The sequence below is a fragment of the Candoia aspera genome, chromosome 3 (genome assembly GCF_035149785.1).
Source record: "Candoia aspera isolate rCanAsp1 chromosome 3, rCanAsp1.hap2, whole genome shotgun sequence".
Lineage (NCBI taxonomy): Eukaryota > Metazoa > Chordata > Lepidosauria > Squamata > Boidae > Candoia > Candoia aspera.
Genome location: NC_086155.1, coordinates 23,873,773 through 23,945,861, shown reverse-complemented (window position 1 = coordinate 23,945,861; position 72,089 = coordinate 23,873,773). Strand labels below are relative to the sequence as shown.

Sequence of the window (72,089 nt, the reverse complement as noted above, 5' to 3'; positions counted from 1 at the left end):
ACATAGGTTGCTGTGATGCAATAAAGGCATTTAGTCTCACTTTCTTATGAGCGTGTGGAGCTCTAGAAATGATTATTGCAGGCATCTGAAGACACCCTTGGCATACCAAAGGGCAATCCCATGCATTTAGATCGTATCTTTTACAGCAAGCTAATTCTGCCTTTCTTGATATTAAAGCTCCCTATAGGTGTTTCAGCATCATGCAGGCATTGCTGGGAAATGAGTGACTGGGCTCTCCTTGCACAGAGAAGTGGTTCCCCAAAAATGGGTTGGTGTAAGATCATATTGGTAACCACTGAGATTTCTTCATTTATACTAACTACCTTTTGCCACAGTTGTGAACTTGGCCATTGGGAAGTATAATGTGTGGATAAATACAGGCAAGGTTTGAAATTGGTATTATGGCTGCTGGTGATAAGCCTGCCAAATGGGACTCAATCAGTGGCAGCCCATCAGGTGCACCTCCAGGAAACATTAGTTTGTCCCACTGAGTCCCATCTTGTACCCAAATAGGAGGAAACAGGAAGACGTACAGCTTTTCCTTCCCTCCTAGCAAAATATTTGCTTCCAGTAGCAGAATGGAAAGAATGATACTAAACAATGGGTTGGGTGCATCTATGTATATGTGTGCATGCATGGGTTAATGTATGTGTGTGTGGTGGGAGGGACAAAATGCATACAGGAGCAGACTTGCATGCATGCATTTAGATGTCCCCTCTCCCCAGGTTTCTACCAGCACCTGGTCCTGCAATCAGGTGTAAATGGTTTCCCATCCCTGCTATAAATTGGACCTTTTTAATTGTACATATGATTTTTTTTGTTTTATCATATCAAAATTGTTTGAGTACTCAGTGACACAGGCAAATAATGTGGTAATAACTGGTCAATAATGGTCACATAATATTTCTGCACAGGTTTAATTGTGCTACATTTTCCATTTTGTTTTCTATGTTGCACGGCATCATTGGAAATTGAGGGTTCCTTTAGTTCCTTCCCTTCGGCTTGCAAGCAGTAAAAAGCAGCTGTAACAATGCACTGTTCCTGACAGAGCCAAGTTATGAGCAATTTGGAGAGCTTTACAGGTGTTGGTTTCTGATTTTTATCTGAAACACCATGAAGCCACCCTCTCTTTTTTATCACTCCATGAGATTTTCCTTATATTCAGCTTATATTCATCAAAGGATGTAGAGATTATCCTATATTATGAGGGATGTCCAGAAAAAAAGACGTGTGCTTGGATCCATCCAGGTTAAACAGGTACTCAGCAACTTGGAGTTGGGATTAAATTCACCAAAAATGAAAAAAAATAGATCCCAGGTAACTTTTTCTGATTAATGTTATAACGGAGGAAATTTTTACTTCCATTTGTCTTCTATAGTCCCCTTCAGAAACTAATGTTGGGGATTTAAATGAACTCCTACAGCCAGATTTCAGGCCTTTGCACTGCAACTCAAAATTTGCTCATATCATGTTGAGAAAGAAATACCAACTTGTGAGGATGGAAAAACTAAATGAATATTTAAAAAGCAAAGTGCCTTTGCTTTTTAAAAGAGGCCCCTCACCTCCTTGTGAATGTCAGGATTTAATCTCCATGTAGATCAGGAGAGGGGAGTGGTCCTTTGGCTAATTTCATGGAGAGTAAGTGGTTCCTTAAGGTACTGGTATTAACCTATGAAGTCCTTACAGCTTGGCTCCAGGTTACCTCAGTATAGTAATTTCAGTGCCCTTATGTAAAAATCCATTTCAGAGCTCTGGAAAGGGCTATGTGCTTCTTTGCTGCTTGGGAAAGAGAGGGCATAGCTGGGGGCTGGGGAGGAAACAAAAGCAACCCATGAGGATATGTTATATAGAAGCAGTTACTGGGACACATTAGTGCCATGGTTAGGAGGATATGAGGATGAGCCCAGCTAAAAGGCATCAGAAAGAAGAAAAAGAAGTAATCAGGGAAAGAGTGGGTGCTCAAATCTACTTCTGGTTCTACTTGCTTCAACCCTAATCATGTGGTCTTCAATAGGTATCCAGCATAAACAGATTTTAAAAATTGTCCCCTCTGATCTACCTGCATTGTGCTACGCCAGTTTTGCTTGACCTAACTATTCGCAAAAGACTCCACTTGAGAGTAGAAATAGACATTACGGGTGAGATCTGCAATAAAAAATTGCAGTGTGAAGTGTTCCTATTAATTATGGGTCCAAAGCCAAGCCAGCCTCCTTTAATGATCTCTCATCATTTTTATTCTCCCTCTGGTCTTCTACTCCCTCGTTTAGATGATAAACCTTTAGACAGATTTTTCTCTCCATCCTTGTATAGTAAGCAATTTTTCAGCTGCTGTAATGGTTTATTATTATTATTATATTACTGTTATCAAATCCTATTACCTAGAGTGCTCCCTAGATTATGCTTGCCTGCAGGCAGGCTGGATCTTGCCCTTCCTGGCTTCTTCAGGCTGCTGGAGTGGGGTAGTTTTCTGGATCTGGGAGGTTCTATGTGGGTGGGAGGGATGATGACATTAGGCTTGAAAGAAACTGTGGTGAGCCCCTTCTTCTAGAAGCTCTTCCTGGATCCAGAGGTCTTAGACAATTATCAGCTGGTCTCCAACCTTACAGTATCTTTTTTTGGCAAAGGTTGTTAAGATGGTGGTTCAGTGATGATGGTACAAAGTATTCTAGAAGAAGCAGGTTATTTGGTCCTGTATCAGTCAGAATTCAGGCCTAGGACAGAGACAGTGATGAATGCTCTTGTAGATTAGGTAAAGGTAAAGGTTTCCCTTGACGTAAAGTCCAGTCGTGTCCGACTCTAGGGGGCGGTGCTCATCTCCGTTTCTAAGCCTTAGAGCCGGCGTTGTCCGTAGACACTTCCGGGTCATGTGGCCAGCATGACGACACGGAACGCCGTTACCTTCCCGCCGAAGCGGTACCTATTGATCTACTCACATTTGCAAGTTTTCGAACTGCTAGGTGAGCAGGAGCTGGGACTAGCAACGGGAGCTCACCCCGCCGCGCGGTTTCGGACCGCCGACCTTCCGATCGGCAGCTCAGCAGTTTAACCTGCAGCGCCACCACGTCCCCTTGTAGATTATCTTTGCTGAAATCTGGTTAGGGGTAGTGAGCCTCTTCTGGACCAGCTGGACTTCTCAGTGGCCTTCAATACTATGGAATCCTTCTGGACTATCTGCAGGTGTTGGGGATTGGAGGTATTACTTTACAGTGGTTCCTTAAAGTGCTGGTGTTAACCTATAAAGTCCTCTACAGCTTGGCTCCAGGTTACCTGTAGTATCTCTCCACTGGAATTGGCCTGATTGCCGTGGCCATGTTTGGATTAACAGCTGATTGTTCCCTGTTTCTGGAAGGTCAAGGGGGCAATGCTCAGAGGTAGTGTTTTTCAGGGGCAGTGCATTTCTCTGGAATGGCCTCCAGTTAATACTGCTACCTTGGCTACCTTCCAGAAGAAGTGAAGATAGAAGTAACACCAGGTTGTTTGGGTTTATAGGTTAGTGGGTTTTTTGGTTATACTTTGTTGCTCTTGTTTTCAATGTATTGTTTTACGTTATCTGTTAGGTGCCAAGAGTCTGATTAGATTATGGTGGGGTAGAAATCAAATCAGTCAATCAGTCCTATGCCCATTTTTTCTTGAACGCAACAGATTAATGAATGAATACGTATACAGTTCTGAATGTGTTTCTCTGATGCTGTTCAAATAACATGCTTAACTGAATTATCTGACACACACAAATCAACCCCTTAACTAACTTATTACTGCATAATGCATTGTTGGCTGAGAATCTGAATGATCTGCAGCATATTTTAGACAGATTGTATGATGTAACAAGGAATATGGATCTGAAAATTAATATATCAAAGGCAAATACGTTTGTTACTGTAAATAGATTCATTTGTGTTACTTTGTAGCATGTTTACTAAAGACAGGAAAATGGATGGAGGAATTTTAAGATGTCCAAATGCTAATAGAAGGTAGGGAATGGTATGCAGCCTGTTATAAGGAAGGAATGTTTGTTCAAAGAAACTAAAATGCTTCGTATAAGAGTGTGCTTCAAGTGAAACAAACGTGTAAGTTGAATCTAGTGGGAGAAGGGTGGTAGTAAAGTAAAAAGAAAGAGGGACAAGATGGAATGTGGATTGAGTATGAAAATGGATGTTCAGTGTGAAAGAAGTACATTGAGGTGGCTTGGCCACATAGAGAATGAAGGTGGATCAAAATTCAGATACATCTATAAGATAAAATATACTTAACGCTTGCACATAAGTGTATCTTTAGCACATATAAGGTCCAAGATTTAGCATGTGCCTTTCCCAGGAAGAGCTAAAAAAGGTTTTTCTTTGAACTACTAGTGAGTCTTGGTCAGACAGAGCTCAGCTAGATGGATGAGTGGTCAAATTAAGAATCAGGCACATTCCCTTTAATAATTAAGGCTGCCTTGCTGACAGCTTTACTTTGCACTTTTCTACATTTGCATCAAATCTGATCCTCCTCCAGCTTGAAAAGATCCTGCAAAATGTTTGGAATTATGATAACTGCAAGTACATAATTTAGTGTTTTCCAATTTGGCTCCTTCCAAGTATGTTGCAGTGTAGCTCTAAGGCTTCTGGGCGTTGCGTTCAGCCCATGTGGAGGGTACCATCTTGGGGAAGAGTGGTATAATCATCTAAATGTTCTCCTACTGTGTGTCATTTTCATGAGATGAAGCCTTTCCTCTGCTGTTTTGCTAATTGGTCAAAGTTAGGAAAAGCAAAGCACCTTCAGTGGACTGTGTAACATCAGCTGACTAGCTCTGAGTATCATTGTGGCTGTCAAAAACTTTTAAGATGCTAAGCACACATGCTAGAAAACCCAAGAGATTCTGAATAGGAAAGCTAACAGTGGAACATTAAAAGATTTTAGCTAAATTAGAATCTGATGGCCTTTGAGCTCCTATACTCTAATACTCAAAGAGCTCAGATACAGTAAACAGCTTATTTGAAAGAGAAGCACAAATATAATAATTTATAACAGATTCCCCCTGGCTGATGCTAAATCCTTCTGACACTGCAACAAATCCACAGAAACAGTTCGAGCTAATTTATGGTTGTCCTCACTGCTGTAAACTTTGAAACACTGGAAACAAGGGGCAAAAATGCCTAACAATTGTTCCCTTGCTCCAGTTGCCACAGGTCTTAGAGTTTTTTTTAAAGAAAGACTTCACACTTTCTACAGAAGAGGTAAATAAAATACATTGCTAGCATAGCACACACACATTCTACATCTTTACTGCATGTTGTGTGCATTTGTGGAGATCTTGGTGTTCACTGAGCTTGGTTTTCCTGCAAACATTTCATTACCAACCTAGGTAACATTGTCAGTGCTTTGGCACAAGGGAGTGTGGTTTCCTGGCTTTTTATGTGTGGCAACTTGTCCTACTTGTCTTGATCAGGGTTGTTGTAGTTTATGTGCCTGCTTCTGATTGGTCTCCCTGGCTTGGTTGGCTGAATGGCTTTACCTTAGATTGTTCCTGCCTACTGTGTTGGTTCTCCCTTATATACTTATTGGTTGCTGGGTGTGTGATAAGGGAACATATCCCTCCAAACTGATTGCATCTTTCTTGGGTCTTTGTTCTTGGACTAGTTTGTAGACCAGGTTTATCTCTATGTGTCCGTTAATGGCTCATCTATCAGAATGCCAGGCTTCTAGGAAGTCTCTTGTGTTCTTAGATTTGGCTTCACCTAAAATAGTTTTCCAGCTGAATTTGTGGTTAAATCTGACCATATTTTTTTTTTAAAAAATCTTAATCTCTTCTGACTACCCAAGTAGTCACTTCTCTGAATTTACAATTATTGCTTTGTATATATAGATCTGCTGCCACCCTTTGCACTGAGAACATTTTTGGTACTTCCTTCTTAATTACTGTATCATTAAAGAATTGCCCAACTCAAGTATGGTTTGAGAATACACTTTGAAGATCAATAAATCGTGCCTCATTGCAGATGACCTCTTTGCCCAGGTGAGCAGACAATGCAAAATATGCCATACTGTGTTTGGCTGAAGAACAGAGGAAATAAGAATTGGCCAAGCATGATCCCAAGAAACCTCTGTTTTGGAAAAAGTTCAAAAGCTTTGCCCAGACTCGTGGTGATAACTTTCTTCCTGAAATACCAGCTGAACACAATTTATGTTGTAATGTCATCTTTGATATAATTTGCTCCAACAGTTAATGCATGCATGGAGAGATCAAAATCAGTCTTTCATTCTAGGGTCCTGCCTCCATTGCCTTTCAAATATTATGGATCTTTAGGAGAAGAGGACATAGGGACATCTTTAAAAAATTACTGATGACCAGTACATTCTGAAAGCACTGATTGCACAAAATGTGGAATTTCCATCTTATAAACGGAGTGTGCTCAGATGCTTTAGAGAAAAAATTATAGCATATTATAGTGGAAAAATCAGTGTGAGAATAAGTCAGCAATACTGAAATTCCTTTCATTAAGTTTATTAATGTTTTCTATCATATACAGCTAGCAGTATGCAAAACAATAGAGCGTTACTTGTCTAATTGAGTATCTCTCCTACTTTCCCTCTCTCTGCCTCAAACTATATAATTAGGTCCTACCTCTACACAAAGGAATAGATGGACACAAATCTGACATTAGAAATGCAAATATTCAAAAAATCTGTAAGAGAGCAAATCAACCTCTTGGGTAAGGATGTGTCATAAGCGCTTTGAAGACTATCCTCAATGTCTGATGGATGAAGTTGCTTGGATTTGCTCTGAGCTGGACTCCAGCTATGCAAGTTCCTTGGAAGAGACTGAGACATGGTCTTGCCAAGTTATCTGAGACAAGTTTGAGCTAGTTATGACAAATATGAATTATATGTTATTTCAAAATAATTATGTTAAGACATGGAATGAAGTTTAAAAAGACATGTTAAGATGGGAGAAATTACAATTGTCATTGTTGGGGAGAATTTCTGTGATAAAAATGATTGTTTTGCCTAGAATTTTTTTTTTCCAGACAATATCAGTTTTGACAACTGATGCACCATTTGAACAGTGGCAAAAGGATATATCTAAGTTTGCATGGCAAGGGAAAAAACCACGAGTTAAATATAACTCATGTTATAAGATGCAAAGGAAAGAGGAGGATTGGGTTTACCTGATTTGAAATTGTATTTTGCAGCTTGCAGTTTGGTTTGAATGAAAGAGGGGGTATTGCTGAGAAATTGAAGGCTTTTAGAGTTAGAAGGACATTACCTGAGATTTGGGTGGCATGGATATTTGTGGTACAATAAAGTCAAGTTTAATGTAGATTTTAAAAATCACTATGTTAGACATGCAAAATTGAGAATATGGAATAGATACAAATCCAGATTGTGCCCAAAAACACCTTTGTAGCTCTCAGCACGAGAAGCATTTTATAGATACTAGAACTCTGTCAAGGGGAGTTTATACAAAATAAAATCAAGAGAACAACTGAGGAACATAATTGCCAATAGTTTTTCTATTTACAGTTATCAGAAAGATTCAAAGCAGACAAAAATTTATGGTATTGAATATTCTAAGACTGACTTTGAAACGGAATTGTGTACAAATGATGAACATGTTATTGGTCAAATGTATAAACTTTTATTGAAATTTGAAACGGAAGAACAAGTGAAAGAATGTATGATAAAGTGGGCTAAGAACTTTGGTTATAATATACAGATGGAACAATGAGAAAATATGTGGCTGAAAGGATTGAAATTTACACTATGTTATAATAAAGAGAACTTTTATAAAATTATGTACCGTTGGTATATGTCACCAGAAAAAATATATAGAATGTATAAAGGTACTTCATAAATGTCTTCTCAGAAGTAAGTCCCACTGAGTTTTAGTGGGGCTTCCTCCCATGTACAGGGTTACAGTCCCAAAATAAGCATTTATGACAAACCAACAAAATAGTCCATTGCACTCTGAGCCAAAGTATTATCTACTTTGGAAAGGATTGATCCCCTCTAGAATCCCACCAGATGCAACTATGTTTACTTTCTCTTTGATCATTCCAACCAATTTTTCAAAGTAATTTATATTTCCAATCCATTTTCCCTTCCTCCTTAAATTCTTTCATTAAGCATGCAGAGAACAGCACTGCCAAAATGCCTCTGACTTAGTGCAGAGGGTAAAAGAGGAGGCTTTCGAAAGTAAGCTTGGCTGCTTTCTGTGGAGCTCCTTTTATCTCAGAATATTATCAAAGGATTCCAAGTGCATTTCACCACATGAAGCACCAATATTGGGGTGGGGGTGGGGGGGGTAGAAAGCAGTTCTCCCTTGTGTGACATTTTCATGGAATAGGAGAATAGGCCCCCAACCTTTCTCACTTTCATCTCTGACACATTTCATTAGTCAGTGATACAGATGTGCAGCAGATGTGCCCAGGCTATCAGGAAGCAGGTGACGATGTGCAATAAATTGGGTGATGCTTAATAGGAGAGAAAACCTTTTGTGGGGGGGAAGATGGGAAGAGCTTGCATGTGAATAATGGAACTGAACCTTTGCTGTTGCACATAATTTCTTTAAAACTTTACAAAATGACAGAGTTCACACAATATATTTTTGTCCACACAATTATATATTTTATTATGACTGTTTTTATATATTGTTGGGGTTTTTTGTTATTTCTTATTGTTGTATGTCGCCCAGAGTCACTTCTTGTGTGATGGCCAGCTATATAAATTTGATAGATAAATATATACATTTAACCATATTGATGACAGGGGTGCTGTGTTATCTGGACTTATTAACCCAATTAACAGTGGGGCAGGAGAGGGGCAGTTTTAACCCTATAATATACAGGACAATTGTGAGTCAAACCACTGGTAAGCCATGTTGTTCAAAACTGACAACCCTAACAATGTCCAAGCCCTTTCTACTTAGTCCTCCAAGAAAAAGAGAGAATTATGGAGCTGCTGAAAATGGAAAGGGCTCCATTACAAAACCCACCATCAAGGCTTAGCCACCACAGAACATGTGTCCCAAACACTGATTGGTTGCCATAACCACATCCACTGCTATCTGCCTACCCAATGGTGAAGGAGGCTGTCATGCACCCAGATCAAATGTTCTCAGAACAATTGGTTGGACTCTCATGCATGTTTCAGTCAACGTGTGTATTACTCTTGCGAGATGAAGGCACGGGAGGGGGAACATTGTTGGCATGTTGAAATCATTTTGTTTGGGCTATCTTGTAATGTCAAGGTCATTTGTGAGGAGCTATTGAAGACAGCTGCAGATTCTTACACTAACTGGCAAAGGGGGGGGCATACCTGAGATGGGGAGTGGGGGGGTTGAATTCACTGAAGATGTTTAATGGGAGAAAAGCGCAACAAAAGACTAAGCTGAAAGCTAGGTTTTTAGGGTTTGGGTTAGACATTTTGTGGTGCAACAGGCTATGGGAATCCAGCATTGTCTTAGTACATTGTACAAACTAGGCCATCACACTAATCCAGAATATGGTTTAGTTTTTTAGGCCCATCATGTTATATGAAGTCAGCAATTATTACTCCAGGTATAAGGGTTGTTGGCATGGTGTAGTATCTCAGCCACATAGTTAATGAATGAGATCCCTTCAATCATATGCACAGCCCAGAAATTTGTTTTGTATAAAATCAGAGTTTAAGTTTTCTGCATAAAAATTAACCTCTCCTCCTCTTCATCACTTCATTGTTTCAGGAGCTTAGTTAGGCATGTTATTTTTGTTGTTGTTGTTGTGTGATTATAAATCACAGTGTCTGACTTAGTGTGATACATGTTCTCAGTTGCTAAGTCAGATGGTTGACCCATCCAAGCCAGACTACAAGGATTCAGGCAAAGGTTTCCTACATTGTTGAGGTCTTTACCTGGAGATACTGAGTTTCTGCCCTTTCCCTAAATATAGATTTTCCTTATAAAGGCTGCATTTTTATCTCGCTGGAGAGGAATTTAGCTATGTTTTCTCTGGTTACTATTATGGCATGTTTTTCCCCCAATATGCTACCAGGCAGATCAACTTTTGTTGCCTGTAATTGGTCTAAGGGAGCTTCTGAACACGCATTTTCTTTGTCGACCTCCACATTTTTGATATTCATGTTGGAGCTTCCTGCAACAGATTAAAAAAGATTTTGAAGCACATTTCTGATACTGTAATTTCCAAAAACCACAATCCCAGAAATTTACTTTAGACTAAATGGGCATACCATTGAAGTTGGTAGTTAAAGTAGTTATAGTTAAAGTAATGCACTACTGAATAGTAGCATGATAATATATCATATTTCTATAGATGGTGTACCCTATGTTTAAAAATGGACCATGATTTGGTAAATTCAGCTGAATACTGAAGCAAGGACAGTCACTGATGACTTGGGTGGGTGGCAAGGACAATTTGTGGTCAATTTAATTAAAATAGGAAATTTATTCTCCCCTCCCCTATAAAGGGCACAAAACATACCAACACCGAGCCAAATGGAGACGGATATGCTGACAAGCAGACCCTACCATAGCGTGGGAAAAACACTAAGAAGAAGGAGGAATCCAGATATAAGACAAAATTCGAACATCTCAATGCTAATTGGATTAACTCCTTGTTTGGAAGGTTTTGATAATGAAAGAACTGATAATGCTATCCTACATGCCCACCTTTATTTTAAAGACCTGAAAGGATTTAGGAAAAACAAAAGGATATTTCCTAAGCAAAGCTTTCAGCAGACGCTAGCATAATTCTCCTGCTGCTGGAGAGGGGAATACTGGCTTTTCTCTGTGTGTATATTTGTATGTATACATTTCTACCAAACATTTAACACAAAAGAAATATTCCAGCTGGGATTCATCAGTGCAAGCTTTTTTAATGCAACAAGGAATGTTAGGTAGGGCCAGGAGCATCAAAATGGTTTCAGCTGGCACCAGAAAAGGTGCACTACCCTACTCAGCAGGTAGGCTGGGTCAACAACGGACTTCTTCAACCATCTTGGAACAAAAAGTTGTCTTTCATGATCACTTATATTTGTTTACTTAACAAGGAAATCCATTTTCTATATGCTTTCTCCCCTCACCCGCTTCCCAGCCAGCTGCTTTGGAGACTGAAAATGCACCAAGAAAAGTCAGCGCAGAGCAGTTACAGCAAATTCCTCAAGAGACAACATCCTGGAAAAAAGGGTGTGTTTGTGTCTGAGTGTGTTTGGAAGGCAGGGAGAAACAATCTTGAAAATCTATTTGCAAATTGTTGAGAATGAACTTCAACTATTCAGAAGGAGAGTTGCTTGTGGAAACCCATTAGCAGCCATTTCAGGAGATATTTGTTCTGTGTTATTCATAACCCTTTTCAAGCTTGGAAGGCTCTCAAGTGAGGAGGGGGAAGTGAACTGACATTCCACATAGAACATGCAATATTGATCCTAAAAAGGGCATTGCTAGAGATCTTTTAACCAAAGAAGGAAGTCCGTAGGACCCACCACAGAGACAGAGAAGAGAGAAGTCCAAGGAGGGGGAATCTTAATGCTTCAGCAGATGCAAAATGTCCCTCTCATGAAACTTGCAACTGTGTATCAAAGGCTGGACTGTGGGTTAGGATTAAGTATTCTACTGGTGGCATAACTATATATTATAGACAGAAAGATCCAGAGAAATGACACCTGGCTAGGTGAGGAAAAGGGTGGAAGGAAATGGAAGGACCTCCAGTAGACTACCCAAAGAGTTGAGTATCCTTGACTATGTTTTGCTAATTTAACTGCAACTATTTATAACATGTGCACATAACCTAAATGTGTCAGACCCCAGTTTCTTTTGGCCTTCCTCAGCATGTCTGCTGGGCATGTTAACTGCAATTACAGGAGTGGTAGTCCAGGACATCTGGAGAGTATCAGGTTGCAGAAGGCTGGTTTTTCTTTCCAGTTAGTGTTGGAAGTTCATACATAGGACAAGAAAAAGAAAATCATCCCCATGAGTAGCTAGCAATCAGAGTCATGATTCTGAATACAGAGGTTCCACTGAATTATTATGGTTAATAACTTCTGATGGCCCTATCCCATGGAGCTCTATTAAGGGCACATTGTTTTATCCCGACATAAGACTGCATCCTTGAGAGGGTGCTGTGCTTCAATAAAGGCTCAGGCAAGAAACTCTCAAAGATACTTAACAAAACAATGCACTCCTTCATTTCTCAGACTGAACAAAGTGACCTGGTAGTTTGCTTTACTTTTACTTTGCACTGCTCTGGGGCTTCCTCCAGCCATGGCAAGCAGCAGAGAAGATGTGAAGTTCTGTGAAATACCTTATCAAAGAAAATCAAAGCTGCCTCACAAAGACATATTTCAAAGTTGCTCAACCTGGTGGACCCTAAGATTTGTTAGAACTGCAGCTCCCATTTCTCCCATTCTAGGACAGGCTAAGAAATGTTTAACCTAACCTGCTAGCAAAAGTAAGGGAGATGGGAAAAGTATCAAGTCTGGATCCTGTACCACAAATTTCCTCCACCTCAACAATTTCCTCAGGTTTGGGGAGGAGGGAACCATGGGTGCCCAAATCCAAGGACACAAATTTGTTTCCAAACAAAGTTTATAGTAGCTGCAGTGGTTGTGGCTATATTCAAGAAGGGACAGGACAAAGAGAACAATATTCTCATTTTAGGAATGAAATGAAACTTCTTTTTGACTTTTTTACTGAATTAAGTACCAAAGTGGAAAAACCATGCTGTAGAAGCTATTAGTATTCAGAACAAATGATATCATGAAAGGTTTCTAGTTCTAATCTGTCTCAATGTTGCTCAGGATTGAACCAGTTTTTCCATCAGTCCTTGATTTACAAGTATTCTTGTAGATTATATATATGAGTTGGTGGCTGTGTAATAAAGGAACTGAAGTGAACCACTTCATACGTTCTCTGGATGAAACTCAAGCCTAGAAGATAGAGCAAAATCATAGCAAATAAGCCCAATTCTATCATATATAGGATATTTCTCATGTTTCTTCATTGATCAAGTATCTTTAATCCAAACTAATTTGCTGGTATGTTCTAAAATTGAGCCTGGATCTATATGAAGTCCCTAGTCCACCTATTAGTTGCCCCACTAATGGTGATCAAATAGCCAAATGCATAATTCCACAATCACACAGGCCAGGTAACTGATTTCATAGGCATCCCTGCAAACTCAACTCTACACAGGGCAAAGAAATTCTTACAGTAATTTTAAACAGTTATCTGGCAGTGTGCCATTGCAGCTTACTTCTGAGCAAACATGCTGAGAATTGCACTCTTAGAGAATCTGTACAAATGATTTTTTAATTAATTTTTATTGCAAATATTTTTTTACAGAATAAAAATACAAATTTAAAGAAAAAAAAGTAAAACTAAGTGAATAAGTAAGAAATAAAAGAAAAGGTTGAAGAAAAAGAGAAGAAAAAAATATAAAGAAGTGGCTTCTTTACAGCAGTTATAAATGCATTTATATTTTATCCTCTCTGAATCTGTGCAAATGATATTCACACAACTTAGTTCCAGGATATTTAATATTGGCTAGATAGGTGAGTCCCCCTCCCATGTTTGCTTTAAACAATAGCAAAAAGCAAACTCTCTTTTACTTCTCTCACCTTCACAAATACTACATTACCCACTTATTTGCTCATACCTGTACATGGAAAAAGCTTCATTATTTTTTTTAAGTACAAGATAATTTATCTTATATGGATAAGGACTATGACATCATCTGTAGCCATTGAGAAAGTTCCAGAGTTCTCATGCAAAAGTTATAACAGTTTAGTAATAGGATACAGATCAAGCTCATGCACTTATTAAAATGTAATAAATAAGATTTTAACAGTCATCTGGTACTTATTTTATGTGCTGTTCTCCTGCCTTTAAAAAGAAGTTAAAATCCTTGAGTCAAAATATCTAATGACATCAGTGATCTCTTTTTGGCTTTTTCTCTCTCATAACAACAACAACAAAACATGTAACATGACTGCTGCGCAAGCTGCATTGGGTACCAGTTTGCTTCTGGGTCCAATTCAAGGTGTTGGTTATTACCTTTAAAGCCCTACATGGCATGGGGCCAGGTTACCTGAGGGACTGCCTCTTCCCCATTACATCAACCCGTCCCACCCGATTGTGCAGAGAGGGCATGCTGCAGACCCTGTCTGTAAGAGAATTTCATCTGGCGGGGTCCAGGAAGTGGGCTTCTCTGCAGTAGCATCCGCCCTGTGGAACATGCTGCCCCAGGAGGTGAGATTGGCCCCATTGCTCCTGGCCTTTCGGCAGAGTCTGAAGACCTGGTTCTGCCGCCTCGCTTGGGGTGGAGAGGGGAATAGATCTACATGGGGATGGTTGCTATAGACCACTCCTCCCACACTTGGACTGTTTTAGATTCTTCACCACTTGGATTCTTTATTTTTACCTCTATTCATATTATTTATTACTGTATTTTATTTTTTGTATTTATGGTTATGGTTTTAATCAATTGTTGTAAACCGCCCAGAGTCCCCCGACGGGAGGAGATGGGCAGGGATAAATTAGATAAATAAAAAAATAAAATAAATATAGTAACAAATCTTCAATCATTAAAAAGCAGAAGATGTAGCTTGCTGGAGTGGCAGAGCAGCAGAGTTACGGGCAATTAAAGCAGCTTTTGGATAGAAGCATTATCAGGCTATAACAAAATCTGCAAGCAGATACAAAGGGACAAAATACCATCGAGGCTAATGCCCATAAAAGTCTTATGCATCTAGCTCTCTTCATATAACTGAAAGTCTAACAGGCCTGAGAGGTACCAGTTTAAGCGTGGGCTTAAACTGAAGGTATGACAAAGCTAACTGCTGCCCAGTTTTCAAGTCTGAATTTGACAAACAGGATGCTCCTCACTTACAGTATAATATGTACAATACTGTACAATACTTTTCAAAAGATACTTATGGGCTTATTTATATTCCTTCTGGAGCTTTGAATTCTTCCAGAGGAAACAAAAAAATAAATGATTCCACCATCCTCTGTGGGTTAGATTGAGAATTACATCCTCTCCTCACCCAGTCTTTTGTTTTTACAGGCTTTTGCTCATTTATTTAATCACTGTGTTGAGTGTTACTTTAATTACTATGTTGAAGGTTGGCATATAACTATGTTAATATCTCAGATTAAGTCTCAGTCAACAGCCAACACTAAAGACCTGACCTCAATCAAACCCTCATATCAATTTCAACTCAGAGCTCAATAAATCCCAATTAACCTTACACTTAACTTTATGAAAAGAGACATGTTAAGCCTTCAAAAATTAAACTGGTAAACAACTGCCATCTACTCTATGCCTAAAAATTCTACTAATGCTATACAGGTAGTCCTCACTTAATGACCATTTAGTGACAGGTCAGACTTAAAATGGTACTGAAAAAACCAACTTACAAACAGCACAGTGTCCCCGTGGTCACGTAATCATGATTTGGGCACTTGGCAACTGGTTTACATTTATGACCATCACAGCATCACATGATCACCATTTTTTACCTTCCTGGCCAGCTTCTGGCAAGCAAAATCAATAGGGAACCATGTGATTTGCTTAACAACCATGTGGTTCACTTAACACCCATGGTGGTTCGCTTAATGACCACTGCAAAAAAGGTTGAAAAATCAGGTCAGATTCACTTAATGACCACTTTGCTTAGCAACCAAAATTCCAGTCTCAGTTGTCGTTAAGCAGGGACTACCTGTAAAGTCATCCTAAAGCAAATTCTGGCACTGGATTCAATGACAGGACACAAAGAAACTTTACTTTACCCCAGCCTTCTGCCTTCTGCCAATAGATATTTTTAATCTTTAAAGTTACCCTGTTAAACCATCCCCATGTAACTTGAGCCTAAGTCTACCGCTAACCCTAGATGCTCACTCTAAACGTAATTCAGTCGCCAAATTCAACCAGAATTCAGTGAAGTGTAACCCTAACCCCACCTTCACCATGATGCCAATAGAAATGCTTAACTGCAAAAGTTGCCCTGACCAACAATTCCCATGTAACAGAAGTCTAATTCTATCATTAAACCTAAAAACCATCCTAAATCTAATCCTGACATGACACTTAAATACAGAGTTCAAGGAAGCCTAACTCTAACCTTACTTTGTCCTTTATGCCAATAGACATTTTTAACCTAAAATTTAGTCTGCCAAAAAATCTCCATGTAACAATTACCTAAGACTACCCTTAATCTTAAAAATCTGTCCTAATTCTAATCTTGACACCAAATTCAACCACGAAGCCCAAGGAGGCATGAATGTTTAACCCTAAGAGCAACCCTGGGGGAAAAAAAATCCCCATGTAACTTAAGCCTCAAGGAAGCCTAAGCATAAGCCTACCTCCTTACAAAAAGATAAATTTTTAACCCTAAAATTACCCGGCAAACAGTCCCTAGCTAACATAAGCGTAAGACTTCCACTAATCCAAACAATGCACCCTTAACCAAACCTTCACCCAAAATTCAACCACACAGTTCCATGCAGGTAATGCTAACCTTATATTCAGTATTATGTCAGTGAAATGATTCACCCAAAAAGTTATCCTGAAAACCAATACCCAGAGAACATAAATTTAAGACTACTGCTAACCTATTAAACTCATTCTAAACACCCTATATTTGTCCTGTCTTGGTTAAAAATGTTTAATAAGGTCATTTGGAATGTAGCATTAGGGTTTGACTTCCTTTTGCTCTATGATTGAATTTCGTGTCAAGGATATACTGCATTTAAGGTGAGGTTTTAGAGTTTATGTTACATAGGGGTTTTTTTTCCAGGGATTAAACATTTCAAGTGGCATAATTGGGGAGGTAGGATTAGGGTTGAGTTTTGGCTTCCTTCAGCTCTGTGGTTGAATTTCATATCAGGGTTATCTTTAGGGTGAGTGTAAACACTGGCACATTCAGGCATTCATTCAATGACAGTCAGGAGACCGGGCTCTTTCTACTGTTTTAATGAAGCGAAAAGTACAAGAAGAAAGCTGTGAATGCTCAAACCTACATTTAAAACTACATTTACTAAATTGCCCTCTGCCCCTCTTCCCACTAAAGCATGCTACCCCCCTTCCCAATCCAGGTGGCTCCTCTGATGTATCTCGCTTGCATGGCCTTGGGGTGCTCATGCCATAAATCCATAGCCATAACAATACAGTTCACACTCCAACCTGGCACCCCCTCTCATCTGGTGACACGAAGTATGTACACACCAATAAGAGACTGATGGAAGACACTCCGATAAGGGGTTCTGGGAACCTTTTGATCGGAGGGTCTGACAGTGAGTTTTTAGGTAGCTGGTAGTCTTAGAACTATGTTACATGGGAATTACTTGCCAGGGTGACCTTTGGAGTAAACATTTATAATAGTATTATGATGAAGGTAGTGTTTGACTTGGTGTGAGGGTTAGCTTTAATGCAATTTTTATAGCTAATTTCCAAGAATTTTGTAAGGTTGTTTAATGAAGGTTTAAAATTCTGCCACTTGTTTGGGCCAGATAAATCAGTTAGGACCCAGGTAAGAAACAAACTGAGTGTCTTGATGAAACAGACAAGGAAGCAGAACAATTCTCAATATTATCTGTAGAGAACTCCAATACATATTAGCTAAACCTCCATTTTAATCTGGAGAAACAAAACTGATTCCGCAAACGGTAATGAGAACAGACAGCCTGTAGAGCAGTGTTTCTCAGCCTTGGCAACTTTAAGATGTGTGGACTTCAACCCCACTTCAACTTCAAATATGCTGGCTGGGGAATTCTGGGAGTTGAAGTCCACACATCTTAAAGTTGCCAAGCTTGAGAAACACTGCTGTAGAGGTTTGGTGGCGCTGGGATATTGTTGGCTTGCAGAACAGAATGATTTAGGGTGGAGGTGGCATATGGCCTGCAGCAGCAAAATCTTGGCAGTTTGACATAGCCCCAAGGATTTTAGCTATGGGAGAGAAGCAGGAAATGAAGCATTGTTCTTGTGGTGGTAGAAAGGAAAAATCTGGAATAGCTGATTGGGAGTTGGGACTATTTATTTATTCCTTACTTGAATTTATATAAATATTTTCCTGTTACTTTGAATATATAGTGAAATATTTATTATTAAATTTTTATTCCTTCATTTATTTATTTAGATGGATTGATCAAGTCATGGCCACACCAAATACTCCTGCCTCCTATTATATGTAGTCCCTTTTAACTTAGGGGCCCTGTATTTTATATTATTTATTTATTTATTTATTTTCTATCCTGCCTTTATTATTTTTTATAAACAACTCAAGGGGGCACACACACCTAATACTCCTTCCTCCTCCTGTTTTCCCCACGACAACAACCCTGTGAGGTGAGTTGGGCTGAGAGGTCCAAGGTCACCCAGCCAGCTTTCATGCCTAAGGTGGGACTAGAACTCACAGTCTCCTGGTTTCTAGCCCGGTGCCTTAACCACTAGACCAAACTGGCTCTCCATAATCATGATGATAATATGTAATCATGATGATGATGATAATGATGTAATCATAGATAGTAACATGTTATTGTATTATCCTATGTACTTATTCTATTGTATATTCTATGTACTGCACTTATTTATATGAGAATAAATAAATGCTCTAAAACTGCTACTATCCCTAAATATATCTGGGCTGCAAAAATCCGAACGACCACTACATAGCAGCAAGGAGATACAGATCACTCTAATTCTTTATTGCCATTTAGTGATTTGCAGCTCAAATCTGGCAGCCTAGTACATTTTCGTTCCCACCATTCAAAACCGAAGACTTCCCTAGTTCCAATTTAGAATTCGACCCCTCCCCACAAACCATTCCACAGCACGCTTGTTTGAATGTGCCTCCTTCGATATGAATGATTCGGCTGCCAGCCATTCAGCGGACGCCACATCCTTTCTGAAGCGCCACCCTTTACCAAAGCAACCTAGCTGGAGCATACCATTCGTGCTGAGCAAGGGGGAGAAGACTACCGGCGCCGAAGTTCACATCCTTTAAATTGCGTTCCACTTCCAGAGGATGGATGGAGAAAATTGATCTGTCATGTCTAAATATTAGTCCTGCTCTTTAAGAGCAAGTGTTGCGTCGTCCTGAATGGTATATTCTACAGCTCCGGGCGGAAGTGAGCTCTTCCCTTGGTGTGCGGGCGAGGGGGAAAATGGCGGCCCCGGGTAAGGAGTGTGGTGAGGTGGTGACGGCGTGGAAACGGGTTGTTGCTTATGCAGCCGCGTTTAGGGAGGGCGGGTAGAAGGGTCCTCTCTGAAGTCTGGGGTGTGAGTTCCCCCTCGGGAGCTGGGTAAGGTCCTTGGCGTGATCAGAATGAATCTTACCTAGCATGCCAACGCTGATAGAAAAAGCTTCACCTGCTGAATAGCTACTTGTCAAGCAGTTGATGAACACAAAGGAGCCTTTTCGCTTTCGTTTGGAGCGAAAAGTGTTGTTATTTAAACCAAGTGAGAATTGTATGTGTTTCTTAAACTTACTCTAAATAGAGCTAAGCCTGTTCGCTACTGTAGCATTAACAGAACAGGCTTGATATCGTAAAGGCTTTATGTACATACACCCTTATCCTATGCATTTTTATTTTATGTTCAGTGGTGCTGTCTACCAGGTAGTCGTGAATAGGACTTTAGTCTATGCGCCTGTAAATTTAATCTTCTGGTTCAAAAAAACTGCACTGATAGGATTATAGTAAATTCAGCCTTTTGAAAAATAAGCCTGGTTCCTGGGTTCTGCCACTTTCTCTTACATATTGTCAATCTCTGTATAGTTAAAGAAGGATAAAAAGATTGGGCTTAAGTATTTGAAAGGGTGTATGTTTCATTTTGTAATTGATATTGTGAACATGAAATTGGAAAGATATCGATTCTGATGGTCATTCTAAATTAATGGAGAAGCTGTTTGTGTTTGAGGGAGAATAGTATTGTCAGTCTTCAGAGTCCTGGGACAAAGGTTTTTAATGTCACTGTCACTTCTGAATGGCTATGCATATGCTAGTTCCACATCTTGTGTTTTACAAGCTACCTTGCAGCATAGGTGGCAAGAAATTGAACGCAAGTGAGTTAGAACAGATTTCCCCATCCTTTCAGCCAATTATTTGCATTTGATTTTGGCTAATAAAAGCATTGTAGTCTTTGTTTCATCCCAAGACTAGAAGAACATAAATATTTTTCAAACAAATATTTGCAAATGTATTCCTGTTATGTTTGAAAGTTAGTCTGTATTAATAAAACATGTTAAAAGTATGTGGTGTATGAACATCAAATTGATTAATTGTATATCTTTTTGGCCCTATAATACATTTTTTTTTCTCTTTGTGGCTAAGGATACCTGAATAGCATAATGATCCACCTAGATAAAGAAAATTATTCAAAACATAACATATACACTCTACAAAGATATGCACCAATATTTGCTTTTCTCCTTTTTTCTTTTTCAGGGTATCTCACATTTTTCATTTTGGTCTTAATGTCTGTGGACAAGATGGTAGCCGTGACTCCTAGCCATTATCTCACACTACATGATGTTCAGAGGTTACAAGCTTCTTTGGATCGTCCATTCACTGATTTGGAAGGAAGTTATTATACCATCGTAGGATTGAATCAATTAGGTGGGAAAGTGGCTGATGAAAAGGTGAGGATATATCTTTAGGGCATTCAGAATATTATCAGATGATGAATGAACTGTGAGCCAGTCTGGTCTAGTGGTTAAGGCAACGGGCTAGGAACCAGGAAGCTGTGAGTTCTAGTCCCATGTTAGCCCACTGGGTGACCTTGGGCCAGTCACTCCCTCTCAGCCCAACTCACCTCACAGGGTTGATATGGGGAAAATAGGAGGAGGAAGGAGTATTAGGGATGTGTGCCGCCTTGAGTTATTTATGAAAATAATAAAGGTGGGATAAAAATAAATAATACCTGAACATAAATAACTTACTATAAGTCAGCCCAAATTTTGTCATTTGCTCTGGGCAAGTAATATTTGTTTGATGTTAAATAATCACGTACTGAACTTCCCATATCCTTAGTTTTGCTGTCTGTGAATCATTCCCTGTGGGGATTACCTGAACATTTAATGTAAGGACTAGACACAAAGCTAGCTTGTTGGTTTCTGCTTCTTTTCTTTCACTGCAGGCAAGAGAGCTGAAAATTGCTCTCTTATAATACTGTATAACAAAAGGACGAATCAAGAGAAACAGTGAGTTCTCATAGTGCATTCAGAGGAGTTCTTATGTTTGTAGAGTTTTTTTCACAGGACTTCAGACAGTTTTTTTCTTAAGATTTAAGAATTTTTTTCTGTAACTTTACTAGAATTATTTATGCTTTAGCCTTATTCTGTTTGTTATTTTGTAATACAAACAAAATGTTGTTATTGAGTTGTATTGCAGGTACCTTCAGCTAGCATTCATGGAACAGCAGCAGTAAGCTTTATATTAATGCCACTAGTTCTGGGGGAGGATGATGGGAGGGGCACCAAAAGTAAGAGAAGCAATGAAACCTAAATAAGTGTCCATTCCTATACATCAGGCTATTGCTTATTTTTGCATTCTGCTTGAAGTCATTGGCAAATGTATACCTGAACAGTTATTTTTAAAATGTTAACGTTTCAGGAAATAGGAAAGAAATTGCATATATTATATAATATATAAAGAAGGAAATGCGATCACTACATTTTAATGTGATAACGTAATGTATTATTCACCCATAAAATGCATTTGTTTTATCTTTATTCCTTTCTAGCTTCTGTGAGTGGAATTACCTGTATTTCTATCCATCAGTCTCATTCTCAGTGATGTAATAAATCTTACATCACAACCTGGAGATCTTACTATAAGTATGGGATAGAGAAACATAAGAATGTAGCTTTGTTCATATGCTAAGCATCTTGCTTTTTAGTCTTTCTAGGTCAAAAGCCAGAGAAGCTAGAATTGGCCATGTGTGTTGCATGTACATATGAAAGAACAGTCTGTTGTAATTGACAGTATGTTTGATTAGGACTAGGGAGATCAAGATTCCTAACCCAGCTCAGCCACGATACTCAGCAGATGACAGGGTTGTTGAAGACTGTGGTAGTGAAAGTTCAGATGAGCTGTTGTTATCAACATAAAATGTGATTTATTATTTTATACCGTCCCAATTTAGGACAATTAAGAATGGGCTATATATTGTTTATTTTTACAATCATATGGTTAAAAGAATCTACCTTATACTGAGTCAAAATAGTGTTCAATGTATCAGTATTGTCTGTATTGGTAATGGTCCTTCATGGTTTCAAACAAGATTTTTCTGGAAATACTAGAAATTAAAACTCTGCTATTCTTCATGCAGAGCATCTACTTCTTTGCTGGGCTAATGCCCGTTCCTACTGCTTGTATCTTCTTCAAAATATTTTAATCCAGTTATATGTATTCTATTATTTCAGATAGATAATTTCTGCATGAGTTTGTATAAAGATGTAATAGCATATTTATAATTCTTTCTAGATGTAGCAATAGATTTCCTCCAATAGATGGTGCTAACACTTCACCTGCTGCCTATTTTGTATCATCTATAGATAGTGCAATTTGCAGTTACAATTAAAGTAACTATATCAGTTACTTTAATTAGACACATAAAAAAGTCTCAGCCTGCTTGACCATGTCTGGGCTCAGAAACTACATAGGGTCAGGCTTATTTAGTATTTGGATGAGAGACCTCCAAGGAATACCAGGATTACAGACTACATGGAGAAGTTGAAAAAGTTCCCAAAAGATTGTAATGGTGAATCACTTCTTTATGGCTGCCCAGGAAGCAACATGGACGTATCAATGAAGTCACCAGGAATCAAACTCAAATTGAAAGAGAGTATTTTTTTACTTGACAAATATCCATCTCTGATTTACTGTAGTTGTCTTGAGTCTAACAAATAAGGTTAACACTTGTAGGAGCTAGCAGATACCTTCCTCCCTTACATCCAGTGTTATTTTACGTTACCTTCCTAAATCAGGTATTCCATGCTTCACTAAGCACTTCTATGGCACGTACTGAAAATATTCTATAGATGTCTCAGTTTGCTTCCCTAGGTAAAAAGCCTTATGCCTTTGAGAATGAGGGAACAAAAGAGCCTATAATTTAAGCAAGAAAGGGAATAGAACAGAAACCTGCCTTTTCCTTTTTGTTGTTGTTGTTGTTGTTGTTGTTGTTGTAATAGAGGGAAATAAATGAATCATGAGCTATCTTATACCACATCTCATTTTGTCTGTCTAGATTGATATTGGCTAGTCTTTTCTATAATACCTACATTGGTAAGATTTTCCCAGGTAAATAACTGGGAATATTACATTTAGCATGTGCTAATGTGGTTTGCACATCTTTGTTATGTGAAACACAGAATGATTAATTGCCTTTTTTATCTTAATAGGCTGCTTGTAATTTTATAAAATCTAAACTGGACCCCAATAGTATTGATTCCCTCTTCTATGCTGCACAAGGAAGTCAGGCATTGGCTGGATGTGAGGTAAGTTCAATTTGTGGAGGAGAAATATATTCTGTTATACAAATCTTTCATCTATTTGACAATAGCTGTTTCCAAGACATCTGTCCGGAGGCTAAAATAAGCAGTTATCAGAATTACATTAAATAATATTATAATAGATGGCAGATTATTTAACCTCTTTTAAGCAGTGTGACTGTGCAAACTAAATAAAAAAGGGCTTCAAAATAAAGATAGGCACAATTTTCTTCTGTGTTGGATACAGTTTCTATTAATGTAGTTAATATTCTTATAGTTTATTTTTGAATAGCTGAAAGTGACTTATGTATGATTCTGGATGATTTCCAGCTAAGCTATTTATGAGCAGAACTGTATGATATGCATTCAGTCCATTTTGGGGGCTTACTGGTTTCTGATTTTTGCAGAACCAGTGTTGTCTCTAAGCAAGTTAGTGTGTGATTCCCAGATTTTCCTCCATCCTGCTCCTTGAATCATTGATTAGACCTAACTACTAGCCTTAAAGCAGTATTTGCAGTGACTGTAGGCTGCAGGTAATTATAACCTATTGTATATCATAGTTAGAATATGTCTTTTGTTCAACATATTTCATTTAATCATCTGTATGAACATCAGTCTCAATTCTCTGTATATATCCAAAATGGTACTCTTCATTTATAAGAGGATAGTATCATTAGGTTTAGAAGAACCTAAAGGTTTGTGTATGATGTAAACAGTAGTTGAAATAAAAGTTCCTGAGTTCAATCCCTTATCTTCTAGTTAAAGGGATCACAGCAGTTAATGGGAAAGACCTCTGCCTGAAATTCAGGAGTTACATATCAGAATGGACAGTACTGTGACTGATAATCAAATAGTCTGATTTGGCATCTCAGCTTTTTGTTTCTGGACTTGACAGGAGTTTGAAGATCTTCAGACTCCCATCAGGAAGCAATTCTTCGCTATGACGCTAAACATTTATGCAATGACTTGTATACACTGCTTTAGTATGTTATTTCCTAGATTGCCATTTCAAATGAAACCAGGGAACTGCTACTTGAAGCTATCAGTGAAGATTCTTCAATTACCCAGATTTACCATGCTGTTGGAGCTTTGAATGGTTTTGGGCTTCCTCTTGCTTCCCAAGAAGCCCTGACTGCACTCACTTCTCGTCTTAGCAAGGAAGAGAACATCTTGGCGTAAGTGTTTATCTTGTGGATCTTGAGGGTCACTCGGAGAAGCAGATAGAATGCCACGGCAAGGCTGCTGTGCTGTTACTTACTTCTGCGTTACACTGTTTTTCCCATAAGATGAACTGAATGATTTAAGAAGATCTAGTTTCCTGACACTTACGTAACTTATGCCACACATTTTATGAGCAATAAGTATTGAACAGAGTTGGGAATTTAATTAGATTACTGTACATTGGGACTCTTTGGATTGTTGAACTTCCAACTTATTTGTAGAAACGTTAATGATCGCACTTGAATGTTACAGTCTGGACACTGCTGACTTGCAGTTTTATTTCTAGCCTGGGAAAATAAAGTGGACTTTATTTTTAACTGAATCATATGTCTTTTTAGTAACAGCTTATTTAATGTGCGCTGGCTCCAGAAAGTTCTTTCACCATATGAATCCCAGTTCGTTAGTGTCATTTTTTAAATAGATATTCCTGTTCCATACTTCTGAGATCAATCTGCTCTTAGCTGGTAGAATCATATGTTATACTGTTCTTCTCCCTGCACCATGGTTTCTGTTGTTTCAGAACAATTCAGGCTTTGCAGACTGCATCGTATTTATCCCAGCAGGCAGATTTAAGAAGCATTGTGGAAGAAATAGAGGTTTGTTTTAGATTTATTTGTTTTAATGTGCCGTTCTGTTTTATCCTCATCTAACTAACCATATAAAATTTATTGAAACAGTTTTTAAAACAATGTAACTATATTACAAATACCAACAATATTCTAAAAGCACTAAAAGAGTAGGTGGCACTCCATTTCTTTCAAGCCCCAAATACTTGGCAGAATAAAGATTAAAAGGATATTTGATGTGAAAGGTGAAAGGTCCCCTGTGCAAGCACCGAGTCATGTCTGACCCTTTGGGGGGATGCCACTTTCGCGACGTTTTCTTGGCAGACTATAGCGGGGATGTTTGCCATTGCCTTCCTCAGTCGTCACCTTCCCCAGCAAGCTGGGTACTCATTTTACTGACCTTGGAAGGATGAAAAGCTGAGTCAACCTGAGCCGGCTACCCGAGAATCCAGCTTCCGCTGGGATTGAACTCACATCGTGGGGAGAGTTTCAGTTGCAGTACTGCTGCCTGCCACTCTGCGCCACACGAGGCTCTTCAAAAGGATATTTAGGCATTCCATAACAATGGAGCCAGTACATAAAAGGCCTTGTTGCTGAAGAATGAAAATGGAGTCTGGTTTCATTAAATCTGTCTATAAATCAGGTTTTCCATCTTTCCTTTCCTTCAGAGTGCTAAAAAAAAAAATCCCAGCAGTCTTGTGAATTGGAATAAAGCTTTGTGGCTGAACAGGGGTTTTAACTCTGTTCCCAGATTTAAGTCATGTTTACATGTAACGATAACATCACTAGATGATTTAAGTGGATGAAGATACAGCAACTATATTGCAATTGTCCCAAATCATGACTACGTACATGTAGTTCCACAAATCTGTTTTATAAATACTACTTTTCCCCAAAATTAGGTCTCTATTCTCAAGGATGACTTCAAAGCATTCCTTAATATTGGGATGTTCCTCCCCGAAAAACAGTAATCTGAGTTTACATTTTGTCTTTCTGCAATATTAACTCAGTCTGAACAAATAAATAACTTCTACAGTAGAACTAAAATAGGAAGTTCTGTTGACTGTAAGTTCATTTTTTTTCATGAACCCGCACCATTAGATCAAAAGGTTGACAATCATTTATAATCAAGAACTATGTTCCAAGGAGGTGGGGGGTACTTCCCAGTAGTAGTTAGAGCCAGAGGGGGGAAAATGGGTCAGACATTCCTGTTCTCTGTCTTTCCATTATCCTTAGTTTAATACTTTTTGTCATCTCTTTCTTCTCTCTCACTCGCACAAAGTCCATTCATCGCAGAGAGTTAGGGTGCTTGAGGCTGCTGCTGTCATGTCCTCCCGTGCACAGTTGCCACCATGCAGAGTTTCTTGCCTTCCTTGTGTATAATATTCAGGGCTTTTTCTGTGCTGAGATCTGTTCATTCATTAGAATCAGAAGACCCTTTTCTCCATTAGAAGCTTCCAGACTAGATATGAAGAAGATCCCAAGATTAGCAAGGGAAAGAAAGAAAAAAAAGGTAGCAAAACTCAATAACTATCTGATAGCTGTAAAATTATTTGCTGTGATCTTTTTGTAGGATCTTGTTGCACGATTGGATGATCTAGGAGGAGTGTATCTGCAGTTTGAAGAAGGGCTTGAAGCAACTGCATTATTTGTGGCTGCCACTTACAGACTCTCGGATCACGTCGGCGCAGAGCCAGCAATAAAGGAAGTAGGTAACCTTTGGAACACACTATCGTAATGGTTTGGAATAAGGAATTGTAAATTCAAAACTGAATTTGGACTATTGCAAGGTGTGAATGGGCTCATAAACTAGTACTAATTTCTATTTATCAGTTGGTTTTGTTTATGTAACAATGAAATGTCAGTTTTTAATGCCAGTGTCAAAGCAGAATGGTGAACTGCACTTTTTTACTTGCACTTTGATATTGAAATGAGATAAATGTGCGTGATCCCCATATTGAATTAACATCCTCAAACAAAAAAAGGAATTTTTTTTTTTAAAAAAACGCAATAATAATACATCAGTACTGTGTCCAGAAAATAGTGAATTCCCCCTCCCCTGAATTCTACGGATAACAAGTAGCCACACCACTATAAGATGCTAAGATGGCACTGCAGATACAGGCATAGGCATAGGCCTCAAGATGTGTGGTAGTGCCTGCATCTTAAATCCACCTTTTGTTCTTGCTTTTTTATGAACGTATGTGAAAAGAGGAGAAAATAGCTCTGCTAAGCCCTGCTCTGTGCATGAGTGCTGCACTATACAAATACAAATAGCTTATTTCTATATATAAGTGTACTTTAATCCTGAACTTAAATAATTTCAACTTCATATATGGAAAAATGCTGCACTCATTATTAAGGGTCCTCCTGTACCTTTAAAACGTAATGCAACCAGACAAAGACTGTACACGTGCAAAGTTTTCAAAAAAGGATACCAAATCTTATTATCTGAATGTGTGCACTGAAAAGGTACACAGTTTGTGAAACTGACATAAAGATACAAGTTTAAGTTTTATGGGAAAGAGAATAATTACCAGAAAACTGGAAAGTGTTTGTAATCTATAGGAATACCGTTATTCTAATGGAACAAAAAGATGCTGATGCTAGGGAGAGTGGAGGGCAAAAGGAAGAGGGGCCGACCAAGGGCAAGATGGATGGATGATATTCTAGAGGTGACAGACTCGTCCCTGGGGGAGCTGGGGGTGTTGACGACCGACAGGAAGCTCTGGCGTGGGCTGGTCCAGGAAGTCACGAAGAGTCGGAAGCGACTAAACGAATAAACAACAAAATGGAACAAAATAGTTTATGTGGTTTAGATGTCAGGTGTGATTAGGCAGCTCACAATGACAGATGCAACAGTGAATTTAACAAATTGAAAGGAAAGGAACTTAATCAATTTCAGGTAAAAGCATTGATTTATGAGTGGACTACATTGATGACCTGATAATGTGGAGAAAGGCTGAAGTTATTTATGAAACTTTTTAATGTCATCTTCTAAGATACATCTTTTGTCTTGACAGTTAAGGGCTAATCATAAAATTGTGTTTCTCTGAACTGAAAATATAATTAGTGCCTATTATTTCCAATTAGTATTGGGAATGTGTAATGGACTGGAAAAGTCTCAGGTCTATTGCTTCTGAGTTGCTGCAAAACAAACACTTTCTAAATCACATGCTTTAAATATTACTCAGGTGAATCTAAAGTGATGTGTTACAGCCTGCTTGTCATAAAGTGTTTTTAAAAATACCGAATTCCAAAATTGGTCCAATTAAAGGTAATTATTTGGTGTGGAATATACATTATGTTGTCAGGAACTGTTTGAGATTTTTTGTATATGTACATTGTGTTAACAAATTCTGTTTCATTACAAAATTTAAAACAAGAGCGACCTGCTGTTTTTTAATTTAATAAGTCTATGCCTGTTAATATGGGCATGCATTTACATAATTCCATATAAAGAATTAAGTATGACAGATTTTCAGTGCTTTTAATGAGATGTGAAGTTTTGACTGTGTACCTGAAATGGAGGTAAAAATAATGAATAATCTCTCTAGAACAACAACAACAAAAATCTTAGAAGAATATGGAGAAGTAGGATACAAAATCAGTAATACCCTCTTCCCCAAAAGGTTCACAAACCCTTTTTTCCTTGTGTCTTTTTCTTAATGTCTCAGAAGTCATGGCTACTACCTCCCTATGCAAATCTTCAGCTTTCTTGAGAGATTCCAGGTTGTTGGTCCTCTTTGTGATAGCCCTTCCCCAGTCTGATTGCAGAAACGTAGCTGCCCACTTAGATTTACATGATAATCTCTGTCCTTTTGAGTAGAACCTGTATTTCTCCCAAGAAGTAATAAGTACCATTAATCTATGAAAACAGGATAAACTACTAATCTGGATGTGTATTGCCATTGAGGGTTTAAGATATATATTGAGTTAATTGCCCTGTACTATTAGAAGTCTATTATTAACTCATTTTAAAGATCCTGTTGACTGTGCAAGCTATTGTTAGACCATTTATGTACAAATATTGATGGGGACCCTCACCTATACATACCAGTTTTACCTTTGATTAACCATTCTACACAGTCAGGTTTTTATAAAAGGTAACCAAACATCTGATAATATTATAAAGTAATATTAAATTTACTAATAAAGTAAATGAGCCAGTTTGGTGTAATGATTAAGACATCAGGCTAGAAACCCGGAGACTCTGAGTTCTAGTTCCACCATAGGCATAAAGCCAGCTGGGTGACCTTGGGCCAGTCACTCTCAGCCCTAGGAAGGAGGCGGTGGCAAACCACTTCTGAAAAATCTTGCCAAGAACACTGCAGGGACTTGACCAGGCAGTCTCCAGAAATCAAGGCTGTCTTGAAGGCACACACACACAAAAGAATGATCCGAAACAATAGGACTGAGGTGGTCAAAAGTTAAGTCCAGTGATAGAGCTGAAAATTGGCTCTCCAATTTTATCATTATAAATCTACAGTATTTTTTTAAATAGATAATTAAAAGAGTATTGCTAAGGTAAGTATTAGATGTCTGGAATAAAGAGTTGAAATATGCCATATTAACAATCAATAGCTAAGGATCTTAAATAATATTATGTTTCTTATGATTCAACAAAATATCTTTTTCACACTTAGTGAACAAACCAGAGAAAGTTTTAAAAGGATTGGCTGTCAACCTCATATTGAAATTAGAACATGAACGAGGAGGCTCTTACTCATATGATAGGGACTTGTCCCATTGGTTCCTCATTTTGATTTAGATGAGATCATTATGGTTTAAAAATGTGAATGCACTATTGAATTACGTACCAGAAACTTGGAACTTATTGCTATATGAAGAATTATAGATTTATTGACAACACCCCAAAAATATTTTCCAGTGTATTCCTAGATTAATATTGGATCATCAATATGTGTTTGTTTTCTATGAACTAGCTCTCTATCAATGTAATGGAAAGATTGTTCAGTATTATTCCATGTGATAAGCATTTAATGGTATGTTTAAAACTTTGGCTGAATGATTTCCTGTATATAACATAATAGCTTTTTGCTTTTTTTCTCCTTTTTTCCCCTAGTTTCTTTGTTTTTGTTTCTTAAAACAAGAAGAATCTCAAACCGACTTAGCCCTATCTTGTGTTGTATTTTTTTTTAATTTTCAGGATCAGCTCATCCAGTTGGTGAACGCAGTTTTCAGCAAGAAAAACTTTGAGATTCTGTCTGAAGCATTCAGTGTGGCTTGTGCTGCAGCCTCCCTTTCCCAGAATCGTTACCATTTGCCGGTCATTGCTGTGACAGACGGACCTGCTGCAGTCTCTCACCATCAGCCAGTACTCACGGTCAGTGGCTACATTGAGAGTGTCTTAATGCCTGAAGTAGAAAGTTAAAACATTTGCATTGGGATGATAACATTAAAACTGGTTCTTAAAGCAGGAATGACTGAAGTTTTCAGGAACCGGTCTATGCTCTGATAATGGTCTGGGAACCAAAAATTAATTTACTTACACAGTTCAAAGTATTTTGTAGAAAGTTTGCCATTTAATAAAAAACCAAGCTATAAATATGATGCAGCCTGGAAGGACATCTTCATATCTGGGGAATCACAAAAAAACAAAGGGAGGCTTAAAAGTATGGTAAGGTACTGTATCTTCCATACAACTATTATTTTTTCCCTTTGGAGTAAAACTGAGCAGAATCTTATACTACAGCTTGAACTGAATTCTGGAAAGCCACTCAGAACCAAGTAAAATAGATTTGAGCTGTAGCCAGCTTACGGATCACTGCCTGGTTGTCACTGATGTAAAAAAAGATAGCATCATAGTAGGATTAACAGTTCCAGGTATGAACCCTGCAGGGTTCATATATTATACATTAATTAATGTATAATTAACTAAAGGATGTCCATGGAATCCTTTAGAATTCCTCCTCTGAGTAGGCTGGGGATAGACAGCTACAGCTCTCCAGATGCTTTTGAACTTGAATTCCCAGAAGCCAGAATGACCAGTGCTAGGAATTATATTTCTGCAGTACTGTATATAAAACATAAAGTTTCACCACCCTTGAAGGGATACAGTTAATATTTTAGACTTGCTGCTCTAAAACTCCTTCTGGATATTAATTATATAATGAGAGCCCTTAAATCTCACATTTAAATCTGGGCTACTGCAAGGCCCTTTATGCTTTGAAGGCATTTTATGTGAAACAAAATGCAATGACCAGACTGCTAGCCTGGGGAATGCAGCATTGCAGAATCATACCCATCTTGAAGCTGTATTGGCAATCTGACTTGTAACGCCAATTCAAAATGTAGTTATCACCTATACAGCCCTATACAGTCTGGCACCATGATATATTGTGCCTTGCCAAGTATGATTCTGTTTAATAATAATAATAATAATAATACTTTATCCCGCCTTTATTATTTTTATAAATAACTCAAGGCAGTGAACATACCTAACTCCTTCCTCCTATTTATCCAATCCAAACATCTAGGGAAGGCCATGCTAAGGATTTTCCCCACAATAAGTGAAGAAGGGTTAGACTGGAAGGCAGACCTTCTTAGTAGTAGCCACCCCATTGTGGGAAATCTTGCCCTGGATGTGCGATTAGCCCCTACCCTCCTCTCATTTAGGAAAGCACTTAAAATTGTCCTGTGTTAGTGGACCTTAAATCCCTAGGATGGTTTTAGGTGTCAATCTATTATTGTAATGATTTTGAGTTGATTATTATATACTGCATTATTCTAGATTATTTTGGTTTGCTCATGTCCATTGTTTAGAATTGGTTCAGATTGGGGTGGTTTATGAATCTTGTAAAATTAATAGTATTTATTACTCATAAAAACACAACTCTAAGTATTAAAGGCTCCTCTCAATCCAAACTTCCCCAAAGCAGTTTGGATAAAAATACCAAACTAGTGAATTTAAGAAAGGAATGCTGTCTTCTTTGAGTAAGCCAGGGTTGGTGCAATCAGCTGTACACGAAGTGATCTACAGTGTTAATAATGTATTGTTATATAACAGTGGACCATGGAGCAAAATAGAGCATTAAGCAAGCATCTGTTAGCCTCAACATCCATTTTGTAGGTTATATCAAAGTTGTCAGAGACATATTGTTAAAGGCTAGGAGCATCACAGCTGTCTGGGTCTTTGCCCATTGCAATGTTATTCCTGACAGCTCAGCAGTGTGAAGGAGAGGCTGGCAACTGCATGGAGGGGTGGGCAGTTAGGTCAGAAAGCTGTTGACCCTTTAAATGTTCCAGCATGTTCTACATTGGCAGAAGGAACTGCAGGATGGGGCTGCACTGTCTTATTACTATCAAACATTATACCAAGGACTGAATTTCTTAGTAGCTGGTAGTTTCTTAAAGATGCTGATGTATAAATTCTGTCATGTGGAATTTAGCTTTCCCTTCCCATTTCTTCAAGAGAAAACTTGCAAGTATAAGAAATGTATGCTTGGAACTATGGGTAAGATGGGGATGAGAAGATGAAGCTAAGCTGTTTCAGAGAAATGTGAGAACATGGGAAATATAATTATGTGTTTCACCAGCCTAAATTGTGTTAAAATCTTGAGATACAACTTATCCTACCTCTTAGTTTGCTGGATAGGTGGAAAAGAATAGGAGTGTTTTTAAAGGCAGACCACCTTTAGGTTTACTATATGATGCAGTATTAATTTAAATAACGAGAATGAAAACTATACCAAGACATTAATTAGATGTAGTTTTTGGAAGATGCACAGAAATGATTACTGAAGCAAACAAAAGATTGTCAGAACCTCTCTATAATTTTGCCTTTTCCTGGAATTCATTGTCTAGCTGACAGTCTTCATATGTAAGGAGGAAAAATAATTTTACAAATATTTTACATTCTTTAGCTCCAAGTGACAAATGTGATGTCACAGCCACTGACTCAAGCAACTGTAACCTTGGATCATGTCAAGTCTGTTGCAACTAAAGCCACGGTCCTTCAGCAGTCTCCTTTTTCTCTGTCTGGGTAAGCAGAATATTGTTATTCAGAACTTTTGTTCTGCATCTTCAGTTTGTAAGATTTCCATTCCTCCCAAGAATGTAGAAAGAGTGGGGAGATTGAAAATAAATATGGATCCAGTAATGCTCATGTTTAAGTAGGGGTGGCTCAGTCTTTTTTACATTTGAATTACATTTGAATTACATTCGAAAAGACTATGGTTTTTTCTTTCCAAATAGTATCTTGCAACTTCTCATTCTGTTGCCTTGCAGTTTGAGGTTCTGTGAGCCACCCTTAAAAGCAGCTGCATCCTGCTTGTGACATTTTTAATAATTGTTGTGCATACAGGCATCAATTTCCTGTAATTTTACAGCTATACTTTTATTAACAGAGAAGTCTTTGAGCTGAATTTCATGAGTGTCAAGCCTGCTAGTGGCTATTACGATTTTACAATCAGCATTAATGGAGACAGTCGATTTATAGCAAACAAAGTTGAGGTAAGTATATATTCTAAGCCCTTTTTAATTCTGTAAAGTAGTTGTTCATTAAAACTATTTTGGTTCATGGTAGTTGAAAATTACTTATTTTTGTCAATGTATCAGTTGTCTTTTGTGTTTTTTTTTAAAATAAAACTTCACATAGCTGTCCTGCATGGAACATGTCCTTTCCTTTCTCCCTTCCCAAATAACTGTTGCCATACAGCTAGGCCAGTGGCTCTGTATCAGAATGTAATAGTAAGACTTTGAAAACCTGTGCCCAGAGAAAGGGCCTGGAGGCCTGCTTAAGGGGAAAAAAAAGTATGTTGCATCAAGTTGCAGAAGTGGGTGGGGAGGATAATGACCAAATGTGATTTTAATTAAATGAAACATACTGTAGTGATTATACACCATATATATGGTATATAATTATACCATATATATTTAACAATTTAAATTCTAGGCTTCTTTGTAGAGGCAGAGACATCAACCTTGGACTTGGCAAACAAAGGTTCATACCAAACATAACCTAATTTTTCAAATTAACTGTATCTCACATTTAGCACTTTTGAGAAGACATTCTATATTTTGTGCTATTAAGAGGTAGCCTCATATTACTTTACCTTGCCCTTGTAAAAAGACCAACTTAGGGAATCCTGCCCATGTTCCATTTTTTATTTAGTCTGTATTCTGGGAATATACAATTGTTACTTCATTTTTCTGTCCAGCATCGCTATGATTGCATGTCATATTTACTAGAATGTGCTTAATTAAAAATTAATTTGGCAAAGCTACTAGCCATGTGCAAACTGCAAACCAGTCATTTGCATGATACTTTATAAGAGAGCAGTAGATCCAGTTAGGAACCCAGATTCAGGCTCCGTCTTCCTTGGCTTCCTTCCTTGTGATGCTTGGGGGTTGGAGTTTGACCTTCTCAAAACTCTACTCCTTGATGTCAGCAATTTGTCCATACATGCAGAATTTCTCTTCTTCCCTTGTACTGAGATCTATGTAGAGCAGTGTTTTTCAACCTTGGCCATTTTAAGATGTGTGGACTTCAACTCTCAGAATTCCCCAGCCAGCCATTCTGGGAGTTGAAGTCCACACATCTTAAAGTGGCCAAGGTTGAGAAACACTGATGTAGAGTGAAGCTGGGACCCTTAAAAGAAGAAAGGAGAGGTGGAGTTATGTCTTTTATCTGCTTCAGAATGGCAGAGCAGTGCTTGTAGATGCTCCTTCTTTGAGGGTCTGCGAGTTTGACTTACTCATCTGGAACTCCTGCAAGCATGGCTCACATTGTTGGAGAGGGGCTCATTTGTAGCCCATCTTGGCAGGTCATTGGGTCCCCTACTTGGCTTTAAAATAAAGAGAGGTTGTATACAAAGTAGATAATTTGGATGTTTATTTACTGTTCAGTGTTAAGGATTTAGATGGGTTGGAGGGGCACTTTCTGTGACAGGGCTAACTTATCATCTTTTGCCCTGAGGGTTGGCATTGGGTGAAGCTGTGTGCAAAAGTGGACTGGGTCACAATTTTTCTGGATTTTCTGGCTTTTCAAGGCAACCTTTGAAGGATTATTTTAATGTGTTAAACATATTGTGAGACATGTAATGGCAGGAAACTATGCCATAAACTTTGTGATGAAATTTCAGCAGTGCAGTTGAAAGATGCTTCAGCAACTGAAAAAAAGGGTGGTTTTAAGACCAGAAGCAAGTTGCCCAACTGAATCTGGGCCCAAACAACTTTTTTTCAATAACATTGAAACACGAAACATATTTATTTTGAAGTATGAAATAGAAATTTATTCTATAGCTTACTTGCAGCTCATAGATATTTTGACAGATCTTAATAAAGCAATTTCCAGGCAATTTGTGGAGTTTTTTTTCCTTTCAGTCTAATGCAACTATCTTTTCATTTTTATTGAGTTTCTTTTTTTTTTTAAGTCATTCCCAAAGCTGCAGTGATGGCAGTTGGAAACAATTTGTATATGTGCTATTTTTTTCAAGAGCTTTTTACCATATTTGATATTCTCTTCACCCCTCAATTGCTTATTTAATTGAAAAATTAGCATTTAAGACTTGCTGCTCACTCACCATGGAACAGCTAGAAGTCACTTGTTTGCATATGCCAACCTCTGCCACACATATCAAAATCAGTGTGGTAATTGGAGTAATAATCTTGCTTATAGCATCAGAGAGGGATTTATGATGCTGCTTAAGCACTCTGGCTACATAAGTGAGTGCTGGTGGCCATGCATTAACAGTGATGGCTTAGTAAGAATACAGCTTTAATAATGCATTTTATTACTGGAGAAAGCTGTCAGGTGGGCTGCTTATTAGAGGTTATCATTAGTTTAATTTTACGTAGTGCTCTAGCAGGTTTAACAATTATGATCCAAACTTTAATATGCTAAGTAAAAATACCATATTCTCCAGCATTTATTCATGTGCATGCATGAGTGTGATGCGCCAGATTCAGTAGACAAACCTGAGCAAGACAAAAGATAAATTCTTATCTTAAATATTCCCAAATGTCATGTTCTTCAAAGTGTGGTGTATGACAAGTTTGACTTCATAACAATTGCTTCCATGATTTACAGTGGAATTTTTAATTAAAATGTGCTGTTGTCAGATGGGAAATAGTATTCAGAGTATTGTTTCACATACCTTTATGCCTCTGGGTTGGAGAACAAAATCTTGTTCCAAGTTCCCATTGATCCCTGTGGCTGTTCTCTAAATACGCTCAGGAGTAAACTCTAGAATGTGGGGTGTTTTGTTCTGAGCTTGGAACAAGATTTTGAAACAAGATTCAAAAACAGCTTTTTTGAGCTTGGAATATTTTGTATAGCTCAGATTGCTTTTGCTGATTTCGCATCAGTGTGCATTCTATTCTATTGTATTCTTTTGGGTATCTGGCTGTTACCAGTGAGGACTTAATTTTATGGTGTCCAGCTGAGCATCTTCCAAACAATGATGCCGAATGACTGTTGCTCATCCCCTCACCTTTGGTTTGCATACTGCCCAAGTGCTCTAATTTGTCTTCTATGTCTTTCAATATATGTGTTTTAAAAGTACATGTGCCCAAGAACAAATTAGACATCCAAACACTTCAAAGTATACAGTGAGATAGAACAGTAAAGTACAATCACATTCTAATTATTGCAGAAAAGAGATTAAGAACTTTTTTTTTCAAAATACAACCTAGCCTTTAAAACTCAAATGGCACCAAATGAAGTGGAAATGAAGGAGAGGGCAAAAGATAACACAGCTGAATAACAAAGCTCTAATAACAAATTAACAAATAACAACAATAAGTTAAATTGGACTTTAAGGACAGACATTCCCTCTTTGTAGTCTAAATATATAATGCTGATTGGTCCCAGCCACTATAATTTGAGCAAAGACATATAAAGAACTCATTATCCTGAAGAGTACAGTGTATATTTGGAGAGCCATAGTTAGTATTCCCTGTGATTAGAAAGTGGAGCTGTCAGCCACTGAATATTGATATTCCTGCTTCCTTAAATAGCCCTCTTGCAATCAAACCTTGATTTGCCTGCTATACTGTCTTTTCAATCATTTCAAGGAATAAATTTATACTACCTCTTTTCTGGAGACTTCATAATAAAGTGTTACAAAATGAATACCTTTAGAAGAATGGTACAATAATTGATTAATATATGGAAGGAATATATTGGTAGAAGACCCAAGGTTGAGAAAGACACATACCACCCATAGGGGTGAGAAGGGAATTTTTATACAGTATATATGGAACTCATAATCTATTGATTTATTTCTTGTTTGCAGTTGAAAGTCAAAGTCTCAACTGAGGTTGGTATTACAAATGTGGATCTCTTTACTGTGGACAAAGATCAGAGCATTGCACCCAAAACTACCAGGTAAAATACCAGTGCATATAACCAAACATGTGAATGGTCCCATTTCTTGATTATGTTAACATCTATGCACTGCTTACTTGGTGGCCATGTATATTCATTCTGTAATTTAATTGTTTTAATTGAAATTGTTTTAACTGTTTTATAGTTTTTATTGTTGTAAGCCACTCTGAGTCACTTGCTGAGAAGGGCAGCTATAGAAATCGAATAAATAAAATAAATAAACTCAGTACTGAATGTCAACATTGTACATCCAGATTTTGTCAACATGTTATCAAGGAAACAAATTATATAAGTTGATTGTTCAGCTGTATTGTTGAGGATTAAACTGTTAGTGTTTATGCTAGATGTGCATGGTTGGATGTTTATACAGTTAGCAGCAACTAGTCCTTCAAAATTTCAAGTATCAGGTTATTACTAATTGCTTCACTACTCAGCCAGGGCAGAAACACCGATCAGGGTTCATTATTTTAATTCCTTTAATGAACCTCTTGCATCCTTGTCTGCTTCTCTTCCAAACTGAAAGTATTGGTCTGTAAAGGAAGGCTACGCTTCTTGCTATTCTAGAAAGATATAGTGTTCTTTCTCCCTTCATTGTTGTTTACAATTTCGTTCTGTTGTTGCTGTGCTTTATCCATCCATCTACCCTTCTTTTTTTGTGATTCCACTATGTGATTGCTAATTCTTACTTTGGTTGTTCTAACTATGCTTTATGACTTCTGTATAATGCTTTTAAATTATGCTTTGTAATCTGGCTAGGGAGGGCCTCATAGGGCCCCCAAAGCAGAGTATTTATGGTCCTCCTTGTGCCCCAACGTAACCAACAATTTTCCTTCTTGCAATCTCCATCTGTGCCTCTTTTTTTCATTTCACATGTCCCAAATTAGATAGGACCCCTTTCCCTTATTGTCCCATGTATTTTAGGGTTCAAGCTTTCCTGGAAATCAGGTAATTTGATCTATAAGATTTAGTTCCTAATCTTAAATATGTAATATAAGATAGTAGATTATGTGCTCTGAGGTGAAGGCCACCTCTCTTCATACTAAAAAGACCCTCAGTAATTATATGTACAATCAATTTGATTATGTATAATCAAATTGATTCCAGGGCTAGATCCTAGTTCAGAGTAAGCTCTGATTAGATTTTCTAGTTAATCTCTGAAGTATTAATTGCTTACAGTTTGGTGGGACAAACCATCATGAGTTGGCAAAAAAGCAATCCTCAACTGGTATACTTAACTATCTTTCTGTCTTTCCCTCCTAAATTTTGCATGTAGGAAAAATGTATCTCTGGAGGTTTATTATGTATTTATTTTTCAATTTTGTATACTACTTTAACCATGTAATAAACTCCTAATAGGTAATGTCATAAGACATGAAACTGTGAAACGTAACAGTGTGCAGTAAGCATAAAAACTCAACAAATAACAATAAAAACCTAACCAATCAGTTTTTGTTTTTTTAAAGCCCCTTCTATCATTTCCCAAATTATCCTGTCTTAACCTGCATTTGGAATACCACAAGTACTAGCATCAGTCACTTTCGAGGGGGGCTACACTGTGGAGCAGGGACCATCATTGCAAAACACTGACTTCAGGCTTCTGCTTTTTCCCCTCCTGAAAGTGATGGACTAATAATAATTTTTCAAATGTAGAGTATATCAGGTAGGTTGATTCCACTTAGAATAGGTAGTTCTGAAAATACCTTGGAACCAAATCATATAGGATTTCATAGGTAAAAGCCAGCAGTTTGAATTGCACACAGAAATGTATTGGAAGCCAATGTAGGGTCTGCAGTATAGATATACGGTGACTCTCACTTGCCAACAAATGGGCCACTGCATTTTTGCACCAGTTGCAGTTTCCAATTGATTGTCAAAGGCAATTCCGTATACATCACATTGCAGTAGTCTAGATGTGCAATGAGGGGGTGAGTTACCATTTCCAAAGTTTCCCATCACTGTTCACTTTGATTTAGCAATGACTTTGGCTTAGCAATAATTTTACTCCTCAAATAGGATTGAATGTGAAGTGTAACCAGCCTTCTTGTAAATTGGCTTTAAGAGGGAAGAAAAACTATCTGCAACTTTCCATAGTTTTCTCCTCCTTTATTCAAGGAAGGGCAGATTTCAAACTTGCACATTTAACTTGCCCTAAAACAATAGGGCCAATTAGTTGGAGCCAATAAAACGAGTACATGTATACTAAGAATTGAAGATTAGAATGCTTCTAAGTACCTGTTGACTAGAAATTTGGGGTCAGTGCTAGACCCAAACTTCTATACAAAAAGACCTTGGGTTTTCACACAGACTCTTTTAGTAATCTAATTTGGGAATGAGCTTTCTAGTTGCTGCTGTATTACATAATATAACAAAATAGGGAATCAGAAGCCCTTATTGATTAACTGCAAATCACTCCGATTTATCAATAGATCCCAATCTATTTTGCATCTAATTTCCTCTGCACAGGTTCACTTTTTTCCTTCTTAGCAGCAGTTCACTTCTTTTTTCAGGGTCACTTACCCAGCCAAAGCCAAAGGATCATTCACAGCTGACAGCCATCAAAATTTTGCCTTGTCCTTTCAATTGGTTGATGTGAACACTGGAGCAGAATTAATCCCTCACCAGGTTAGTTGATGCATGCCTACACTAATCCAGAGTGACAAGTTTAGCAAAAAGGCTCTTGGAAAGAGGTTCAGGTTGCTTTTTGTTTTTTGTTTATAAAAACTTGAGAAACATTAAGCAAATGCGACACTTGCCCATAACAGATTTGAAGGCCAGGAGCAAGTTATTGCCTTTGTGATTTGCTAGCTCTAACTCTTTAATACATCATGCCATCTAAATTAAGGGACCATACAATAGACAGATCTATGTATATATTTATGAAAATGCCTTATGCCAAATAAAATAGTTTATTCAGCTGGTCCACTGCTATCCTTCTGTACTGCAGCTCTTTAAAACTTCAAAGAAAGGTGAAATCTGTATCAGAATCAGGTATGTTTCACTGATAGAGCAGATGTTTGGCTTGTATCTCAGATCAGAGCATGTTGGCTAAGGATCTCATTTTGAGATGCTAAAAGATCACTGCTAGTCAAAGTGGCTGATGCTACCTCGTTTAAAGAAATCATTAGTTCATCCAGAGCAACTGCATCAAAGTATTTTTCCCCAGCTATGTTACCACAGATGTTTCAAGTGAAAGCAGTGAAGACTGAATGTGCAAATCACACGCCTAGTGTAAATTGTTCTCTTTCCATAAAGCATAGAAAAACGTAGTTTGATTCTGGATGCAAATTTTGCAATGCACAGTGAAGAAGAAGCCTCTTATAGCTTATTTTTACAGTTCCAGATATATTCCAGCTTAAGTTCAGAAGCATAATTGGGAGAAGGGGGAGTGTTTATATATACACAGACACACACACAAACACATGAGAAACATGTCTGAATTGGTTTTCCAAATATTCTTTCTTGGAATAAAGCCATGTTGAATTTCCTAATTTCTTATCAGAAACGAAAATAATTCCTATCCTGCAAAGTAAGCATTACAGGATAACATAGTAACAGTCTTTATGTGAGATGTTTAATGAATCAAATGCAAAACAGATGACATTCTCAACTTTCTTTGCTTTATCCTTGCATTATTTCTGTAATTACTGGGGATAGGAGCATAATCATTGGTAAAATGACTGACCCTTGGAATTCTTTCCAAGCTCTTAAAAGGAGCACTTTCAATCCTGGTGAACTAAGAATAGTATTAAAGCTTTTGTGGTGTGATGATGTTGGATGCTAATGTAAGTTTCATCACCTTTTCAATTCAGACTTTTGTACGGCTTCACAATAAAAAAACTGGGCAGGAGGTTGTGTTCGTTGCAGAACCAGACAACAAAAACATATACAAGTTTGAACTGGACACTTCTGAAAGAAAAACTGAGTTTGATTCTGCCTCTGGAATATACACTCTTTATTTGATAATTGGTGATGCCACTCTGGAAAATCCAATCCTCTGGAATGTGGTAAGTTGGTCCAATTGTAGAATGCTTTACCTGCAAGATTGGTGTTAACTAGTTAGAGAGATTGAAAAGCTAGATCTTGTATAACCTGAAGGAATTAACTTGGTCAAGGTCTAAATAAAAGAGACAGAGAGAGCACACTCTGGATCAATTTAGGCCCGTAGCTGTTTACACAGTGGCCAGCTTTTGGATCTCGCTCATACTCCTGGACTGGAGGGCGGTGGTTCCCTTTCATGATACTTCCTAGCAACCAGCATTTCAGGCATGTTACTACCAAGAGGTAGGAATCAGCCCTCAATATTAGTAGGCTTTAGTAGCCTGATCCTTCATGAACCTGTCAAGTTTTCTTCTAAAGCCATCCAACTTGGCTAGCATAATCACAGATGCTGACAGCAAATTCCAAAATATATGTGCCATGTGGAAAAATATTTCCTTCTGCCTTTCCTGAATCTCCTTGCATTTAATTTCAACAGATGATCTTGAGTTCTGATACTCCAAGAGAGGGGAAAAAACTTCTATCCATGTTTTCTATATAAGGCTATTCTGAAAATTAGTGATATCATGGTACTTCCAGTTGTAAGGGAAAAGAGGAGTTACTACTTTGAGAGTTAATCTTATTAAGATTAATTATTCCTATTTATGTATGGTATCCATTCTTTCTATCACTTAAATCCCCGCAGACTCTAGGAGGTGTACAGATACTAAAACTGCTACCACAACTACAGGTAGTAGTAATAGAAGGAAGTCACATTAACCAGTAATCAAAGGTTTTCCAAAACAGCCAGGTTTTTATAAGCTTTTGGAAGGCCATGAAAATGGAGCTATCCTTGCCTAGTGAAGCAAGCAGTTCCAGAGGAGGGGAGTGCCCTCTTCTGATAACAGGGGACCTTTAGCTGTCAATCTCTGGCCAATCATATTGAGCAGGCAAACTCTTATCAGGGAAATATAGTCACTTAGATACCTAGGACCCAAACTGTATGAAGGTGGCAACTAGCACCTTGAATTGCCCCCGGAAACAAACTAGCAGTCAATCCAGCTGCCACAGCAGTGGTGTAACATATCAGTACTATGACGGGCCAGTGAGCACAAAGGTCACTGTGTTTGTTCCAGCTGATATTTCAAAGTGGTCCAGCCCGAGGTAAAGCAAATTATACAAGGGTGACAAGGGCTTAAATGACAATTATCAGTGCATTCCATGCTAGATAAAGTTGCAATTAGCCAAAGTCTGGATGGTGTAAGCCTTCCTCAAGGAGTCAGGTGTAGCATGTGAACTTTGGAGTGGGAGAAGGAACAGCACAAAATGTTTGCAAACTCAGTCTGGGAAAGAAATGAGCGGTAACAAGGCAGAGTTCCTAATCATGACAATCCTGCTGCAGCATGGAAAAAGGAGCACATAGAGAGCCAGTTAGGTGTGGTGGTTAAGTTGCTGGCCTAGAAACCAGGAGACTCTGAGTTCTAGGCCTCCTTTTGTCGTGAAAGCAGCTGGGTGACTGGGCCAGTCACTCCCTCTCAGCCCAACTCACCTCACAGGGATGTTGTGGTTGTGGGGAAAATAGGAGGCAGGAATATTAGGTATGTTTGCTGCCTTGAGTTATATATAAAAAAGGGGGGATACAAATATGATGATGATGATACCTTTAATATTACTAAACATCTGCCTATCCCATGTCCTTGGGAAGGACTTGATAGGTGGACAAAAATGCCAAATCCAGTCTGAACATCTGGCTGACTGTGTGATCAACCATAATAATAATAATAATAATAGTCCATGAAAGCAGCACCAGCTCCTGCATCTCATGGTTTGGCAGGGCATTGCCCATGTGGGCTGCATTCTGTGCCAAGCCAAAGGGCCAGAGACTTGTGCCTTCTACTCTTCCTGCTTTTCCATATACCTTTTGAATTATTTTCAGGCTGATGTTGTCATCAAATTTCCAGAAGAAGATGCACCATCTACAGTCCAGTCAAAAAGCCTTTTCACTCCTAAACCTGAGATACAGGTACAGTCCACATTAGGGCATCATGTTTCACTGCATTCTCCATTTGGAAAACGCCTGCTTTTTATTCACGTGTTTATGTAACTTAAGTTTGTTACCAAACTTGGGGGAGTTGTAGGGCAAGGGTATCACTTTGCCTGTCTCTGCTATCCATGAATGCTTTTGCTCCTTACTTGAATGTGACAACAAAGGAAAAAAGGAGGTGGTGGTCATTTCCCCACTAGAGATTTATAAGTTTTCAAGAGTCATCCAACCATCAATCTGCTAAACCATCTGCTTTATATCACTTTGGTGATACCTTGCTGATGGAGTGAAGATCTTTAAGTCAGTAGCAGGGAAATGGCCACTGCTGTCAGTTCGAAGAGTGGAGTAAATAGGTAGTTAAGAAGAACCAGTAGTGATACGACGATTAACTTGCTGGCCTATGAGTAGGGAGACCCAGGTTCTAGTCCTTGTGTAGGCATTATGTAGCCAGCTGGGCTCTCTCCCAGCCCAAATCAGCACCAGGCTGTGCACAGGTCAGCTGATAAATAAAGCCCCTCATCGTATCCTTCATTGATAGCTTTACTGTAAGAACTAGGTGAGTGCAGTACAAAAACAAGCAGACTTTGCAACCAGGCAGGGCAACACTGACAGCTCAGGAGACTGTGTACAGGTACAATGATAGTTGGATATCCTGACCCAGAATTTGCTGGCTGCCTGCTGAGACATGTTGCCCTTCTGATGTTTTTCCTGGAATTCCTCTTCCACTAGCATTTGTTCAGAGAACCTGAGAAGAGGCCTCCCACTGTTGTCTCAAACACATTCACAGCCCTGATACTCTCCCCGCTGCTTTTGCTCTTTATTCTGGTAAGTGTTGAATATACAATGTCCAGTTAGTACTGAATTTCTTGCTGTTATTCAGCTGCTGGGTTCCTGAGGCAACTAAAGACCTCTATTACAGTACAGTATAACACAGCTAATTTTTCACAAAACAGAGTTGTGGAAGATGCCCTAGGAAGAAAGTTTCAAATCTCCCTATTTCATATCTACCCCTCCCCCAAATTCCTGCCTCCATTTGAGAGGCCCCTGTTTTTTTTAAAAGGTGGTTGCTGAGAATTTTTGAGGTTCATTTGCACATCTGAAGGAATCAGATATTTTGAATGGAATTAAAGCAATCTGGGTTGTTCTGGCAGTTGATTGGCAAGTGTTATCCTCCCTTAATGTATATTTTTGCAATTTTTCAGTGGATAAAGATTGGGGCCAATATTTCCAATTTCAGCTTTGCTCCAAGTACCATTATCTTCCATCTGGGTCATGCAGGTAAGTGCCAGAGAAATTCCTCTCCATTATCCTTTTTTTTCCCCCCATTGGCTTTATAGGTAAGAGCCTGATGACAGATGAGCTCATAGCCTATTAACTATAATGGACATAATGACACTGCATCCCTCCCTTTTGTCCATTTTTCCCCTAGCCCATCTTTCAGAATTATTCTGGTATGGCTAAATGCATGTTTGCCGTCAGTTTTAAAAGGTATCATTAGTTTAGATGTCTTTTCTTGCATTTAGATACATTTGTTAGCACAAAATGTTCTGAGTTTGTATTTTGGGCATCAGTCCTTTGGGATGTATGACCTTTTCCCTCCTTTGATTTTTGTACTCTTCTTTATGCTCCTTGATCTATGCCTGGATTTCTATGCAGTCCGTGTGTGTGTTAATTTGATTAGAAACTGCTATTGCCTCCTTGTGCCTTCTTGCACTCCTTGGAATATGCTGCTTGGTTTTAAAGTGCTAAATTGTCTAAAATTTGAAAAAAAAGTTGTAGGTCCTCTTATCTTGAATGGTATTTTCTGTTGTATTTCAGTCTTAGAAAGGCTCTTTCCTTTCATCTTCTCCATATCTTCATATTTTCCTTATAAGACACCAGCACTGTTAAGAAAACTATTAGTCAGCCAATTGGATGTTTAAAGATTTCATTTGAATCTTTCATCAGTGGTTCTCAATTTATTTTATGAGTACCACTGGTGTGATGCAGGCATACCTGTTAACTGTCCAGGAGATCCTGGTTTTCAGCAGCCACCGTAAAAGATATTTCTAGCCTAACTCACCAATTTAGCAAAAAGTGGGGAGAGAATGGGGCCTTCCATATGACCCTGCCTTCTCCTCTAACTTCCATGTGTTCAGTTGGAAGGCTTGAAGAGGAGCTGTGTTTTGTTTACTTGAATGAGAGTATAGCTGTCCACATAATCTAGGACTGTGTTTTATCTGGGCTCATAATCAAAGAGAGCTTATACTCATGGCCAGAAGTACACCTCCTGTCTGCAAGCCTGTTTGCCTGACCCTGATTTCTTGGCCTTCTGTGGAGTTCAGGCACTGCACACACTTGCAGTCTGTGTAGCTTTCGAGATTGGATAGCATGGAGCATTAGATGAAGATAGCAGCAGCATGTGATGACACAGGATGAAATGTTTTTCAGTTTGACACCTAGACAGTTTATGTCTGCATGTTCCATCTGGGACTGAAATGGGGCTTCTCCAGCAGTCAAGGAAAGCAGTTGATTGGATGCTCTGCAACTTACAGGCTCAGCACATAATATGAACACATTGGTGCCCAGGTTTCTGTTGAGAAGCAGAGGATCTTGGAGGAATTAAGCTGTCAGTTAGGCAGTTAGGGCTGCAAATGGAAGAAGAGAGGAGCCAGAAAAATGCAGGGACCTGCACCCAAACACACACTGGCTGCCACAGAACTGTATTTTCCCAAGAATCATTTGCGGGGCTATCAGCGGGAACTTACGGATAGGGCATCCCTGTCTCACCTTGGAAGAGGGGGAAGAGTTTTCATTTTTAAACCTTTTAAGGCTTAAAGAGAGAATGCATGTAGAGGCTGGGAGAAGAGCATAAATACATGTAGGTTTGCATGTGCATACACAGAATATTTAGAACTGCCTGTAAATGTATATATTTCCTTTCCTTGTAAAAAATAGACTTGGGTGGGACCAAATTCTTTAATAGAGAATAAGGCTGATGACATATGGCCATCTCTACTTATGAACTGTCTCTCTATAGATCTAATGGAAAGACTAGCCAACAAAAATATACATAATCCTTTTTTCTTTTTGTTACTCTTTTTTAATATCTTTCCTCTTACTTGTTATATACTGAAACAAAAAATAAAAAGACCCAAAAGTCTGAATACTACTGCAGTAAATGAGTACTCTTTGAAGATAGTTGTTCAGAGCAAATGTAAGGTTTACGTTCCAGCTTAAGTTATTTATATTTTGGTCCCCTTGAAATTTTCTGAGTATTCAGTATGACTCATTTAATTGCATTCTGTCTATAAATTTCAGCATGTTCTGTTAGAAGGTTGATTTTTTTTTTAGTTGAGGATTATTTTTGTTTTGTTTGTCTCATTTATGTCTATGTGTGTGGCTATACAGGATTGCCTTTCGTACTGGGAGAATTGTGACACTCACCCCTCCAGGCCTGAAAGGTTTAGTATTTGCAGCTGGTGTGGAGAGAGCTCCTCATATTCCCTTTTGCCAGCTTCTTTCTCTCCCGGTCAGTTTTATTATGGTACATAATTAGATGGTTGCACTTGAAGAGAATAGTATTTTTCAAAGATCCTGGAGCCTTGGTTGTTACCTACAGCATAGTGGAGCATTTCAACAGTTAGTTAATGTGTAATTTGGGTGCTTTAATTGATTTAGTTGCAGTTTGGTAGATAGTGCAGGGAATTGACAGATTTGAGTGACTTCTTCAAGGTGCAAGAGGATTCCCAGGATCTGCTACCACTGAGAGGGAGTTCCTGTCATTGGGGGCAGCAGTAGAAAAAGCCCACCTCCAAGGCCCTGTCAGATTTTAAATTTGTTTTGTTTTGTTTTGTTTTGTTTCTATAGCTGCCCTTCTCAGCAAGTGACTGATCCATTCAGATCCTGACAGCCTCTAGGCATGGATCACTAATTTATTTATTTATCAAATTTCATCACTGCCCACCTCCCCCAAAAGAGGGACTCTGGGCAGTTTAATGCATTACTAATACCAGTAATGCATTAAAAAATAGACTTCAGTTTATAGCCATCAATATAGTTTGCCTGCTCCTGTTGTCTAAGAATAACAGAAACTGTTAGCAGTGTGGTAGAGATATGAAAGAAACTGTTCTTTTTGTTTAAAGAAGATCTGGTTTGAAACATAGAGCCTTGAAAATAATCTGTACTGTGGAATAGAATTTTTCTGCCTGTTCCCAAAGTGTTGTGGATCATTGGTGTCAAACTCAAATAGAAATGGGGACCACCACAACACTACATAAGGACTTCTGAGGGCCACATATTGACTTCGATAACCACACATTTATATATGTCTTTTTTATTAATACATCAATACATTAAAATCAGAAAACCAGATATAACTAATACATAAAAAAGAAATGTATTATTCTTAGGAATTTTATTATTTGTTTTCAGTATTTGTGTGTGTATTGTGGATATATATATATACATACTATGTATAGTGTATATGTATGTATGTACGTGTATGTATATATATACAGTATATATATTTCCCCCTCCCTCCACATCATACTCTGAGCTTCCTTCCAGCCTACCACCAAATTATCATGCAAACCACCTACTGTACTCACCTCCCACTCCCATTTATCATCTTCCTGCAATTTTCCCTCTAATTTCTGACATGCCGTGTACAGAAAAGAAATTGTTTCGTGTAGCTTTTCCCAAACCAAGTACAAATTTGTGCACTGCAATACTTGAATATGAATAAATTGCAAATGCATGTAATAGTGACAGGTTAAAATATGTACATCTTTCTTAGTTAAGGCATAGAAACTAGAAAATATAGTAGTACAGTTATAATCAAAATTATTCAATCCCCATTGCAGATCAGGTTGATTGCCAAAATGTACAGACTTTCAGCTGTTTGTAATGAACAAATCAAACAAAAGCAATTGAAATAGCTTAACAGAACGGATGCTTCAAGTTGTGTCCCCAAATTCAACTGAAAATGCAAACTTCTCCAGTCTCAAAGTTGTTCAACCCCTTGTCAGGGTCAGGCTCGCTTCGCAATAAGACACGGACTCACTTAATGGGTATTAAGGATTTCCGGTTTATTGGAATGGTAGCTGACAGAACGAAAAACGGGAACGGGGGTGCGGTGGTGAGGCGCCCCGTTTATACCCTCTTTCTGAGTCCCGTGCTTCTCCACCCTTCATTGTCCCTAATCCCTCTTGATGGGTGCCTTGATGGTTGCGTGGGCGTTTTCCCGGTGTCTTCTCTTGTCCTCTTGATTCCGGTGTGTCCTCCAGGGCACCAGGTGCGGCTTATCTCTGCTTATCGGAAGCCCTTCTTTTCGGCTGTATATGAGTCCATGGGTGTGGGTGCTTTGGGTGCTTGTTTTAATCTCTGATTTAATTATCTCCTTCCTCTATTCCTTTATGATCATGATCTACGTTGTGAGGCTCTTTGTGCCTTTCAACGAGGTCATGACACCCCTTCATGGCAAGCATCTTCAGTATTTAGTAGAGCACCCTTTTGCTGTTAGGACCTACTACAAACGAGATGCATAGCCAGACACCAGCTTCTGGCAGCGTTCCTGAGGAATCTTAGCCCATTCCTCTTGAGCAATGGCCTCCAGTTCAGTAATATTCTTGGGTTTGCATGCTGCAACTGCCTTCTTCAAATCCCACCAGAGATTTCCTATGGGGTTCAAGTCAGGTGACTGTGATGGCCACTGTAGAATCTTCCAGGACTTCTGCATTGAAGCCTTAGTGGAATTTGAGGTATGCTTGGGATCATTGTCCTGTTGGAAGGTCCAATGACGCCCAAGCTTCAGCTTTCTTACAGACAGCACGATGTTTTCTCCTAGGATTTCCTGATGCTTCAATGAATCCATCTTGCCCTCCACACGCTGCAGATTTCCAGTGCCAGAGGATGCAAAGGAGCCCCAGAGCATCACCGAGCCACCACCATGCTTAACTGTAGGCAGAGTGTTCTTTTCAGCTTATGCTTCATTCTTCTTCCTCCAGACATACCGCTGATCCATCAGGTCGAAAAGTTCCAGTTTTGTTTCATCGTTCCACAAAACAGAACCCCAAAACTTCTGTGGCTTATTTATATGATTTTGAGCATATTGGAGTCAACTTTTCTTGTGCTTTTGGGTCAGTAGTGGTGTACATCTTGGAGCTCTGACATGGAAACCTTCTGTGTTTAGTACGCACCTTACTGTGCTCACTGACACCTCAGTGCCTGTTGCCACCAAGTCTTGCTGCAAGTCTTTTGCAGTCACTTGAGGGTTTCTCTCTATCTGCCTTCTCAGAAATCTGGTTGCAGCCATTGACCGCTTCCTTTTTCTGCCCCTTCCAGGTAGTGAAACCACTGTTCCTTTAACTTTGAACTTGCAAACTATGCTTCCAATGGTATCTCTAAGAACATTCAGTGCCTTTGCTATCCTGTTCCTTGTTTGTGGAGGGTGATGATCTCTTCTCTTACCTTTTTGGACCATTCTTTTGACTTAGCCATACTGTATTTCTAAAATGCAGTTAGACGTGACACTCAACAAACCCCTAGCCAGTTCAGGTATTTCAAGTGTTCCAGCTCAAGCACACCTGGTGCAACTAATGAAGCCCTTGATTAGTTGCATCAGGTGTGCTTGAGACAACACCTGTTTTGCCTACTGTATGTGTGCTGTTGTGACGGATTCTATTCAGGGGGTTGAATAATTTTGAGACTGGAGAAGTCATCATAAGTTGCATTTTCAGTTGAATTTGGGGATACCCCTTGAAGCATTCGTTGTGTTGAGCTATTTCAATTGCTTTTGTTTGATTTGTTCATTGCAACATCTGAAAGTCTACATTTTGACAATCAACCTGATTTGCAGTGGGGGTTGAATAATTTCGATTACAACTGTATATCACCTACGCACTTCAAAGTTGTGCCTTCACATCATTTTGGATTCCTGGCAACTGTGCCCTGCACTTTTCCTGACAGCATTTTTCAGAAGTAACTTGGCAGATCTTTCTTCCTAGAGGTGAGAGAAGTGGCTGTCTCAAGGTCACCTAGCTGACTTTGTGCCCAAGGCAGGACTAGAATTCACTATCTCCTGGTTTCTAATTTAACACCTTAACCACTACACCAAATTGGGTCCACACCCTTACAGTTTATAATATAAACTAACTAGTCAACGATAACTGCAATCAATATTTTGTAAGGATATTTATTTATTTATGGTGTGATAATTCTAATGAAATAAAAATTTTAAAAAAGAAAGAAAAGCATTATACAAAAAGCATTTAGATTCCCCCCCTTTCATTTTTTCCCCATCCTTTCCTTCTTCTCTGGAGGTATTCTGAACTTACTTTAATTTAAAAATTGAATGTTTTATAAAGTTAATAACCATCATGGACCTTGTGCAGCTCAAAACTCAATAGATATTAATGAAACCATTTTTGGAAGAAGGAGGCAAATGAAATGAACCCGTTTTGGAGGGGGAAGAGAAATTAATTCCACCTGTTTTAGAGGGAGGCCCTCCTTAGTGCCCTGGAGGCTCTGGGACCCAGAACAGGTCAGCTACCAATGCCAGGCTGCCTGCCTACTTTCCCAGGGAGAAGGCACAAACTCGCTGCCCCAGCTTCTGCAGAACTCCTTACGAGCCCAGAGTTTTATGGTAGTTGGTAATTAAATTTATTATTTAGTTTTAAAATGTAGTATTACCTATGTTTTACTGTATTTTTATTTTATTTTGCTAAATATTTCCCAGCTGCATTTTAATCTGGTTCGTGCCACACTCAGGAATGTTGTGGGCCACATGTGGCTCCTGGGCCGCAAGTTTGACACCTCTGTTGTGGGTCATGCTTGTATCTAGATATACTGTACATAATTACAATTTTGGAGGAGTTTTCTGCCTTTCCTAAGTATAAAGAGTCATTCTTTTCTCAAGGATCCAGAGTCATTGAATAGTTATGCGTTCATTCCACACAAACCATTGTTATAAAATGTTTTTAAGGAAATCAAATCTTACAAATTGTTATTTGGTCTTTTTTTTTCCTAGCAATGTTGGGGCTCATGTATGTTTACTGGACTCAGCTGAACATGTTTCAAACTCTGAAGTACCTGGCTCTCCTTGGCAGCCTCACCTTCCTAGCAGGCAACAGAATGTTGGCTCATAAAGCAGTGAAAAGGTAAGAGGACAAAACACTGGACTTCCTTTCTTTTTTAAAATAAAAAACCTAGCTGGGGATAGTAAAGCAAAAGTTAAGTATGTGCTATTAGCGATAAATCTATTGCTAAATACCTAGCTGTCGTTTCCTGATTCATCCATGCATCTCCCCTTAAGTAATAGTTGAGACATCATAAGTTTTAATTCCATGTTCTGACTTTTGAAGTCAGTCATTTAAGGGAGGGATTCTAATGGACCAAGTGATGAAATCTGTTTGGAATGGTTTCTTTTTTAGTACAGGTTTAGAAATCACCTATAGCAAGGGTAAGGAATTTTTGACCCTTTGTACATTCCTAAATTACAGCTTCCTTCACTATTACCCATGCTGTCTGGGGCTTCATGCATTTATAATTCAGTGACATCTGGAAGGCCATACGTTCCCCATCAGTACTGTAACATAAGGAATATCTTCCCTGGATTTCTCATTTTTTAAAAGGGTAGAAGCTCAGTTTAATTTCTCACAAAGCCTCCAATGTAGTAACTCAAAATATTTGCAGGACCTGGAACCTCACCTTCCTGTCCAAATGATTACCTTTTTTTAAGTCTGGAAAAAATGTATAGGTTTGCCTTCAGAAAGTCTTGATGGTCATTAGGCATTCTCAGGCAACCATGAGGTTAGTAGCAAATTAGTATATTTAACTTATATAAGCAAACTTTTTGCTGTGTGGAGGAGTCGTCATGGAGAAGTAATGTCATGTGGATTTTCTATGGTAGCGAGTATTAAATGAGTGAGCCAAGTTTCTAAGTTCTATCAGGGTTTCTAGTAGCATGAACCAATAATAAAAATGCTTCTTGCTAATGTCTGTTATGCATCAGGGCTAACTTTATAATTCTGTGCTTTATCTCTCTTACCAGATTTATTCTCTAATAACTATTTGGTGAAATTATTACTACCATGGCTTTGCCTACATTAGTGGCTGGCTTAAAATTCAGCCAATATGACAGTATAAATTCTCCTATGAAAAGAATTGCAGTCCTTGATGCTCACCAAATCTCTGTATGTAGAGTTTCTGGAAGCCTGGTTTGCATGCTTCTTTTGAACCTATTGTTCCTAAAGTAATACTGCTTTCCACTTCACTGTCTGCTCTGAACTTTAATTCCTTTCTCCTTTTGGCAGGATCGCTGCAGAACAGAGCAGTAGGTTGGCAAAGTATAGAACGCTACGGTAAAAAGGGGTTATACTAGTGACCAGCCCTTCCTAGAAGTAAGGGTCTTTGGCTGTTGCTTTTCCTAAGCATGGTGGCTGCTTCATTTTATGCTTGCTCATCTCTGTTTGGGGTGGAGGTGGGGGAGCTTTAGCAGAAGTCACTACCACTCTGCCTATTATACTTCTGACCATTGCAAAAGGAACATCTGTGTGGTTTAACTATATTTTGAGTTTAACTCCACTATTGTTTAACTCCATTACAGTTATACATATTTAAAAAAAACAATATTATCTGGGCTGCTAGAGAAATTGCTAACAATAATTTTCAACTAGACGTCTCATTTTTATGTTCTTATACAACTCCTGCTTGGTCCACCTACCTATATGCTGCTTTTCCTTCTGTTTCCAGGCCAACTGGTACAAAGTTAATTTTTGTGGAAGCAAAGAATCATAATATTTGTGTAATTTAAGAATGTTGAGATACTGGGGAACATGATTCTGGATTAAGAAGGATGTGGTAGTCAGGATCAATCTGATGAGAATTGATGGACATGCCTGTTTCAGTTTGAATCCTGAAGTTGGGTAGCCTGTCACAGTATCCGAATCTGTTTCCTGTTTCCCTGCATGTAACGTTTTGATTTTTCTCTTTCTGCCTATTTATTCTTGTTCGAAAAAAAGAGCTTGGGTAGATTTGTTTGTTTGTTTGTTTGTTGCAGTAGTTTTATACTGCATATTCAAGGCAGTTTACAACATTTGGAGAAGCAAAATTAGAATCATAAAATTCAACAACCATAAACAATATAATATTCTGTTAAAAACATAAAACATCTAAAAATCTACTAAAGCAACAAACAGGCACCCAGCCATCCTATTACCGATCGAAAGCATGCTTAAATAAAATAGTTACCATGGCTTTCTTCCAGGCCAGTACGGTGGGGAACAATTTCACATTAGTGAATAAAATGTTCCATAACATTAGGGCACTAAGAAAAGATATACCATCAGATTCTAGACTCTTCTACCTCTCAAAGGATTGGGACCCTAACATCCCCTCCCTCAAAGACTTCACTAGACAGGAAAAATCAGTTTGGAGGAGATGGTCCCAAAGGTGTCTAGGAGCTGAGCCTTTAAGAACTTTATAGATTAAAATATATACAGATAGTCCTTGCTTAACGACAGTAATTGGAACCAGGAATTCCGTCACTAAGTGAAGTCATAAAGCGCGATGTCACGTGACCACACTGACTTATTACAGCAGTTGCAGCAGTTCTGGTTGTGGTCATTAAGTGAATCCCGCACAGTTGTTAAGCACAACATCATGTAATCGCTATTTGCAACCTCCTGCTGGCTTCCCTATTGGCTTTGCTTGTCAGAAGCTGGCAGTGACGGTCACAAATGGTGATCACATGACTGTGGGACACTGCAACCCAGGTGGAAAGCACCCAAATCACAGTTACATGACTGTGGGGATGCTGCAACAGCCACAACTACAAGGACCAGTCGTAACTCTCCTCGTTGCCATTGTAACTTCAAGTGGTCACTGAATGAGTGGTTGTTAACCGAGGACTACCTGTATTTTGAATTGGATCTGGAAACCTACTGGCAACTAATGCAGTGACTAGAATACTGGTGTTACATTGCTAAAACAGTTAATACCTATTAATGGCTGGCTTCTGCACTTTGGACCAAGCGTAGTTTCTGAGTTGTGTTCAGAAGGTAACCTAAGTACAGCATGTTACAGTAGCCTAATTGCATGTTGTTGAGGGCATGAATTACTGTTGCTAGTACCTCCTGTTCATTATTCCAGCAACACCCTTGAAAGCTAATTGTCAGAAGAAACACTTCACTTAGGAAACCACATTTTAATCAGAATAAGTTGTGCTGCTTGAATGAATCAATAAATTGGATTGTCAAGATTTCGTTTTTTGGAACAGTATGGAATATTGGATGGAATCAAAAGAGAGGAATTGTAGATTGATAGCAGAATTTGAATAAGGGAAGATATTACTTTGATCGACCATTGCCCTCATTTCTCTCTGCATTAAGGAAGTATTATGTTTCTTTAAAATAGAGTTTTTCAGGATACTGTTTTTAATATCACATTTCCAGATTCTGTACTTACATGGCCACACAAAAATATTAATGATTTTGCATGTGCCAATGAACAAAATATTTTGAGGTCAATATAGATGACGGATATAAAATTAAAGAATATAAATTGATCTATTCTTGACTTAGGATATAAGCATTTAGTCTTGTAACTTCCCATTTTTGCACTTTTAATGCCTGTATAATGAAAGATGGGTATTTGGTTCCAGTTCAGTCATTTCCAGGAACACGCAGCTGTCAATTTCATATATGAAGAATTAGAAATATTGTTAGGATAGATATTATGTAACAAAGGGGGGTTCAGACTTTGCACTACTACAGCCACCTAAAATTATAAATGAATTGAAGTGACTTTAGAGCTCATTGAGAGCCAGTTTGGTGTGCAGGTTAAGGCATCAGGCTAGAAACTGGGAGACTTTGAGTGCTAGTCCCGCTGGGTGACCTTGGGCCAGTCTCTCTCAGCCCTAGAAAGCAGGCAAAGGCAAACCACTTCTGAAATTTTGGCAAGAAAACTGCAGGCACTGAAGAGGTTGCCTAGTCAGGCAACGAAATGTCTGCAAGAAAACAACCAAGCTCAGAGAGCACCAAGGATTCCATAGTTCAATCCTGAGCTACAGATACTCTCTTCTGTTAGTTGCCAGCAGTCAACATCGACTTGAAGGGATATATATAAGAAGATAAATGCCTTGTTCTCCAAAGAACCATCCAAGGTGTACTCCCAACTACAATGCAACAACACAGAAACTGAACAGTACTGGAAGAACATATGGGAGAAAGAGAAGACACTTAACACCAGTGCAAAGTGGCTGCAGGACCTTAGAGCAGACCACAGCAATCTCCCAGAAGAGGAACCAGTCACAATCACAATAGGAGATATCCAACAGCAGGTCAGGAACATGAGGAGTTGAACAGCACCTGGCCTGGACATGATCCATACCTATTGGCTAAAGAAACTAATAGTGGTGCATGAACACCTAGTACCACAGATGAACTAGCTGCTAGCAGCAGGCCCCCACCCAGACTGGCTAATACAAGGAAGGACAGTGCTGATCATGAAAGACCCCAACAAGGGAACAGCACCATCCAACTACTGGCCAAAACATGCCTCCCCACAACATGGAAGGTCCTATCAGGCATCACAGCTGCCAAGCTGCAGGACCATATAGGTCAGTACATGAGCACAGCTCAGAAGGGCATTGGGAACAACACCAGAGGCTCAAAACACCAGTTGCTCATAGATAGAGCAGTCGCCCAAGACTTAAGCTCTAGACAGACCAATCTGAGCACAGCCTGGATTGACTACAGGAAAGCCTATAACTCAATGCCGCACACATGGATCTGTGAATGCCTGGTGCTAAACAAAGTCAACAGGACACTAAGGACCTTCCTCAAGTACTCAGTAGGACTGGAAGACAAGACTGGAAGCTGACTCAAGGCAGCTCACACAAATTGCCATCAGGTGTGGCATATACCAAGGTGATGCACTGTCCCTGCTGCTGTTCTGCATAGGCTTGAACCCTCCCAGCCAGATAATCACAAGGACTGAATATGGATACAAGTTCAAGAGTGGAACTACCATTGGCCGCCACATCTACATGGATGACATCAAGCTGTATGCTAAGAATGAATGAGACATCTACTCACAGATCCACCTGACACGGATCTACAGCAAGGACATTGGGATGTCATTTGGACTGGAGAAGTGTGGCCCACTGGTAGTAAAGAGAGGGAAGATAGTCAAGACTGATGGGGTGGAACTACCAGCCGGCCACATAGCAGACATACAGACCAGCTACAAGTACCTTGTATCCCACAGTCAAATGGGAACCACAGTGAAGAAGCAAAGAAGACAACAACATCCAAGTACCACCAAAGGATAAGACAGGTCCTGAAGAGCCAGCTCAATGGAAAGAACAAGATCCATGCCGTCAATACATACTCCCTGCCACTCATCAGATACCCTACCAGTATAGTGAGCTGGCCAAAGGAAGACATGGAGCCTGCCAATGTGAAGACCCAGAAGCTCCTCACAATGTATGGAGGATTCTCCAAGTCTAAACCCAGAGACTGTACACCAGCCAGAAAGAGGGCAGGCGGGGTCTGGTGAGTGTCAAAGCCACTGTCCTGGATGAAACCCAGAGCATCCAGGAGTACATCAGTAAGATGGCTCCCAAAGATGAGCTGCTGAGAGAATGCCTGAGGCAGCAGCAGACATGGGAGGAAGATCAAGCAGAGGAAGTGCCATGGCAAGACAAGTCCCTGCATGGGCTGTACCATTGACAGCTGAGGTGGCTGACCTTGGGAAATCCTACCAGTGGCTGGAAAGGGCTAGACTAAAAGACAGCACTGAGGCACTGATCATAGCAGCAGAAGAACAAGCACTAAGCACCAGATCCATAGAAGCAGGGGTCTACCACGCTAGACAGGACCCAAGGTGCAGAGAGGCCTCAGAGACAGTCCAACACATAGCGACAGGGTGTAAGATGCAGGCAGGAACAGCATACGCTGAACAGCACAACCAAGTAGCTGCCATTGTGTACAGGAACATCACAGCATATGGGCTAGACCCTAGTCCAGATGGGAGATTCCACAGAAGGTTGTGGAGAATAACAGGGCTAAGATCTTGTGGGATTTCCAGATCCTGATGGACAGGCAGGTACAGGTCAATCAGCCAAACATTGTGGTAGTAGACAAGGACCAGAAGACAGTGGTGGTGATAGATGTAGCAGTGCCAAGTGACAGCAATGTCAGGAAGAAAGAGTATGAGAAGCTGGAGAAGCACCAGGGCCTGAAGGAAGAACTAGAAAGGATGTGGAAAGTAAACGCCACAGTGGTCCCAGTGGTGGTAGGAGCACTCGGGGCTGTGATTCCTAAGCTGAAAGAGTGACTCCAACAGATCCCAGGAATAAGATCAGAGCAATCTGTCCAGAAGAGTGCAGTGCTAGGAACAGCTAAGATACTGTGCCCTCAAACTTCCAGGCCTCTGATTGAGGAAGACACACACCACCCATAAGGGTGAGAGGGGATTTTTTTTATTGTGTGTGTGTGTGTGTGTGGTGTATATGGATGGATGTATAATTGGAGATTAGGGTTGGACAAAAAATTAATATTTTTATAATATACTACATAAAAGTTATGTAAGTCTCTTGATTTAGGCTTATTTTAATCAGCCTTACCAGTAGATTGATCATCTTTAGTTTTTACTGAAGAAAAATTATCCATTCTGAAACATCTGAAATTTAAAATAATGCATCAAAATAGTGAAGTGTTCTAACATATACTCTTCTACAGACACTGCAGAGATGATGGATGTACTGTTATGTATCATGCTTGAAGTCATCAGGTGTTACTGTTCAAAGATGGCTAAATACTGAATTTAATCTACTCTCAAACTACTGAGTTTTCTTCACCACTTTACACACACAAGCGTTATAAAAACTCTCTCCAATCTTTGCTCCTCAGTTTGTCTGCACAAACCTGATCAACTTTAAAAAATGTTCCAACCTCCCTCTTGTAATGGCTAAAAACTGGATATATTTTAAAGTAATGCCCCTACTTTGTCAAAGAAAACATGAAACTATTAGGTGAGAAGCAGTGTGGTGAGAGAAACACTGCTTTTGTGGTTTTAACCGGTATCTATTAGTAGGACTTAGTTGAAGCTCTTATCACATTGTAGGTTACAGTACTGGGGATTATGGATAATTCTTAAAGTGTTCACAAACTTTTCTTCTACCACTATATTCCAAAGAAAGAATAACTAAGAATGGTGTTACTTCCAGTAGCTCTTTATTAAAATAAGTAGTTATTTGGAGATATTTTCATCTGCAAAACTGCACTGAAATTATAAGGCATCTGAATATGTTCTATTTATATATCATTTGTGTAATGAAACTGCGTTCTTAAATGTCATAGCTCAAAAGCTTAGATCTTGCTGTCATAGCCATCCCCTCATCTTTTCCTTTTGATTCTAGTTGTTTTTACACGCTTAAGTGTTAGAAAAAGAATGTTCCATTTCTTTTAGAATGGGAAGATATTTGTAAGTTTTGTCTCTTTTTTAACCTAACCATTTGAACTTGATAGATCAATAGGTGAATATTGTTATTAAATTTAGGTTGTAGCATTACACACACATATTAAGGAATACTCCAGTTAAATACATAATGACATGTAACTTTAGGATTGCATGATAAATAACTATTCTGCATTAAATTCTAGTTTAGTATATATACTTTGCATTTTTCAGGTTTGGGCCACATTTAAATTGGGAATTAAAACATCAATACATTGCACTCTGCCATTCCATAAAGAGATAGCTGTTTTATAGGTGAAGAACTGTTCTACATCAGAAATTTTAACTTTGAGGGGATTTCTTTGTGTCCTTCCAGAACACGTTAATGTCAGAAGAACAGAAGAACAGAAAAAAAACCCACCTTAAGTAAAAAAGGAAAGGAGCCAAAGAACAGTTTGAAGGCCAGAAACTGAAGTGTGGAAAATAATTGCCTGTAATATTAAAAAGTGTTTTTTAAGAAGAAAAACCCCCCCCAAATTTTGTGTTTGCTTGAATGTGTAAGTACTTTGATTTATGGTATAACCACCTTGTCAGTAACTAAGAACTTTAGAACAGATGGGCTCCCAAACTGTCATTTTTTAAAATCTTTTTTCTACCGCCTCCTTCATGAAATAAAGAGAATAAGACAAAAGGTCTAACCAACTGCAATTTCTTTTATCATATTGTGGTTCTCTAAAGCAAACATTACTAAGCTTATGCCTCAAGTAGTCATAGAAGAGCTTTCCCATATTTTGTGTGAAAATGCAAAAAAAGCTTGGATCAAAAACAGTTAAAAGTACACTGAAGAATTAGAAGACCTCTTTGCAGGTTGCACAAATTCTTTACACCCTGTCAAGACTACATTGCGATCAAAAGCTGTCCATGGTGCTGAAACCAGAAGTCAATAAATGCTTTCCATTCAAGCCATCACTTCTCCATTTAAACTCCCAGTGGAGTCCCCATGTTTCAGTTATGACAGACATTTGATGATGATGTTGATTATGGAGTCTCAGTAGAATAAAAGAATTTGGATATAGCATTTTGCTACAGTGGCCATTTATTTTTCAAACAGAAATGAGGCTACTACACATTTAGCAGTCTTATCTGGCATAAATAGGAAACAATTCCATATATAAACATTTGCTTTTATTTTTTTGTTCTTCTTTGTTTATAGAAGGAGGTAAGATTTCAGTAGTATCAGCTAACAGTGGAGTGTCCTGTTCATTTCTTTCCACTGCTTTAGAAGCCTTTCCCCCCACCAAAAAAAACAAAACAAAACCTTGCAGTTTATGCCAATCCTGAGAATGGCACAGACCAAAATGAGAAAGGGAAGGGATGAAGTCACTCTACAGTTCCATCAGTTTGATCAGAACACTGGCAAAATCCTCTAAATTGTCATTATCAATATCTTGAGGCCTGGGAAAGAAAAGAAGAGATCTTAGTGTGACAAAATTATGTCTGCTTTCAGTGGAGCACAGTTGCTTCGGAGATAAGGTACTAGGCTCTAAGCAACAGAGTACATACTCTGACCAAGATAAAAGCTGTGTTTATTTGTCCCTTTCTTGAACAGTAGTGTCTATTCAGTCAGTTTCTCCTTCTAGATGTTTTGAACTTAAGCTATCTGACTAAGTTGTCTAGATAGAGATGTTTCCCATTAACTAGAGATGCCAGGAATTTATGCAAATACAAAAACTACTTAAAAGCAGTTCTCACACAAGCAGGATCGAATTGATTTATAACCTTAATGCATTACATGTTTACCCAGACCTAAGATATAGAGTAAGCTTCTGAATGGGCACTGAAGTGCATTGACCAGAGATGTGTACAAATTACAATTCCCTCATTAGAATATGTGTATTTGTTGCATTTGTTACTATATATGCTACATAAATCCTTAAAGTACTGACCACACATTCAAAATGTATGTTACAGAATTTGATTTTCATGTATTTATGAAACTACTTACCTTTGATTCTGTAACATTGCTCCCAAGAAATTCCTGAGTACCATCTGGTGGTAGCGACTGTCCATCATAATGCTATCAGACTGGCGCCTAGTCAGGATTTCATGTTGCTCATCTCCCAGGCTTCCTTCCCTACAAAACAGCCAGAATGATTGCTGTAGAGAAACACACTACAGAGGGAGGCATCAGTAAAGGGTCATAGATATGGGCTATTCCTGCTTGACTATGAACCTCATAAATTGGCCTTGAAAAAGTTATTCTTTAACATAGCTATGTTTGAAGGCAGCTTCTTAAGCTAAAATAAAATTATTTGATGACTCCTGACCTGACTTGTTTGCATAGAAGATTAGAGATAGAAAAAAATGAATTGCAAAGTAGGTTCAGTTCAGAGTGCTTCAAAGGAATATGAGTTTTAATTTCTTCAAATGCAAACTTCGCAGTCTGGTAACTCTTTTCCTTCTGGCTTGAAAGATAGATGTTGTAGTCTAACACATCTAAGGACAGTTTTCTATCTTGAGATATTTGGAGAAGTTTTTAACATGTTAGTAGGAAATTGAAGATGAACTCCTCTAGAAATAGTTATAGATAAATGTTTATTTGGATTAGAAAGATAAAGGCTCTCAAATATTTTTGTATTATATGTGTATATCAGATACAGCCCTGGATTTTTCCAAGGAAATATGGAGTGAAATGAGAGCTCCAGTTAAGATAGTTTATAAATTCAGATTTCTTCCAGTGAATAGTTCAGTGTGATCTGAAATGTATAGCATATCTTATATTAATTCTTTCTATATTGCTAACTGAGCTGTATTTCTGGGCCATCTCTGATCAGAATAATGTCTGTTGTGGCTGTAAGAATTTGTAACCACCACCAATATTACCCTCCTGTCTCTTGCATTTGACAGTCAAGTAGAGGCTTAACTGCTACCAAAATTACGGTAAATAATGTATATTCATTACACTTACCTAAGTCTTTTCCCAACAATGCTCTGTAATAACTTCCGTGCTGATACCTTTCCCCGGACTTTCCGGTAACTGTCAGTGAATATGGCATCTGCATGACGCTGCAGTCTAATGAAATACAAATGCACTGTCATTCTGATGCAGTGCCCACTTGCAAAGGAACATCATAAGAACAATTCTTGTTGATGGAAAAGGCTATTCTATATATCTTCAAAGCTGCTTGCTTCACTACTCTGAAAGGGAAAGTTCTATGCATTCCAACCTCTATCCCTTTTGGACAAGTAGAAGGGCTAAACAAAAAATGAGTTTATTGTGTTCTTCCTTATATAATGTATAAGTTGTTTCTGAAACCTGTAGAGACAAATGTGGATCACCAATGTGTGATGTTTGTATATGTTGCAGCACTTAAAGAGGCTACATGGTAAAACACGATCTTTTCCACAGGAGTACCATGTCTGAAAATTCCTCCCAGCACAGGCCAGGTAGATTTTGCCAAGTTTTCAACAGGCAGTAGAAAGGAGTTTCCAATGTCCTGGCTTGTTTTGAATCATTTATTTTGATCTTTGTTGTGAATTCATATATTTCTAATTGCTAAATTTTAAAGGTAGAAAAATTATAAACATTGCTAGTAAACATTAGATTTTTAACTGACGTTATTAAAAAGAAATTTGACATCATGTAATACCTTAGCGGCTCTCCTTTTCATAGCCATAAATACTATGTTCTGCATTGTTTCATGGAAACAGCCTCCATGATCTGTTGATGAGCTTCTGAGAAGCATCAGACTGGCCACTGGAGTAAACGGGATACTTAAGTAGATGGATCTAGTCTGACTGAGCAGGGCTATGGTTGTGTTACTCATTTGATGGCTGAATTAGGAATACTAATGTACCCACCTTTTTTCAGCAGGGCTACTGAGAAAGTTCTCTTGCTCCTCTACAGAAAGATTGTGGCTGTGCACGGGACCGCTTTCTTGTAGTTGAAAGCTCCCTGCTTTGCCAGAAATGGATAGTGGATTGTATCTAAAGCAACAAGCAACATTAAAAACAACCAGAATAATACAAAATATTTCTCATCCCATGGTACATTGAAGCAAGAATTACCAGACACTCCTGCAAGGAGGAGGGAAAATATAAAACAACTTAGATTTTGGAGAAAATATTGGTACATGTCCTTATTTGGGGGCTTATTGAGTGATCTCTTTCAGCCCAATCGACTGCACAGGATTGTTGATGCGGGAATAAAATAAAGGAAGACACATCCATTTACACTGTTGAGATCTGAGGGAAAAGGTTATAAAAATGCAACATACATAAATCATTAGCTACTATTTCATACATTATAAAGCATGGTAATTACGGATCAATAAAGTAATACTGATAAGCATAAACTATTTTAATCTGTGTTAAACAAAAATCAAATGGACAAACGAGCATTTTAACTTGGTTCCAGAAAAGTGTGTATTGTAGTGCTTGGCATATTGCAATGTTACTTCAGAGAAGGCCCTTCTGTTCGCAAATATATGTACTATCTTTAGAGATGGACTAGCTTCCTCCAGCACCAAGGAGCCTACTACCCAGGACAGACTTTTCCAGTGGAGAAAAGGAACTGATGGGCTCAACCCTATGTTCTGAGTCGGCAGAAAATAGAGATGATCAATTACCTGAGTGCTGGATAGAGAGGAGAAGAAAGAGAACACATGACAAAGTGGAGGAAAAGAATAGAAGTAGCTCTGTCCAACATCTTAAATGTCTTCTGGGGCAGGCTGCAACCTAAAGTAAGAAATTGGGATTGATTTTATGTAGCACTTGAAAATAACCACAAGGGTAACAATTTTGCCATATTTTTCAAACCTGTTGTAAGTCATCTGTGAGCTTTCTCCTCTTAGTAATCTAAATTCAGGATCTTAAAAACAGTTGTGGGGCATTAATATTCTTTCTGTACTTCAGTCAAGTATGTGAGTGGAGGGGAAGGAAAGGATCTTGATTCCTACTGGGGTCTCTACTGTTGACAGGTGATCTATTCCAGAGATTAAAAAATGCAAATAGGACCATCAACATAATGTTCCAGTTCACTGAGTTGTTGTGAAGGGAGCACTATAAACACATTGCGTAAGCTGGGACAGGAATCTAAAGAACATACATTCAGTCCTATGGCTGCTGAGCACCCTTGCTCCTCCGCTGTGAATTCCTATTTAAAATATTTTCATCATTTTTCCAGCCCGCTTACAACTTCCACCATGTGAGATTCTGTTTAGGCAACCACATTCACATGAGAAATGAAAGATTTTTTTAAAATGCTGTGAGGCCTCAAAATATTCGTATGTCTTTTTTTTTTTTTTTTTTGCTTTTTAAAGTATATTTTTAGCAGAGTATACTTCAAGCCAAGTATCTGCTAGTTCATTTGCTAGAACAGTAATCCCTTTAACTAAACTAGTTACTGACAGGAAGGAAAAGAAAATTCATTTCTTAGGTGACTCATTGGTTGCAGTCCAAAATTCCAGGCAGCCTGCCATAGGTTCATTAGTACTTTTGATGCTTCCAAGAAAGTGATTTGAGGGATGCAAATTCATTTAATAAAACCATTCTAACAATTTAAAGGGATATCAAGCTTGGATTTTCAGGATCCTGTGTTTAACTGCTTAATTTATTGCTCTCTCTTTCCACCATAAATTCTTGCCTTCATTCTCAGTTTATATTAGACTACAGAAATATAAATCATCCTGTGATCAATTTGAGAGAATCTAGGTAGCAGGATATAGCTGACCTAGTCTGGGCTTGGTTAGTACTTGGATGTGACTCCACCTGGGAATTTCAGGGCTATTGGCTTGATTGGGGAGAAAAAAGGTATCTCAGAAAAAGGCAACAGCTAATCTGAAAAGGTGCTATCAGGCTCCTGATTTTTGGCTAACATAGACAAACACAGCTCTCCTACAAAGCAAACCACTTTTGTAACCCTACCAAGAAAACTGCATGAATCCAGTCACCAGGAATGGAGCAAAAGTTAAGGACAACTTTCCCTTTTTTATTCTTTCACCAGGGCTGTAGGCACGACCAGGATGTCGAAAAGGTATCCCAGAAGGTCATAGGAAATCCCTTCTGTGGGATAGCCAAGAAGACTACATAGACATCTCCAGAAAATTACTAGGATAGTCACTTAATAGAGACTATCTTTTTAATGCCTTTTCATTTGTGTAGTTAAAGTGATATGCACAGCTATGTCTGAAACTCCCCCCGCACCTCCCAGCCCACTCCTGCAAGCAGTGTTGAGCTTTCTAAAAAGTAGTTCAATGACTTCTGTTAGGAGGGAGGTTTGATCCAATCATTCTGCTATTTCAGAGAATAAAAAGAGGACTTGAAACATTTCTCCTCCCACGCAGTGTTAACTGATAGCCTAACAAGATTTTATCTCCTTTTCAGAACCAAAGATGCTATTGTTATTTTCATTTTGAGAATTTAAAGTGGCAGAAATTGTAGGAGGACAGCCATGTTAGTATAGTGGCAAAAAAACAGGAGGTGTTTGGTACCTTTTCCAACTAACACATTGTATTAAAAGGCATAAGCTTTCATAAGCTTCAGCCTCCTTCATCAGATGCACAGATCATATCTCACAAAATGTATGTCTTTTAATAAAATGTTAGTTAGAAAAAGTGCTGCCAAACTCCTTAAGTGACTGAGAGAGCTGTAGTATGCAGAGGAGATAAACAAAAAATCGTCTTTCAAAATTAGTATCCCAAAAGATAAATCAATCCCTGTTAGTAGATTGCACTTCTGACATCATTCTAAGCACTTGCATAATGTAATTGTAGGGATAATGATAACATGACAGGAAGAAAGTGTGAGGCAAGTCGTTAGATTATTCTGTCATGGATGTGGCATAATCACTGAGATTATGCAATGTTTCTGTACTTTTTACAATGCAATTCTGTAGCTCAAAGGTAAGCGCCACTGAATCACTGAGAATTGTTCCCTATTAAGTGCATACTATATTAGGATTGCAGTATGAATCAAATGCATGTCATATAAGAATGCAGTTCCAAATGTACTTTCTGTCTACTTCAAGATAAATGGAGCTTGCTTTTCGAAAATGTGTAGGAGAGGTCTATAACATTTTGCCTATGTTTGACAGATTTTATGGACCAGATGGGAGTTTATTCATTGAAATGACAGCTTCATATCTTTAGTCTCTAACTAACATATTTATAACTTCCTTTTCTTTTTGTCCATAAGCATTTTCTTCTAGCTAATATAGTAGCATAAAATATTCACTTATTATCTGGAGACAAATTTTATTTTTTAAAAATTAGCATCTCTTTTTAACTACTTTTTTAAGTACTTAAGTCTAAATTAGATTAGCTTGTTCTGGGAAATATCCTAAATTATACATTAGATTTATCAAAATCCAATTATTAATATTCATCTCTGTAATTTACATCCCAATGTTAAGAATTTTTACTTAAAATAAATTTGGTTGAGAAGAATGCAGTTAATTCTCAAGTAGACTGTAGGACTGCAGTCTTAGTCTACAAAATGTCCTACAATCCTATTTTTCCACCATGAAACTGCTATCCACGAAGAAAGAACAAAATTAATTAACTGCATCAACTTACAGTTTCCTTTGGGAATGATGTCCTTTCAAGTCTATAAACTCTTTATTGTCCTTCTTTCTTGTCAATTTTTCTGCTGTTTGTCGTATTTGATGAAATGGAGAGAACTCAGTCCAGCTCTTTTGAACTATAGGAGTCTCTTGGTCTTTTATACTTTCATGTCTTCATCCAACCTGCAAACTCCTGAACGTCAGAGGATCAATTACTTTCCAGCCATTCCAAAAAGCCGTATTTAGCATCTCTGTCTTACAAAGAGGGTTACAAGCAGGCATCAGTGGCGGGGTGAGGGTGTCTGACATGCAAATTATCATCACCACTAGATAGAACAAATAACTTGCTACTGGTAAATTTTGCATTTCTGAAAAACACCAATTTTTAACATGAAAGCCAAAGACAAAGGAAAATTAACCATTAATATCACCTCCTCCCCCTTTTGTAAAAAGATTTGTTTCTATAACATATCATGTTGCTCTAAATCATCTGAATTACCTTCTTTTGCCTTGGTGCTATGGTTATATGAACATGCTACAGTGTTTTGCAAATATAAACTGTAAATGAGCAAGTGAAAAATCCCAAGGTATTACAATAGGGTTTAAACAGACCTCAGAGGTTATCTAGTCCAACCTTCCAAGTAAGTGGGTATCTAACCTCTGCTCTAAAAAAAACCCCCCTTTCAAACCAGTTTGTTCCTTTATTGAAAGATTTCCTACTGTCAACAACTTCTTCATGGCATTTATCTGTAATCCCCTTTTTGTATAATTTTGAACCTATTAATTTTCATCCTACCTTTTGAAACAGCAGCAGCATCAACAAAAGTGTCTATCAAAATCTGGCAGCCTCCAAATATTTGAAGGTGACAAACATATTGCATTTTACTCATTTCTTCTCCAGGTTAAAGATAACCAGCTCCTTCTACTTTTTCATATGGGGCCAAACCCTTAACCATTTTTATAACCTCCTATATGTTGTAATTTGGGGGCATCTTTCTTAAACTGGGAGTGTCCTAAACACATTACTCCACATAGTCTAAGCAAAGCAAAATGAATTAGTGTAATTAGTAATAATTAATATAATTCATTTTGTTTAATTTGGACACTAGAATTCTGTTGATGCAACCTAAAATTTCATTAGCCTTTTTAATGGTCATGTTTGGGCTATTGACCCCAAAATGTGAAATGCAGCCTCTAGCTTGAGGAACATCAACTGGACAAAACATTCTATGAAGAGTTCCTTCTGAGAGGTCTTGATTATTTCCTCCATATCTTCTTCCATCTGATTGTGGCAATTTCTGAGCTTCCTTCATCGCATCCTGTGGGTCCTTGGAGCAATAATGGAGGTGTATATTATGGAAGATTCAGAGCCATAGCTGACTGGTAAAGAACTGTATTATGAAGTATCTACTCAGGGAAAAAATGAACTTGCTGAAGACATGGAAGAAGATATGTATATTTAAACCCTCAAGCTTTCCTGAGCCTTTGTGAGATTAAACAGTGGTTAAGGCAACAGGCTAGAAACCAGGAGACTGTGAGTTCTAGTCCCACCTTAGGCACGAAGCCAGCTGGGTGACTTTGGACCAGTCCCTCTCTCTCAGTCCTAGGAAGGAGGCAATGGCAAACCACTTCTGAAATCTTGCCAAGAAAACTGCAGGGACTTCTCCAGTCACCAGGAGTCAACACTGACTCAAAGGCACAATAAAATAATAATAATAACTAGTTGCACACGCTCCTTTCTGCTTTAAAGATATTACCTTTATCAGTTCAATGTCAATTTATTGAGAGCTAAATCAGAACACTTCCTTAATTGTTTATACTTAAGATTTCCATTCAAGGTTGAAAAAGGTACATCCCTTTAATTTTGTACATTTTTTTTAACTTTACCAGTATAAGGACTGCATTCAGTGGCCTAAGGTTATAGGCTGAATCTAGGCTAATCAGTTACCTTTCATTGGTTGTGATCTTAAGCAGCCCAAGCTACACAATTTTAGAAGCTGACATTGTAAGTTGGATTTAAGACATTTGTTATTAGTAGAAATAAAAAGTTGGTTTGTGCTAGTTCAGTTGTGGAATAGAATACATGAGATAGTTTGTAACAACACAGCAAGATGCTCAAAATATTGGAGAAGTTATGGACTTTTAGGGATCTATATTAATATCAGTCCAACCTAGTGTATAGCATTTTACCCTAGACATATCTTCTGACCCACAGCCTAAATTAGGCAGAACGTTTTTCATTATTATAATTAAAATGATACCAGTTGCACTCTAGTTATAAAAGTTACATGTCCTACAGCTGTCTTGTCCTATAGGAGTAATTGCATTTGGTCAAGAATGCTATGTAGATAGCAAGACCCTTTGTGATTGCCCAATCAATAACACAAAGCAGAATACAGGAAATGTTCTTTCTATCGCACATATATTGATTTTGTTGTCATTGTAGGCCCTGGTTACTTGAGGGACCAACTATCTCCCATAGTATCTGGCCAATTTGCTCTGACAGGGTTGATGACCTCCAATTTCCTTTGATTAAGCAATGACATCTCTTTGGAGCCTAGAAGTGTGACTTCGCGGTGGTTCCCATCCTACTGGTGTTTTGGAAGCCTTGTAGACCTGGCTTTTTGTCCTGGCCTTTGGCTACAGTAGTTGAAGCCCCTTCTGAGTAGTTTGTATATGTATCTCATTGTTGCCTAGTTTTGCTGTCTTTTTGTTCCTTTGTCTTTATTGTTGCATTGTTGCATTATTATTTTCTGTGTTTTTACTTTGTGAACTGCCCAGAGTTGCTGGAACTGAGATGGTGTACAAATTTAATAAATAAATAAATTGTGCCTCTATTCTTCTGATTTCTACCTAATATGCACTCAGACAATCTATCCTAATAGGAACACTTAATAAGAGGGACATTGGTAGGGTTGTGCAAATCCTTTAAAAGAGGTGTTCTGGATCACACTAGAGCATATACAAAGCTCCTCTTTCCAAATTATTAAAGCAGTTGCATTTTTTTTCCTGGCTTATGAGACTGCTTTGGAAGCTGCTCCCACTTGTTTGAACACAAAGCTGCTTTATTTGCAGGAGAAATACAACATAAAGTGGCTGTGCACATGCACACACAGAAAGACACAAAGAAACAGCTTCCAAAGTAGCCATGCAAGCTTGGAAAAGATGCAGCTGCTTCAACCGTTGGAAAAGAGATGCGTTCCAAGTGTTCCAAACCATTTCTTTTGAAGGATGTACATTGCCCTAAATATTCAGCTTTTTGTTTCCATTTAGAGTTCATAAAAATAAATTTCTCAAATATTCCCTTAACTTTCCCCATCTCATTTTCTGTTTATTCTGCATTATTCTGTAGTTTTCCTGCTTAAGATATATAACTTGTATGTGTCTGTGTGTGTGTGTGCACATGCCTTCAAGTCAGTCTTCTCACAATTGCCTAGACTTGTCCCTGCAGTTTCCTTGGCAAGGTTTTTCTGAAGTGGTTTGCCTTCGGCCTCTTCCTATAGCTGAGAGAAAGTGACTGGCCCAAAATCATCCATCTGCATTGTGCCTAAGGCAGGAATGGAACTCAGTCTACCAGTTTCTAGCCAAGTGCCTTTAACCACTGTGCCAACCTGGCTTTTCACAGGTCTATTAGGTTTTATTATATTTGTTACTTCTGTATGGTCATATATAGATATGGTAGTCACAATCAGCACTGGCTCCAGATAAAAAAGTTAAGGATATTTGCAGAAGTAGTAGAGTAGTATCAGAATGCAGTTTGCAATCTTTTCCATACTAGGGCTTTTAAGTATTTCCAACACATTGTTCTTCCAAAACTATCAGATTCTTGTGGTACCTTAAACATTCCATGCTATCAGGTAGTCTCCACAATTACCTGGAAGTATAATTAAACATTTTCAGCTTCTCACTGTTGTGGCTTTATTGGACTTTCAAGGTAGCATTGACAGTCTGAAATGGTCATCCCCATAGCAAGGCCATAGTGGATAGCATATTACCCAGCTAAGAGGATGGCTGGATATCACTAGTGAGATCTGATTCAAAATTACATCTCATTTAGAGCAATGGGACTTACTGTCTTGAATATATATTTAAAACTGTAGCTTGCAGTTTTAGTCTGGTTTAAAGAAACTCCTGTCTACTTCTCTAGTTAGTTAAATGTCCATTAGTTAAATGTTTCCTAAACTAATTTTGGCTTACTAATTACTCATTTCCTGAGCTTAGTAATCATGAAGATTTCCTATTTGCTCTTTCATCTACTGATATGTTTTACTAACTTACTTGTGCTTTAGTTTAAAAGACAGAGAGGAAATAATAGAAGAATGAAAAAATTGAGTAAGTTCCTCATACTTATAGTTTTGAGGTACAGATGGAGTGGAACTTTAACAAAGCTGGACTTTTTCTTGTGTGAATGATTGCTCCAAAGTCAAAGATCATTCTGTATATCTCTGTTTTAGCTAAACCATTAATGTAACAGTTACTGGACCAAATACCTAGGATCGTATGCCTTTCTGAGGTCTTAAATGCAGAGTTTATCTTTAAACAGTTCTCTGAAGGATTTCTCTCTTCTTAATGAAACACAAATCTGTTACATGTTAAGAGAGGCAAAGATATAATTAAAAGTTTGCAAAGTTAATTTAGCATGGGACAGCATTCATAAAAATCAGTAATGTATTTTTTCATCGAGGTCTGTACAATAATTGCTTGATATGCTTTAATTCATGCATAAAGAAAAGGAACTGACCTGTCATTTTGAATATCTGAAGCAGTAACTTCAACATAGATTCTCCTGTACTGCCTTTATAATCTCATATTACTTAATAGTTGTCTCATGTTTGTCACATATTGATCAAGAAATAATATGTGATAACATAATCTTCTCTCCTCAGTAATAAAATAGTCTTGGGTCAGATTTTTTTTATTGATGTGTATATTCCTGAAGGACATCAGTAAAAATCATACTCCTGAGATCTGGAATATCTATGTAAGACGGACGCGGTGGCACTGCAGGTTAAACTACTGAGCTTGCCGATTGGAAGGTCGGTAGTTCGAATCCGAGTGACGGGGTGAGCTCCTGTTGCTAGTCCCAGCTCCTGCCAACCTAGCAGTTTGAAAACATGCAAATGTGAGTAGATTAATAGGTACTGCTTCGGCGAGCAGGTAATGGCGTTCCGTTCAGTCATGCCGGCCACATGACCACGGAAGTGTCTACGGACAAACGTCGGCTCTTTGGCTTCGAAACGGAGATGAGCACCGCCCCCTAGAGTCAGACATGACTGGACTTAATGTCAAGGGAAACCTTTACCTTTACCTACAGCACAAGCAGGAAATGGGGCCCTTCACACACTCAGGACCCCAGACCTGGGCACACAGCAGCTCTTCAAGGCTTCTGAAAGTCCAGTAGGGTCGGGGCCATCCTAATCCCAGGAGGGAGGATATGACTGGACTTAATGCCAAGGAAAACCTTTA

The 72,089-nt window shown here is 38.5% G+C and overlaps 2 protein-coding genes across 3 annotated transcripts; one reads left to right on the top strand and one right to left on the bottom strand.

Annotated features, from left to right (window-relative positions):
* Positions 1-18,981: 18,981 nt before the first annotated feature.
* On the top strand, positions 18,982-59,753 carry RPN2 (ribophorin II). Of its 2 annotated transcripts, none has more exons than XM_063297156.1 (17): positions 18,982-19,148; positions 20,417-20,610; positions 23,374-23,469; positions 24,463-24,638; positions 25,205-25,280; positions 26,824-26,958; positions 30,421-30,597; positions 33,137-33,255; positions 33,620-33,725; positions 37,511-37,602; positions 40,110-40,224; positions 41,412-41,606; positions 43,514-43,600; positions 44,351-44,446; positions 44,824-44,899; positions 51,630-51,759; positions 52,915-52,985. In XM_063297156.1, the coding sequence occupies exons 1-17, from the start codon at positions 19,136-19,138 to the stop codon at positions 52,964-52,966; spliced, it is 1,935 nt and encodes a 644-aa protein (XP_063153226.1). In that variant the 5' UTR covers positions 18,982-19,135; the 3' UTR covers positions 52,967-52,985. The 2 variants fall into 2 exon arrangements, with proteins under 2 accessions (XP_063153226.1, XP_063153227.1); XM_063297157.1 differs by lacking the exon at positions 52,915-52,985 and adding an exon at positions 59,439-59,753 and having other exon boundaries at positions 19,000-19,148.
* A 472-nt stretch (positions 59,754-60,225) lies between these two features.
* GHRH (growth hormone releasing hormone) lies at positions 60,226-70,513 on the bottom strand. Its single transcript, XM_063297162.1, has 7 exons — positions 70,459-70,513; positions 66,637-66,816; positions 63,691-63,792; positions 62,924-63,049; positions 62,031-62,135; positions 61,068-61,196; positions 60,226-60,517 (listed from the first exon to the last, which is right to left on the bottom strand). Exons 3-7 carry the CDS (start codon positions 63,768-63,770, stop codon positions 60,448-60,450), a joined length of 510 nt encoding a protein of 169 aa, XP_063153232.1. The 5' UTR covers positions 63,771-63,792; positions 66,637-66,816; positions 70,459-70,513; the 3' UTR covers positions 60,226-60,447.
* Positions 70,514-72,089: the final 1,576 nt, after the last annotated feature.

Coding starts and splice junctions, on each gene's coding strand:
- RPN2 (XM_063297156.1), top strand. Junction 33,256..33,619: donor TCTCCTTTTTCTCTGTCTGG/GTAAGCAGAATA, acceptor TTTTATTAACAG/AGAAGTCTTTGAGCTGAATT. Junction 41,607..43,513: donor ATCCAATCCTCTGGAATGTG/GTAAGTTGGTCC, acceptor AATTATTTTCAG/GCTGATGTTGTCATCAAATT.
- GHRH (XM_063297162.1), bottom strand. CDS start 63,770: ATGTTGGACAGAGCTACTTCTATTCTTTTCCTCCACTTTGTCATGTGT. Junction 62,136..62,923: donor AGTAGCCCTGCTGAAAAAAG/GTGGGTACATTA, acceptor GTATTTCATTAG/ACTGCAGCGTCATGCAGATG. Junction 61,197..62,030: donor ATTGTTGGGAAAAGACTTAG/GTAAGTGTAATG, acceptor GCTGTTTTGTAG/GGAAGGAAGCCTGGGAGATG.